Consider the following 62,500-nt stretch of genomic DNA (forward strand, 5'->3'; position numbering starts at 1 on the left):
GCACTGACCCTCCCACAGCACTGACCCTCCCTCAGCACTGACCCTCCCACAGCACTGATCCTCCCACAGCGCCCGCTCCCTCAGCACTGACCCTCCCACAGCACCCACTCCCTCAGCACTGACCCTCCCTCAGCACTGACCCTCCCACAGCACTGACCCTCCCACAGCACTGATCCTCCCACAGCGCCCGCTCCCTCAGCACCGACCCTCCCACAGCACCCACTCCCTCAGCACTGACCCTCCCTCAGCACTGACCCTCCCACAGCACTGACCCTCCCACAGCACTGACCCTCCCACAGCACTGACCCTCCCTCAGCACTGACCCTCCCACAGCACTGATCCTCCCACAGCACCCACTCCCTCAGCACTGATCCTCCCACAGCACCCACTCCCTCAGCACTGACCCTCCCACAGCGCCCGCTCCCTCAGCACTGACCCTCCCTCAGCACTGACCCTCCCTCAGCACTGACCCTCCCACAGCACCCACTCCCACAGCACTGACCCTCCCACAGCACCCACTCCCTCAGCACTGACCCTCCCACAGCACCCACTCCCTCAGCACTGACCCTCCCACAGCGTCCGCTCCCTCAGCACTGACCCTCCCTCAGCACTGACCCTCCCATAGCACTGACCCTCCCATAGCACTGACCCTCCCTCAGCACTGACCCTCCCACAGCACCCACTCCCACAGCACTGACCCTCCCACAGCACCCACTCCCTCAGCACTGACCCTCCCACAGCACCCGCTCCCTCAGCACTGACCCTCCCACAGCACCCACTCCCTCAGCACTGACCCTCCCACAGCGCCCACTCCCTCAGCACTGACCCTCCCACAGCACCCACTCCCTCAGCACTGACCCTCCCACAGCGCCCACTCCCTCAGCACTGACCCTCCCACAGCACCCACTCCCTCAGCACTGACCCTCCCACAGCACCCACTCCCTCAGCACTGACCCTCCCACAGCACCCGTTCCCTCAGCACTGACCCTCCCTCAGCACTGACCCTCCCTCAGCACTGACCCTCCCACAGCACCCACTCCCACAGCACTGACCCTCCCACAGCACTGACCCTCCCACAGCACTGACCCTCCCACAGCACCCACTCCCTCAACACTGACCCTCCCACAGCACTGACTCTCCCACAGCACTGACCCTCCCTCAGCATTGACCCTCCCACAGCACCCACTTCCTCGGCACTGACCCTCCCTCAGCACCCACTCCCTCGGCACTGACCCTTCCACAGCACCCACTCCCTCAGCACTGACCCTCCCACAGCACCCACTCCCTCAGCACTGACCCTCCCTCAGCACTGACCCTCCCACAGCACCCACTCCCTCAGCACTGACCCTTCCACAGCACCCGCTCCCTCAGCGCTGACCCTCCCACAGCACTCACTCCCTCAGCACTTACCATCCCACAGCACTGACCCTCCCACAGCACCCACTCCCTCAGCACTGACCCTCCCTCAGCACTGACCCTCCCACAGCACTGATCCTCCCACAGCACCCACTCCCTCAGCACTGACCCTCCCACAGCGCCTGCTCCCTCAGCACTGACCCTCCCACAGCACCCGCTCCCTCAGCACTGACCCTCCCACAGCACCCACTCCCTCAGCACTGACCCTCCCTCAGCACTGACCCTCCCACAGCACTGATCCTCCCACAGCGCCCGCTCCCTCAGCACTGACCCTCCCACAGCACCCACTCCCTCAGCACTGACCCTCCCTCAGCACTGACCCTCCCACAGCACCCGCTCCCTCAGCACTGACCCTCCCACAGCGCCCGCTCCCTCAGCACTGATCCTCCCACAGTGCCCGCTCCCTCAGCACTGACCCTCCCACAGCACCCACTCCCTCAGCACTGACCCTCCCTCAGCACTGACCCTCCCTCAGCACTGACCCTCCCACAGCACTGATCCTCCCACAGCACCCACTCCCTCAGCACTGATCCTCCCACAGCACCCACTCCCACAGCGCCCGCTCCCTCAGCACTGACCCTCCCTCAGCACTGACCCTCCCTCAGCACTGACCCTCCCTCAGCACCCACTCCCACAGCACTGACCCTCCCACAGCACCCACTCCCTCAGCACTGACCCTCCCACAGCACCCACTCCCTGAGCACTGACCCTCCCACAGCACCCACTCCCTCAGCACTGACCCTCCCACAGCACCCACTCCCTCAGCACTGACCCTCCCACAGCACCCACTCCCCCAGCACTGACCCTCCCACAGCACCCGCTCCCTCAGCACTGACCCTCCCGCATCACTGACCCTCCCTCAGCACTGACCCTCCCACAGCACTGACCCTCCCACAGCACTGACCCTCCCACAGCACTGACCCTCCCGCATCACTGACCCTCCCTCAGCACTGACCCTCCCACAGCACCCCGTCCCTGAGGTCCCTGCTCTGTGGATCACGACCAGTCACAGCCCTCCCATTCCGAAAAGCATCCTTCCAACGGGACTGTGTGTCTGCAGTGACTGAGCCCGTTCTGAGTCCACTTTGCCAGCTCACCCCTGGCCCCCACGCGACCTCTCCGTTTTCCCCCAGCATCAGGGGCGTTGTCACAAGCCTTTCCCGAGGCCCCGTGTGGACGACACGCGCAGGTCGGGCTGAATTGGCCGTGCTCAGTTGCCCAGAGTGCTGGCTGCGTTGGTCAGAGGGAAGTGGGCCTGGGTGGGGTAGCTCTTCGGAGGGTCGGTGTGGACTGGTTGGGCCGAAGGGCCTGTTTCCGCACTCGTAGGGGAATCTGAACGAAAGACCTCAACCGCTCTTCCCTCCTCAATCGCCTTCCTGATCTTCTCAAAAAAAAAAACCCGATCGAGTTATTGAGGCGTGACCTTCCCCACACCAGACCATCCTCTTGATGTTAATCAGCCCATTTGCCATGGAACACACATTTGGATCTTGCTGTGTCTATGTGGGTAGATGTAGCCATGGTGGCGCACGTTGAAGGTGGTTGCGGGAGATGGTCACTGTGCCCCGGTACACGGGACACTCGATCCAATGCTGTGCAAGCTGCACGGTTACCTTGAGAGAATCCTGGACGAGCCCCCTACCCCCCCAAAGTCCCTTTGCCCTTCAGACTTCAGAATTCTCGCCCCCTTTTGGAAACCGGTTCCGTGCCCCGTCTCACGTGAACCCCCAAGGTCGACATCGCACAGTTCCTCCCCCCCCCCCCCACCACCACGTCATAACCCGTGAGAACCCCTCTCCCCCCCCCCCCCCCCCCCCCCAGCGCGTCGGGGGCAAAAAGGTAAGGCTGAAGCTGTCTTCACACGGAGGTGAGGAGTGGACGGTCCATCTCAGCCTCCCTCCCTCACCCGCCCAGGTCTGGTCTGGGAATGACCAGGAGAAATCCAATCCCCCTCTCGCCCCCCCCCCCACCCCACATCGGTCTCCCCTTGATCCTCAGTAAAACCACGGAATGGGGGGGGTCCTCCCTCACTCACACCCTCCCCACCTCCCTCACACCCCTCCTCCCTCACTTCCCCCTCACTCCCTCCCTCCCCACCTCCCTCACTGCCCTCCTCCCCACCTCCCTCACTCCCCCCTCACTCACTCCCCTCCTCCCTCCCCACCTCCCTCACACCCCTCCTCCCTCACTTCCCCCTCACTCCCTCCCTCCCCACCTCCCTCACTGCCCTCCTCCCCACCTCCCTCCCTCCCCTCCTCTTCTCCTCCCCTCCCTTTCTTCTCCCCTCGCCTTCTCCTCCCCCTCCTCCTCCCCTCCCCCTCCACTCCTCCTCCCCTCGCCTTCTCCTCCCCCTCCCCTCCCCTCCTCCTCCCCTCACTCCCTCCCTCCCCACCTCCCTCACTCACCCCACCTCCCTCTCTCCCCACCTCCCTCACTCCCTCACTCCCTCCTCCCTCCCCATCTCCCTCCCTCCCTCCCTCTTCCCCTCCCCTACCTCCCTCTTCCCCTCCCCTACCTCCCTCTTCCCCTCCCCCCCTCTTCCCCTCCCCTCCCTCTTCCCCTCCCCTCCCTTCCCCCTCCCTCCTCCTTCCCCTCCTCCTCCCTCCTTCCCCTCCCCCTCCCTCCTTCCCCTCCCCCCTCCTCCCCTCCCCTTCCCTCCCCCTCTCCTCCCTCCTCCTTCCCCTCCCCCTCCATCCTTCCCCTCTCCTCCCTCCTCCTCCCCTCCCCTTCCCTCCCCCTCTCCTCCCTCCTCCTTCCCCTCCCCCTCCCTCCTTCCCCTCCTCCCTCCTTCCCCTCCCCTCCTCCCTCCTTTCCCTCCTCCTTCCCCTCCCTCCCTCACTCTCCCTCCCTGCAATCTCTCTGCTGGTCGGACTCAGGGCCTGGCGCGGGGGGAAGAAGGACTCGGTTGTTGGAGGGTCAGCCCCAGGACGTCACTGCAGGGGCTCCCTCAGGGTGGTGTCTGGGGGGCACACACCCCCCACCCCACCCCTCCCACCCACCCCCACCCCCACAACCACCTCCAGCTGCCCCATCGATGACCATCCCCTCCCTCTCAAGGTCAGACCCCGACGACCGCTCAGCGTTCATCCCCCTTTCCCCCCCCCCGGCTCCCTCACATCCCAAAACGTTCCGGGTCTGGAACGCGACGGGATCTGGGCAATATCCAGCCTCGGGCTGACGAGGGGCGAGGAACATTCAACCCACCCCCCAAACCCCAGGCCCTGTCCGTCTCCAACGAGAGAGAGAGAGAGAATCTAACCATCGCCCCCTTGACGTTCAATGGCGTTCCCGTCACTGAATCCCCCTTCCCCCCCCCACTATCAACATCCTGGGGGTTACCGTCTCCAACGAGAGAGAGAGTGAGAGAATCTAACCATCGCCCCCTTGACGTTCAATGGCGTTACCGTCACTGAATCCCCCTCCCCCCCCACTATCAACATCCTGGGGGTTACCGTCTCCAACAAGAGAGAGAGAATCTAACCATCGCCCCCTTGACGTTCAATGGCGTTACCGTCACTGAATCCCCCTTCCCCCCCCACTATCAACATCCTGGGGGTTACCGTCTCCAACGAGAGAGAGAGAGAGAATCTAACCATCGCCCCCTTGATGTTCAATGGCGTTACCGTCACTGAATCCCCCTTCCCCCCCACTATCAACATCCTGGGGGTTACCGTCTCCAACATGAGAGAATCTAACCATCGCCCCCTTGACGTTCAATGGTGTTACCGTCACTGAATCCCCCTTCCCCCCCCACTATCAACATCCTGGGGGTTACCGTCTCCAACGAGAGAGAGAGAGAATCTAACCATCGCCCCCTTGACGTTCAATGGCGTTACCGTCACTGAATCCCCCTTCCCCCCCACTATCAACATCCTGGGGTTTACCGTCTCCGAGAGAGAGAGAGAGAGAGAATCTAACCATCGCCCCCTTGATGTTCAATGGCTGTAATATGGTGCCATGATTGAAGACGGACTAATCCAATGGTATTTGTAAAGAAGGACACCTTATTTACGTAAATTGTCATGCCAAGTACTGGTCCAAGCTTCATTCAAATGGTTAATTAACGCGTCAGTATTCAGCTTTTGAAAACTCTGTGTCCTCTTATCTTTGAACTGCATGGTAATTCTACAAATTAGTATGTTCAACCAGGCCACCTTATAGTGTTCTTTAAAACCGAGAAACCACTTTGTTATAATAAAAATCTACATATTTTGTTGCCTAAATTCAAATTTTAGATCCTCACAATGAGAGAGAGATTCTAACCATCGCCTCCTTGACGTTCAATGGCGTTACGGTCACTGAATCCCCCTTCCCCCCCACTATCAACATCCTGGGGGTTACCGTCTCCAACGAGAGAGAGAGAGATTCTAACTGTCGCCCCCTTGACGTTCAATGGCGTTACCGTCACTGAATCCCCCTTCCCCCCCACTATCAACATCCTGGGGGTTACCGTCTCCAACGAGAGAGAGAGAGAATCTAACCATCACCCCCTTGACGTTCAATGGTGTTACCGTCACTGAATCCCCCTTCCCCCCCACTATCAACATCCTGGGGGTTACCGTCTCCAACGAGAGAGAGAGAGAATCTAACCATCACCCCCTTGACGTTCAATGGCGTTACCGTCACTGAATCCCCCTTCCCCCCCACTATCAACATCCTGGGGGTTACCGTCTCCAACGAAAGAGAGAGAGAATCTAACCATCGCCCCCTTGACGTTCAATGGCGTTACCGTCACTGAATCCCCCTTCCCCCCCACTATCAACATCCTGGGGGTTACCGTCTCCAACGAGAGAGAGAGAGAATCTAACCATCACCCCCTTGACGTTCAATGGCGTTACCGTCACTGAATCCCCCTTTCCCCCCCCACCCACTATCAACATCCTGGGGGATCCCATTGAGCAGAAACTGAACTGGGACCCAGCCCCATATCAATCCTGTGGCTACGAGATCAGGTCAGAGGCTGGGAATCCTGCAGCGAGTAACTCCCCTCCTCACTCCCTCCCTCCCCCCGAAACCTGTCCCACCATCGACAAGGCAGAGGTCGGTGGGGGGGGTGAGGGAACACACCCCGCTCGCCTGGACAGGATGGGGGGATGGGGGGGGACTGGCTCCCACACACACACTCGAGAAGCTCAACACTGTCCGGGATAGGGATAGACAATAGGTGCAGGAGTAGGCCATTCAGCCCTTCGAGCCCGCACTGCCATTCAATATGATCATGGCTGATCATCCTTAATCAGTATCCTGTTCCTGCCTTATCTCCATAACCCTTGATTCCACTATCCTTGAGAGCTCTATCCAACTCTTTCTTAAATGAATCCAGAGACTGGGCCTCCACTGCCCTCTGGGGCAGAGCATTCCACACAGCCACCACTCTCTGGGTGAAGACGTTTCTCCTCACCTCTGTCCTAAATGGTCTACCCCTGTATTTTTTTCTATATATAGATACTTTTATTAGAAATTTAACATTTTTACAAGTTTACAAAAATAAACAAAACTCTCAAATATAAACATTGATATACAATTAAATCAAATATACAATAGCCAAAATTTAACAAAAGAAGAAAGAAAAAAAAACCCGAAAAAGAAAAAAAAAACTCAACTATCTACTAATCTAACCTACAACTAACCAGAGTGTATATTTAAGTCTCTTACACGCTCGGAATGTGTTAACATCAGATGTAATGAAACCCGTATTCGTGCGGGATTCCTCCCCCGAGGGGCCACGGACCAGCCAGGTTTGTAATCTCAATTAAATAAAAGCCCTTGTTAGGATTGCCGAGATATCTGTATTTATGTAATTCAAGAAGGGCTGCCATATTTTATAAAATAATTCGGCCTTTCGGTGCACCATATTTGTGAGGAAGTCAAGGGGAATACATTCCATGATTAATCTGTGCCAATTTGAAAGTCCGGGGGGGGGCCCTCAGCCGCCCAGTTCACCAAAATATTTTTCCTTGCACAGAAAGAGAGAATAGAAAATAGTCTCTCCCCGTACGTGTCCAGGGAGGGAAAGTTCGAAAAGCCCAAAAGGAGAGATACGGGGTCCACTTTAATTTCCGTTCCTAGAATTTCTGTCAGGGTACTTGCTACTTTAGTCCAGTATCTACAGATCTTATGACAGGTCCATAGGCAATGTACAAGAGTGCCCACCTCTATTTTGCATTTGGGACACATTGGAGATGTTCCTGCCTTAAATTTTGCCAATCGAGCCGGTGCTATATGGGCCCTGTGAAGTATCTTCAGGCTGGATGGCCTGGGTTCTGTTACAGATAGTAATTCTTCTAGCGTTTTCCCAAATATCATTCCACGTTTCTGTGGAGATTTCTAGTCCCAGATCCTGATCCCATGTTTTAAGCAGATTATCCATATCTCCCGATACTTCATCATGTAATAAATGATAAATATTACTGACGGAAGATAGCCCCCACTGGTCGTAGGACACTACATTCTCTATCGGATTTATAAAGACTATCTAATAACGTAGTCTTCTTCTGTATATAATCTCAAATTTGGAAATATCGAAAGAGGTCTCCATTGGGTAATCCGAATTTCTGACGCAGCTGTTCAAAAGACATCAGGACCCCATCTTTAAATAAATCCCCAAGACATGAGATACCCCTGGATCTCCAGAGTTTAAAAGTGGCATCTGTCAACCCCGGTTGGAATCCCCATGCTCCCACTATCGGTGCATAGGGGGATGTTTTATGTGAATTGCACTCATTTTGCCGCATTATATTCCAAGCCTTGATTGTATTCAGTATTATAGGGTTTTTACAGTGATCTGTAATGATTTTCCTCTTGTCTGAGAATAAAAGATTAATAAGTGGGTATTTTACTCGAGAAGCCTCGATGTCCAACCAGATTGATTGTGGATCAGACAAGACCCAATCAGCTATATAACTTAATAGGGAACTTAACTGATATTTCCTAAAATCTGGGAAGTCCAATCCTCCCCTTGTTTGTGGAAGCTGTAGCTTCTTCAGCTTAATGAGGGGCCGTCTATGATTCCAAATAAAGGAATCCAACCAACCATATAATCTACGTAGTGCCAGCCTCGGCAGCATCACCGGAAGCATTCTCATAGGATATAGGAGACGGGGCAGGACATTCATTTTGATTAATGCTATTCTACCCAACCAGGAAATTGGCAGGTCTCCCCATCGCTGGAGGTCCTGCCTTATCCTTTCCAGTAAATACACAAAATTAGCCTTATATAACTGACCAAATACTGGAGTAATAAAAGTGCCTAAATATAAGAAGCCCTCCAGGGACCAGCGAAAGGGAAAAAGGGAACCGTCCGCTAAGCGGGGTATCACAGCAAGGCCACCATTGGCATAGCCTCCGATTTTGAGAAATTAATTTTATAGCCTGAGAATGCGCTAAATGTATTAATAACTTGGATTAGGCGAGGTACGGACATCAAAGGGTTACTGAGGAGTAAAAGAACATCATCTGCATAAAGGGTAATTTTATGTTTACCTGTACCAATCCTCGGGGCCGTTATATTAGGATCAGCTCGTATAGCTTCTGCTAGTGGTTCAATTATTAGCGTAAATAACAATGGCGAGAGAGGACATCCCTGACGGCAGCCCCTACCCACACTGAAGCTATCCAAACCTAATCCATTGGTAACCACAACTGCTTTGGGATCACTATACAATGTTGAGACCCATTTGGTAAACACCTTTCCAATGCCAAACCTTTCCAATGTGTAAAACAAATATGACCATTCAACCCTATCAAATGCCTTTTCCGCATCTAATGAGACTACTACTCCTGGTATCTTTCCCTGATGGCAGGCTTGAATCATATTCAAAACCCTTCTAATATTATTGGATGATCTACGGCCCTTAATAAACACCGTCTGATCCTCCTTTATAATATGTGGCAGTACCCTTTCTAGTCTCAATGCTAACGTTTTAGAAAGGATTTTAAAATCTACATTTAGCAAGGATATTGGTCTGTATGATGTACAATCTTCTGGGTCTTTTCCTTTTTTAAGGATAAGAGAGATATTTGCCTCTTTCAGCGAAGGCGGGAGACAGCCCTGACTATATGCATAGTTATACATGTCCATAAGTGGACCAGCCAATATTTCTGTAAATTCTTTATAGAATTCAGCTTGAAAACCATCTGGGCCCGGCGCCTTACCGCTCTGAAGTTGCCTGATTGCGTCAAGTATTTCTTGGACTGTTAGGGGAGCATTTAGGACCGATACCTGTTCCGGAGTTAGGCCCGGAAAGGTCAAATTTTTAAAAACTGACTGCATCCTCCTCGTCCTGTCTTCACAATCCTGCGATTTATATAACTGAGAATAAAATTCTCTAAAGATCGCATTAATCTTTTTGTGATCATGAGTCAGAATGCCCGTACTTTCCTTGATAGACGTAATAGTCTGAGGGGCCTTTTTTTTCTTTGCAAGAAATGCTAAGTATCTACCCGGTTTGTCGCCATATTCATATAACCTTTGTTTGGCAAATAATATTTCCCTCTTAGCTATTTACCCCGTATTTTTAAGCTATGTCCTCTGGTTTGGCACACACCCATCAGCGGAAACATGTTTCCTGCCTCCAGAGGGTCCAATCCTTTCATAATCTTATACGTCTCAATCAGATCCCCTCTCAGTCTTCTAAACTCAAGGGTATACAAGCCCAGTCGCTCCAGTCTTTCAGTGTAAGGTAATCCCGCCATTCCAGGAATTGACCTCGTGAACCTACGCTGCACTCCCTCAATAGCCAGAATGTCTTTCCTCAAATTTGGAGACCAGAACTGCACACAGTACTCCAGGTGTGGTCTCACCAGGGCCCTGTACAGCTGCAGAAGAACCTCTTTGCTTCTATACTCAATCCCTCTTGTTATGAAGGCCAGCATGCTATTAGCCTTCTTCACTACCTGCTGTACCTGCATGCTTACCTTCATTGACTGGTGTACAAGAACACCCAGATCTCTCTGTACTGCCCCTTTACCTAAATTGATTCCATTTAGGTAGTAATCTGCCTTCCTGTTCTTGCCACCAAAGTGGATAATCGTACATTTATCCACATTAAACTGCATCTGCCCACTCACCTAACCTGTCCAGGTCACCCTGTAATCTCCTAACACCCTCATCACATTTCACCCTGCCACCCAGCTTTGTATCATCAGCAAATTTGCTAATGTTATTGCTGATACCATCTTCTATATCATTAACATATATTGTAAAAAGCTGCGGTCCCAGCACGGATCCCTGCGGTACCCCACTGGTCACTGCCTGTCATTCCGAAATGGAGCCGTTTATCACTACCCTTTGTTTCCTATCAGCCAACCAATTTTCAATCCAATCTAGTACTTTGCCCCCAATACCATGCGCCCTAATTTTACTCACTAACCTCCTGTGTGGGACTTTATCAAAAGCTTTCTGAAAGTCCAGGTACACTACATCCACTGGATTTCCCTCGTCCATCTTCAGAGTTACATCCTCAAAAAATTCCAGAAGATTAGTCAAGCATGATTTCCCCTTCATAAATCCATGCTGACCCTGTCCTATCCTGTTACTACTGTCCAGATGTGCCGTAATTTCATCCTTTATAATAGACTCCAGCATCTTTCCTACCACTGAGGTCAGACTTAACTGGTCTATAATTTCCTGCTTTCTCTCTCCCACCTTTCTTAAAAAGTGGTACAACATCAGCCACCCTCCAATCCTCAGGAACCGATCCCGAATCTATCGAACTCTGGAAAATAATCACCAATACATCCACGATTTCCCGAGCCACCTCCTTCAGTACCCTGGGATTAGACCATCAGGCCCTGGAGACTTATCAACCTTCAGATCTAACAGTCTCTCCAACACCAAATCCTGGCAAATATAAATTCCCTTAAGTTCAGGTCCTTCAGCCACTGTTACCTCAGGGAGATTGCTTGTGTCTTCCCCAGTGAACACAGATCTGAAGTACCCATTTAATTCTTCTGCCATTTCTTTGTTCCCCGGAATATATTCCCCTGTTTCTGTCTTCAAGGGCCCAATTTTTGTCCTAACCATTTTTTTGCCTTGCACATAGCTAAAAAAGCTTTTACTATCCTCCTTAATATTCTTGGCCAGTTTACCTTCGTACCTCATTTTTTCTCTGCGTATTTCCTTCTTAGTAATCCTCTGTTGCTCTTTAAAAGCTTCCCAGTCCTCAGTTTTCCCACTTATCTTTGCTATGTTATACTTTTTCTCTTTTAACTTTATATGTTCCTTAACTTCCCTCGTCAGCCACGGCCGCCCATGCCTCCTCCTAGGATCTTTCTTCCTTTTAGGAATGAACTGATCCTGCACCTTCTGCATTATACACAGAAATATCTGCCATTGTTCCTCCACGGTCATCCCTGCTAAGGTACTGCACCATTGAACTTTGGCCAGCTCCTCCCTCATAGCTCCATAGTTCCCCTTATTCAACGGAAATATTGTCACTTCCGACTGTACCCTCTCCCTCTCAAATTGCAGATTGAAGCTTATTGTATTATGGTCACTACTTCCCAATGGCTCCTTCACTTCGAGGTCTCTGACCAATTCTGGTTCACTGCACAATACCAGATCCAGAATTGCCTTCTCCCTGGTTGGCTCCAGCACCAGCTGCTCTAAGAATCCATCTCTGAGGCACTCCACAAAGTCTCTTTCTTGTGGCCCAATACCATCCGGATTCTCCCAGTCTACCTGCATGTTAAAATCCCCCATAACAACTGTAGTGACATCTTTGCGACAGGCCAATTTCAGCTCCTGATTCAACTTACATCTGACATCCAGACTACTGTTTGGGGACCTGTAGATAACTCCCAAGAGGGTCTTTTTACCCTTATTATTTCTCAGCTCTATCCACACTGACTCTACATCCCCTGACTCTAGGTCCCCCCGCGCAAGGGACTGAATATCCTCCCTTACCAACAGGGCCACCCCACCCCCTCTGCCCGTCAGTCTGTCCTTACAGATGGGGTGGAGGGGAACGGAGCATCCCCACCTTCCACACTCCCTCCCTACTCTCGCTGGCAGCCGGGCTCATGAGGAATGTTGGGCTGAGCTCCAACACCCCACCGATGCTCGGTAGTAGCAGCATGTACCGAATACAAGGACCCGCCGCTGACATTCACCAAACATCCTCGGGCAGCACCTTCCAAACCCACGGCCACCTCCCTGCAGGGAAACACCTTCCCAACCTCCTGCTCTGTCCAGTCTGTTTGGTAAGTTTCAGTCAGATCCTTCCCCCAAACCCCCCATCCTCCATCGATGATCCACCCAGAGTCCTCAAACGTTCCTCGTGCGTTAGGCTGTTTTGTTCCTGGGACCAATCCCGCTCTGAACGTGCTGCACGGGGCCAGTCCGCCCCCTTCCTGAGACACGGGTGTGCGCCCAACACTCCAAACGTGGCGTTACCAGAGCCCGTAGGGAGCCTCCGAAGTCCATCCCCGCTTTCGTGACCAAGCCCTCTCGCGGTAAACTGCGCTCTCCTTCCCAACTACTGAGCCGTCCTGCAAGGTCACCTTGAGAGAGTCCCGGACTGGGACCCCCTTTGCCCTCCAGGTTTCGGAATCTCCTGGAAAGCAGTCCCGCGCCTCTGTCCGTCCCGGCCAGGGCGCATGGCCCATCTGCCACTTCCTTGCCCGCTCTCCCGACCCGTCCAAACCCTTCTGAGGCCTGCCCAACCCTTCGCTGTTGTCTGTCCCTGGGCAAACCTAGCCAGAACGGCCTCAGCCCCACGATGGTTGACGTATGGAGTGAAAGGGTTGCCGTCCCAACTCTGAGCGCCCCTCAGCCTCCGACGCTCCAGGGAAAACAGCCCCAGCCTGTCCAGCCTCTCCCTGTAGCTCAAACCCTCCAACATCTTTGTCAATCTTTTCCAAACCCCTCCCACAACATCCTTCCTGTAGCGGGGAGACCGGGATTGAACACAATATTCCAACAGGGGCCCCTAACCAATGTCCTGTACAGCCACAACATGACCTCCCAACCCCTGTACTCAATACTCTGACCGATAAAGGAAAGCATACCCAACGCCTCCTTCACTATCCTATCTACCTGCGACCCCACTTTCAAGGAGCTATGAACCTGCACTCCAAGGTCTCTGTGTTTGAGACCTATAAGATAATCCGAGGGTTCGACAGGGAGAGCCTTTTCCCTCGGACGGTGATGGCTAACATGAGGGGACACAGCTTTAAACTGAGGGGTGATAGATACAGGACAGATGTCAAGGGTAGTGTCTTTACTCAGAGAGTAGTCGGTGCGTGGGCCTGTAACAGTAGGAGGCTCGCCAACATTAAGGGCATTTAAATGGGCATTGGACGGGCGTATGGAGGGGAGTGGAACAGTGTGGGTTAGATGGGCTTCAGATTGGTTCCACAGGTCGGTACGACATCGAGGGGCCGAAGGGCCTGGACTGCGTTGGGATGTTCTAGGTTCTATGATGTCCCACACACCGTATGCCTTCTTAACAGCACTATCCACCCGGGTGGCAACTTTCAGGGACCCTATGTACCTGGACTCCAAGATCCCTCTGCACATCCACACTACCAAGAATCTTTCCATTGGCCCAGTACTCTGCCTTCCTGTTATTCTTCCCAAAGTGCATCACCTCACATTTAGCTGCATTGAACTCCATTTGCCACCTCTCAGCCCAATTCTGCAGTTTATCCAAGTCCCCCCGCAACCTGTAACATTCTTCCAAACTGTCCACCACTCCACCGACTTTAGTGTCGTCTGCAAATTTACTAATCCATCCACCTATGTCCGCGTCTAAGTCATTTATAAAAATGACAAACAGCAGTGATCCCAAAACTTGTGACACACGACTAGTAACCGGACTCCAGGCTGAATATTTTCCATCAACCACCACTCGCTGCCTTCTTTCAGAAAGCCAGTTTCTAATCCAAACTGCTAAATCACCCTCAATTCCATGCCTCTGCATTTTCTCCAACAGCCTACCATGTGGAACATTATCAAAGGCTTTACTGAAGTCCATGTACACCACGTTAACTGCCCTACCCTCATCTACATGCTTGGTCACCTTCTCAAAATAATCAATGAGGTTTGTGAGACACAACCTGCCCTTGACGAAACCATGTTGACTATCTGAAATCAAATTGGTGCTTGCCAGATGATTATAAATCCTATCTCTCATAATCCTTTCCAAAACCTTTCCTACAACAGGAGTGAGGCTCACTGCTCTATAATTACCTGGGTTATTTCTACTGCCCTCCTTGAACAAGGCCACAACATTTGCAATCCTCCAGTCCTCTGGTACTAAACCTGTAGACAATGGTGACTCAAATATCAAAGCCAAAAGCTCTGCTATCTCCTCCCTCGCTTCCCAGAGAATCCTCGGATAAATCCCATCTGGCCCAGGGAACTTGTCTACTTTCACTCATTCTAGAATTGATAACACCTGTTTGTAACTGACCTCGATCCTTTCTAGTCTAATATCTCGTACCTCATTCTTCTCCTCTACAATATTCACCTTTTCCTGAGTGAACACCGATGAGAAATGTTCGTTTAGCGCCTCTCCGATCTCCACAGGGTCCACACTCAACTTCCCACCTCTGTCTTTGACTGGCCCTATTCCTACCCTAGTCATCCTTTTATCCCTCACATTCCTACAGAAAGCTTTAGGGTTCCCCTTTATTCTATTTGCTAAAGACTGCTCGTGTCCTCTCTGCTCTTCTTAACTCTCTCTTTAAATCCTCCCTAGCTGATCTGTAACTCTCCATCGCCTCATCTGAACCATCTCGCCTCATCAACACATAAGCCTCCACGTTCTGCTGGACAAGAGAAACAATCTCTGTAGTAAACCATGGTTCCCTTACCTTATCACTTCCTCCCTGCCTGACAGGGACATACCTATCAAGGACACGCAATATCTGTTCCTTAAACCAGCTCCACATTTCCATTATCCCCATCCCCTGCATTTTGCTACCCCATTCTATGCATCCTAATTCTTGCCTAATCACATTATAATTGCCCTTGCCCCATCGATAACTCTTGACCTGTGGCACGTACCTATCCCTTTCCATCGCTAAACTAAATGTAACTGAATCATGGTCACTCTCTCCAAAGTGCTCACCTACAACTAAATCCAACACCTGGCCTGGTTCATTACCAAGCACCAGATCCAGTGTGGCCTCCCCTCTTGTCGGCCCTTTGACATACTGTGTCAGGAAACCCTCCTGTACACACTGGACAAAAACTGACCCATCCGAGGTACTAGAGTTATAGCATTTCCAGTCAATGTTGGGGAAGTTAAAGTCCCCCACAATGACCACCCTGTTCCTTTCACTCCTACCCAGAATAATTTTGATAATCCTCTCCTCCATATCCCTGGAACTCTGCAGAGGCCTATAAAAGACTCCAAGCAGTGTGACCTCTCCTCTCCTGTTTCTAACCTCTGCCCACACTACCTCAGTAGTCGAGTCCTCATCAAAAGGTCTCTCAGCCACCGCCATTCTGTCCTTGACTAACAAAGCCACACCTCCCCCTCTTTCACCACCTTGCCTGTTCTTAATGAATGACCTAAACTCTGGAACCTGCAGCACCCATTCCTCACCCTGCTTTATCCGTGTCTCCGAAATGGCCACAAGATCGAAGTCCCAGGTACCTATCCATGCTGCAGGCTCACCTACCTAATTCTGAATGAGTCCCAATTATCCATGTACCTGAAACCCTCCCTCACGCACCATCCCTTCAGTCCAGCTGATATCTCTGCCTATTCCTCGCCTCGCTATCCCGCGATACGGGTAACGAACCAGAGACAACAACTCTGTTTGTTCTAGCTCTCAGCTTCCACCGGAGCTCGCTGCAATCCTGCCTTACCTCCCTATCCCTCTTTCTACCTATGTCGTTGGTACCTACATGGACCATGACTTAAGGCTGGTCCCTTCAGGACCCCAAAATAATGACCTGAGACATCATGGATCCTGGTACCTGGGAGGCAACACACCGACCGTGAGTCTCGTTCGTTCCCAACAAACTTTCTATCTGAGCCTCTAACTATCGAGTCCCCAATGACTAACACTCTCCCCCTTTCCCTCCTTCCCCTCTGCGCAACAGGGACAGGCTCTGTGCTAGAGACCTGAGCCTCACTGCATACCCCTGGTAGACAGGATAGTGAAGGAGGCGTTTGGTATGCTTTCCTTTATTGGTCAGAGTATTGAGCACAGGGGTTGGGAGGTCATGTTGCGGTTGTATGGGACATTGGTTAGGAGCCCCTGTTGGAATATTGTGTTCAATCCCGGTCTCCCCGCTACAGGAAGGATGTTGTGGAAGGGGTTCGGAGAAGATTGACAAGGATGTTGGAGGGTTTGAGCTACAGGGAGAGGCTGGACAGGCTGGGGCTGTTTTCCCTGGAGCGTCAGAGGCTGAGGGGTGACCTTATAGAGGTTTATAACATCACGAGGGTGGGGTAAATAGACAAGGTCTTTTCCCTCCCTGGGGTGGGGGGAGTCCAGAACTAGAGGGGGGTAGGTTTAAGGTGAGAGGGGGGGACAGGGACCCGAGGGGCAACTTTTTCCCCCAGAGGGTGGTGCGTGTGTGGGAGGAGCTGCCAGAGGAAGTGGTGGGGGCTGGTACAATGACAGCATTTAAAAGGCACCTGGATGGGGGACAGGAACAGGAAGGGGTTTAGGGGGAGATGGGCCGAGTGCTGGGGAACGGGGACCGGGTTAGGTTAGGGATATCTGGGTCAGCACGGACGGGTCGGGCCGAAGGGCCTGTTTTCCCGCGCTGGACGTTTTCAGCGGCACTATCACCCTGCCACCCCATGACACTACCTACCTCCTACCCTCTGGCCTTTGGGGTGGTGTGGGGGGTGGGGGGTGGGGGTGGGTTGGGGGTGATCTCACTGTCAGCCCCTCCCCCAACCCCCGTACAACAAAGAATCATTGTGAGACCACCCCAGGTGCAGTTTGACCCGGGGAGAGGGGGGAGTGGGGAGGGAGAGGGGGGGGGGGGGGTGTGGGGAGGGAGAGGGGGAGGGGGATCTCATCAGTACTTGTGGGGTGGGGGGGGGAGAGAGAGAGAGCGTTTAGTGGTGGTGTCGTCAGATTCGGGTGCTGGGGTGGGGGGGAAAGAGGAACTGCAGAAGTAAACCAGATCACCTCCCCTCCACCCCCCACCCCCCCTCGCCCCCACCACGTGTCCCAATACTCAGGCACCCCCCACCCACCCACCCCTCATCCCTCCCCGTTAACGTTCCCTCGACGCCCGTCTCTGGTACTGACCCCAGGCCGTGGGGTGGGGTGGGGTTTTGAGGGGTGGGGGTGTTCCGTTGACATGAACCCCTGAAGCTCTCTAGCCCGGCTCTGCGCCTTTCTTCTCCCCCCCCCCCCCCACCCCCATCACCCCCTCGCTCTCCCTCCCACCCCTTCACAGGTCTGGCGGGGTAGGGTTGGGTGGGGAGCTGAGGGAGACGCGCGGGACGTTGCCGGAGGTGGTGGGTTTTTTTGGCGCGAGGGGGGTGGGGTGAGTGCGTCGGAGCTGAGGCATGGGTCCAGGGAGACTGTGGCCCTTCCTCCTCCTCCTCCTGGTGCTGTCCTTCACCGGGCTCCTCTCTCAACCCGTGGCCACCGTTACCAAGAACCCAGGTGAGACTGGGGTGGGGGAGTGTTTGGGCTGGGGTGGGGGTGTCTCTCTCTCTCTCTCTCTGTGTTTCTGGGTCACTATCTGTTACTCGCCATTGACCACTCTCTGTCTCTCTCACTGTCTCTCCCTGTTCCTCCTTCCCTCCCTCCCTCTTTCTTTCTGTATCTTTCTCTCTCTGTCTCTCGCTCTCGGTATTTCTCTCTCTGTCTCTGTGACTCTCTCTGTCTCTCTCTCTCTTTCACTGCGTGTCTCTCTCTTTCTATTCCTCTCTCTCTCCCTGATTCTTTCTCTCTATCTCCCCTCTCTCTATGTCTCTCTGTCTCTCCCTCTCTTTGTTGTCCCTCTCTCTCTCTCTGAGTCTTTCTCTTTATCTCTATCTCTCTCTGCCTGTATCTGTCTCTCTCTGCCTCTCTCTCTCTTTGCCTGTCGCTCACTGTCTGCCTGTCCCTTTCCCTCTGTCTGTATCTCTCTCCCTGTATCATTCTCTCTCTCTCTGTCTGCCTGTCCTACTCCCTCTGTCTGTCTCTCTTTGTCTCCCTCTGAGTCCCTTTCCCTATCATTCTCTCTCTCTGTCTGTCCCTCTCTCTCTGTCTGTCCCTCTCTCTCTCTCTCTGTCTGAGTCTCTCTCCCAGTATCATTCTCTCTCTCTCTCTGTCTGTCCCTTTCTCTCTCTCTGTCTGTCCCTCTCTCCCTGTATCATTCTCTCTCTGTCTGTCCCTCTCTCTCTGTGTCTGTCCCTCTCTCCCAGTATCATTCTCTCTCTCTCTCTCTGTCTGTCCCTTTCTCTCTCTCTGTCTGTCCCTCTCTCCCTGTATCATTCTCTCTCTGTCTGTCCCTCTCTCTCTGTGTCTGTCCCTCTCTCCCAGTATCATTCTCTCTCTCTCAGTCTGTCCCTCTCTCTCTGTCTGAGTCTCTCTCCCTGTATCATTCTCTCTGTCTGTCCCTCTCTCTCTGTGTCTGTCCCTCTCTCCCTGTATCATTCTCTCTCTGTCTGTCCCTCTCTCTCTGTGTCTGTCCCTCTCTCCCAGTATCATTCTCTCTCTCTCTGTCTGTCCCTCTCTCTCTGTCTGAGTCTCTCTCCCTGTATCATTCTCTCTGTCTGTCCCTCTCTCTCTGTGTCTGTCCCTCTCTCCCAGAATCATTCTCTCTCTCTCTGTCTGTCCCTCCCTCTCTATCTGAGTCTCTCTCCCTGTATCATTCTCTCTCTCTCTCTCTGTCTGTCCCTCTCTCTCTGTCTGTCCCTCTCTCTCTCTCTGTCTGAGTCTCTCTCCCTGTATCATTCTCTCTCTGTCTGTCCCTCTCTCTGTCTGAGTCTCTCTCCCTGTATCATTCTCTCTCTCTCTGTCCCTCTCTCTCTCTGTCCCTCTCTCTCTCCCTGTATCATTCTCTCTCTCTCTCTCCCCCGTATCATTCTCTCTCTCTGTCCCTCTCTCTCTCCCTGTATCATTCTCTCTCTCTCTCTCTCCCCCGTATCATTCTCTCTCTCTGTCTCTGTCTCTCTCCCCCGTATCATTCTCTCTCTCTCTCTCTTCCCCGTATCTCTCTCTCGCTCCGTCTCTCTCTCTCTCTCGGTCTCTCTCTCCTGTATCGCTCTCTCTCTCTGAAGAGGCTGTCCCTTGCTGTCTCCCCAGACTGCGGCCTACGTCCCCTGATGGGTGACCCAGTGTCCAGCCGGATAGTGGGTGGGCAGGACGCTCTGCCCGGCGCCTGGCCCTGGCAGGTCAGTGTCCAGTACAACCAGCGCAATGTCCAGCAGCATGTCTGTGGAGGAATCATTATCGCTAAGCGATGGGTCCTCACTGCAGCTCACTGCTTTTGCGACCGGAAAAGGTGCGTATCGGAAACGAAGGGACTGAGGGTCAGTGCTGAGGGAGTGGGCGCTGTGGGAGGGTCAGTGCTGAGGGAGGGTCAGTGCTGAGGGAGGGTCAGTGCTGAGGGAGTGGGTGCTGTGGGAGGGTCAGTGCTGAGGGAGCGGGTGCTGTGGGAGGGTCAGTGCTGAGGGAGCGGGTGCTGTGGGAGGATCAGTGCTGAGGGAGTGGGTGCTGTGGGAGGGTCAGTGCTGAGGGAGTGGGTGCTGGGGGAGGGTCAGTGCTGTGGGAGTAGGTGCTGTGGGAGGGTCAGTGCTGAGGGAGTGGGCGCTGTGGGAGGGTCAGTGCTGAGGGAGGGTCAGTGCTGAGGGAGCGGGTGCTGAGGGAGGGTCAGTGCTGAGGGAGTGGGTGCTGTGGGAGGGTCAGTGCTGAGGGAGTGGGCGCTGTGGGAGGGTCAGTGCTGAGGGAGGGTCAGTGCTGAGGGAGGGTCAGTGCTGAGGGAGTGGGTGCTGAGGGAGGGTCAGTGCTGAGGGAGGGTCAGTGCTGAGGGAGCGGGTGCTGAGGGAGGGTCAGTGCTGAGGGAGTGGGTGCTGAGGGAGGGTCAGTGCTGAGGGAGTGGGTGCTATGGGAGGGTCAGTGCTGAGGGAGTGGGCGCTGTGGGAGGGTCAGTGCTGAGGGAGGGTCAGTGATGAGGGAGGGTCAGTGCTGAGGAAGTGGGTGCTGTGGGAGGGTCAGTGCTGAGGGAGTGGGCGATGTGGGAGGGTCAGTGCTGAGGGAGGGTCAGTGCTGAGGGAGTGGGTGGTGTGTGAGGGTCCGCGCTGAGGGAGTGGGTGCTGTGGGAGGGTCAGTGCTGAGGGAGGGTCAGTGCTGAGGGAGCAGGTGCTGAGGGAGGGTCAGTGCTGAGGGAGTGGGTGCTGTGGGAGGGTCAGTGCTGAGGGAGTGGGTGCTGTGGGAGGGTCAGTGCTGAGGGAGTGGGTGCTGTGGGAGGGTCAGTGCTGAGGGAGTGGGCGCTGTGGGACGGTCAGTGCTGAGGGAGTGGGTGCTGTGGGAGGGTCAGTGCTGAGGGAGCGGGTGCTGTGGGAGGGTCAGTGCTGAGGGAGTGGGTGCTGTGGGAGGGTCAGTGCTGAGGGAGTGGGTGCTGTGGGAGGGTCAGTGCTGAGGGAGGGTCAGTGCTGAGGGAGGGTCAGTGCTGTGGGAGGGTCAGTGCTGTGGGAGGGTCAGTGCTGAGGGAGGATCAGTGCTGTGGGAGGATCAGTGCTGAGGGAGGGTCAGTGCTGAGGGAGGGTCAGTGCTGAGGGAGTGGGTGCTGTGGGAGGGTCAGTGCTGAGGGAGTGGGTGCTGTGGGAGGGTAAGTGCTGTGGGAGGGTCAGTGCTGAGGGAGAGTCAGTGCTGAGGGAGTGGGCGCTGTGGGGGGGTCAGTGCTATGGGAGGGTCAGTGATGAGGGAGGGTCAGTGCTGAGGGATTGGTGCTGTAGGAGGGTCAGTGCTGAGGTAGTGGGCGTTGTGGAGGGTCAGTGCTGAGGGAGAGTCAGTGCTATGAGAGGGTCAGTGCTGAGGGAGGGTCAGTGCTGAGGGAGTGGGTGCTGTGGGAGGGTCAGTGCTGAGGGAGGGTCAGTGCTGAGGGAGGGTCAGTGCTGAGGGAGTGGGTGCTGTGGGAGGGTCAGTGCTGAGGGAGCGGGTGCTGTGGGAGGGTCAGTGCTGAGGGAGCGGGTGCTGTGGGAGGATCAGTGCTGAGGGAGTGGGTGCTGGGGGAGGGTCAGTGCTGTGGGAGTGGGTGCTGTGGGAGGGTCAGTGCTGACGGAGCGGGTGCTGTGGGAGGGTCAGTGCTGAGGGAGTGGGTGCTGTGGGAGGGTCAGTGCTGTGGGAGGGTCAGTGCTGTGGGAGGGTCAGTGCTGAGGGAGGGTCAGTACTGAGGGAGTGGGTGCTGTGGGAGGGTCAGTGCTGAGGGAGTGGGTGCTGTGGGAGGGTCAGTGCTGAGGGAGGGTCAGTGCTGAGGGAGGATCAGTGCTGAGGGACTGGGTGCTGTTGGAGGGTCAGTGCTGAGGGAGCGGGCGCTGTGGGGGGGGGATCAGTGCTGAGGGAGAGTCAGTGCTATGGGAGGGTCAGTGATGCAGGAGGGTCAGTGCTGAGGGAGTGGGTGCTGTGGGAGGGTCAGTGCTGAGGGAGTGGGTGCTGTGGGAGGGTAAGTGCTGTGGGAGGGTCAGTGCTGAGGGAGAGTCAGTGCTGAGGGAGTGGGCGCTGTGGGGGGGTCAGTGCTATGGGAGGGTCAGTGATGAGGGAGGGTCAGTGCTGAGGGATTGGTGCTGTAGGAGGGTCAGTGCTGAGGTAGTGGGCGTTGTGGAGGGTCAGTGCTGAGGGAGAGTCAGTGCTATGAGAGGGTCAGTGCTGAGGGAGGGTCAGTGCTGAGGGAGTGGGTGCTGTGGGAGGGTCAGTGCTGAGGGAGCGGGAGCTGTGGGAGGGTCAGTGCTGAGGGTGCGGGTGCTGTGGGAGGGTCAGTGCTGAGGGAGCGGGTGCTGTGGGAGGGTCAGTGCTGAGGGAGTGGGTGCTGTGGGAGGGTCAGTGCTGAGGGAGTGGGTGCTGTGGGAGGGTCAGTGCTGAGGGATTGGGTGCTGTGGGAGGGTCAGTGCTGAGGGAGTGGGTGCTGGGGGAGGGTCAGTGATGAGGGAGTGGGTGCTGTGGGAGGGTCAGTGCTGTGGGAGGGTCAGTGCTCAGGGAGGGTCAGTGCTGAGGGAGTGGGCGCTGTGGGAGGGTCAGTGCTGAGGGATTGGGTGCTGTGGGAGGGTCAGTGCTGAGGGAGTGGGTGCTGGGGGAGGGTCAGTGATGAGGGAGTGGGTGCTGTGGGAGGGTCAGTGCTGTGGGAGGGTCAGTGCTCAGGGAGGGTCAGTGCTGAGGGAGTGGGTGCTGTGGGAGGGTCAGTGCTGAGGGAGTGGGCGCTGTGGGGGGGTCAGTGCTGAGGGAGAGTCAGTGCTGCGGGGGTGGATGCTGTGGGAGGGTCAGCGCTGAGGGAGTGGGCGCTGTGGGAGGGTCAGTGCTGCGGGAGTGTCAGTGCTGCGGGGGTGGATGCTGTGGGAAGGTCAGTGCTGAAGGAGTGGGCGCTATGGGAGGGTCAGTGCTGAAGGAGTGGGTGCTGAGGGAGGGTCAGTGCTGAGGGAGTGGGTGCTGAGGGAGGGTCAGTACTGAGCGAGTGGGTGCTGTGGGAGGGTCAGTGCTGAGGGAGCGGGTGCTGTGGGAGAGTCAGTGCTGAGGGAGCGGGTGCTGTGGGAGGGTCAGTGCTGAGGGAGTGGGTGCTGTGGGAGGGTCAGTGCTGAGGGAGCGGGTGCTGTGGGAGGGTCAGTGCTGAGGGAGTGGGTGCTGTGGGAGGGTCGGTGCTGTGGGAGGGTCGGTGCTGTGGGAGGGTCAGTGCTGAGGGAGGGTCAGTGCTGAGGGAGGGTCAGTGCTGTGGGAGGGTCAGTGCTGAGGGAGCGGGTGCTGTGAGAGGGTCAGTGCTGAGGGAGTGGGTGCTGTGGGAGGGTCAGTGCTGTGGGAGGGTCAGTGCTGAGGGAGGGTCAGTGCTGACGGAGTGGGTGCTGTGGGAGGGTCAGTGCTGTGGGAGTGGGTGCTGTGGGAGAGTCAGTGCTGAGGGAGTGGGCGCTGTGGGAGGGTCAGTGCTGAGGGAGTGGGTGCTGAGGGAGGGTCAGTGCTGAGGGAGCGGGTGCTGTGGGAGGGTCAGTGCTGTGGGAGGGTCAGTGCTGAGGGATGGTCAGTGCTGTGGGAGGGTCAGTGCTGTGGGAGGGTCAGTGCTGTGGGAGGGTCAGTGCTGAGGGAGGGTCAGTGCTGAGGGATGGTCAGTGCTGTGGGAGGGTCAGTGCTGTGGGAGGGTCAGTGCTGAGGGAGGGTCAGTGCTGTGGGAGGGTCAGCGCTGAGGGAGTGGGTGCTGTGGGAGGGTCAGTGCTGAGGGAGTGGGTGCTGTGGGAGGGTCAGTGCTGAGGGACGGTCAATGCTGTGGGAGGGTCAGTGCTGAGGGAGTGGGTGCTGTGGGAGGGTCAGTGCTGTGGGAGTGGGTGCTGTGGGAGGGTCAGTGCTGAGGGAGAGTCAGTGCTGCGGGGGTGGATGCTGTGGGAGGGTCAGTGCTGAAGGAGTGGGCGCTGTGGGAGGGTCAGTGCTGAGGGAGTGGGTGCTGAGGGAGGGTCAGTACTGAGCGAGTGGGTGCTGTGGGAGGGTCAGTGCTGAGGGAGCGGGTGCTGTGGGAGGGTCAGTGCTGTGGGAGGGTTAGTGCTGAGGGAGGGTCAGTGCTGTGGGAGGGTTAGTGCTGATGGAGCTGTTAGTGGGATATTCCTGCTATCTGAACATTAGCCCAGCAAAACACTGTCATCAGCTTTTGCCCCATGTTCATATCTCAGTGACCTTCTCAGCCTTCACCAGATCCCTCTAAACCTTAACCTGCACCCGCTAGCTTTCTGATTCCCTGCCCCTGGGTGTGGGGGTGGGGGGAGGTGGGGAAGGAAGACAATAGACGCTCATTCAGCGCATGGCCCTCGCGCTTTCATACAGCTGAAAGCATCTGATGGTTCTGATAGCTCCTTGAAAGTGGAGTCGCAGGTCGATAGGATAGTGAAGGAGGCGTTGGGTATGCTTTCCTTTATCGGTCAGAGTATTGAGTACAGGGGTTGGGAGGTCATGTTGCGGCTGTACGGGACATTGGTTAGGGGCCCCTGTTGGAATATTGTGTTCAATCCCGGTCTCCCCGCTACAGGAAGGATGTTGTGGAAGGGTTCGGAAAAGATTGACGAGGATGTTGGAGGGTTTGAGCTACAGGGAGAGGCTGGACAGGCTGGGGCTGTTTTCCCTGGAGCGTCGGATGCTGAGGGGTGACCTTATAGAGGTTTATAACATCATGAGGGTGGGGAAAATAGACAAGGTCTTTTTCTCCCTGGGGTGGGGGGAGGCTGAGGGGTGACCTAATAGAGGTTTATAAAATCACGAAGTGGTGTGGATTGGGTAAATAGACAAGGTCTTTTCCCCCTTGGGGTGCGGGGGGGGAGTCCAGAACTAGAGGGGGGTAGATTTAAGGTTAGAGGGGGAACAGGGACCCGAGGGGCAACGTTTTCCCCCAGAGGGTGGTGCGTGTGTGGGAGGGGCTGGCAGAGGAAGTAGTGGGGTCTCATGGTCAATGGGAAAGGGTCTGGGGTCTCACAGTCAATGGGAAAGTGTTTCACGGTCAGTGGGAGAGGGTCATGGATCTCCCAGTCAATGGGAGAGGGTCTGGGGTCTCACGGACAATGGGAGTGGGTCTGGGGTCTCACAGTCAATGGGAGAGGGTCTGGGGTCTCACGGACAATGGGAGTGGGTCTGGGGTCTCACAGTCAATGGGAGAGGGTCAGGGATCTCCCAGTCAATGGGAGAGGGTCTGGGGTCTCACGGACAATGGGAGAGGGTCAGGGATCTCCCAGTCAATGGGAGTGGGTCTGGGGTCTCACAGTCAATGGGAGAGGGTCTGGGGTCTCACAGTCAATGGGAGAGGGTCTGGGGTCTCACGGACAATGGGAGTGGGTCTGGGGTCTCACAGTCAATGGGAGAGGGTCTGGGGTCTCACGGACAATGGGAGAGGGTCTGGGTCTCACGGACAATGGGAGTGGGTCTGGGGTCTCACGGTCAATGGGAGTGGGTCTGGGGTCTCACGGACAATGGGAGTGGGTCTGGGGTCTCACAGTCAATGGGAGAGGGTCTGGGTCTCACGGACAATGGGAGTGGGTCTGGGGTCTCACGGACAATGGGAGTGGGTCTGGGTCTCACAGACAATGGGAGTGGGTCTGGGTCTCACAGTCAATGGGAGAGGGTCAGGGGTCTCACGGACAATGGGAGTGGGTCTGGGGTCTCACAGTCAATGGGAGAGGGTCTGGGGTCTCACAGTCAATGGGAGAGGGTCTGGGGTACTCACGGACAATGGGAGTGGGTCTGGGTCTCACAGTCAATGGGAGTGGGTCTGGGGTCTCATGGTCAATGGGAGTGGGTCTGGGGTCTCACGGACAATGGGAGTGGGTCTGGGGTCTCACAGTCAATGGGAGAGGGTCTCGGTCTCACGGACAATGGGAGTGGGTCTGGGGTCTCACGGTCAATGGGAGTGGGTCTGGGGTCTCACGGACAATGGGAGTGGGTCTGGGGTCTCACAGTCAAAGGGAGAGGGTCTGGGTCTCACGGACAATGGGAGTGGGTCTGGGGTCTCACGGACAATGGGAGTGGGTCTGGGTCTCACAGACAATGGGAGTGGGTCTGGGTCTCACAGTCAATGGGAGAGGGTCTGGGGTCTCACGGACAATGGGAGAGGGTCTGGGGTCTCACGGACAATGGGAGTGGGTCTGGGGTCTCACGGACAATGGGAGTGGGTCTGGGGTCTCACGGACAATGGGAGTGGGTCTGGGTCTCACAGTCAATGGGAGTGGGTCTGGGGTCTCACAGTCAATGGGAGTGGGTCTGGGGTCTCACGGACAATGGGAGTGGGTCTGGGTCTCACAGTCAATGGGAGTGGGTCTGGGTCTCACGGTCAATGGGAGAGGGTCAGGGGTCTCACGGACAATGGGAGTGGGTCTGGGGTCTCACAGTCAATGGGAGTGGGTCTGGGGTCTCACGGTCAATGGGAGAGGGTCAGGGATCTCCCAGTCAATGGGAGAGGGTCTGGGGTCTCACGGACAATGGGAGTGGGTCTGGGGTCTCACAGTCAATGGGAGAGGGTCAGGGATCTCCCAGTCAATGGGAGAGGGTCTGGGGTCTCACGGACAATGGGAGTGGGTCTGGGGTCTCACAGTCAATGGGAGAGGGTCAGGGATCTCCCAGTCAATGGGAGAGGGTCAGGGATCTCCCAGTCAATGGGAGAGGGTCTGGGGTCTCACGGACAATAGGAGTGGGTCTGGGTCTCACAGTCAATGGGAGTGGGTCTGGGGTCTCACGGACAATGGGAGAGGGTCTGGGGTCTCACAGTCAATGGGAGTGGGTCTGGGGTCTCACGGACAATGGGAGTGGGTCTGGGGTCTCACGGACAATGGGAGTGGGTCTGGGGTCTCACGGACAATGGGAGAGGGTCTGGGATCTCCCAGTCAATGGGAGAGGGTCTGGGGTCTCACGGACAATGGGAGTGGGACGCATGGTCAATAAGAGATTGTCTGAGGTCTGACGGTCAATGGGCAAGGGTCTAATGGACAATGGGAGTGGATCTGGGATCTCATGGTCAAGGGAAAGGGTCTCACGGATAATGGGAATGGGACTGGGATCTCACGGTCAAGGGAAAGGGTCTCACGGATAATGGGAATGGGACTGGGATCTCATGGTCAATGGGAGAGGGTCAGGGATCTCCCAGTCAATGGGAGAGGGTCTGGGGTCTCACGGACAATGGGAGTGGGTCTGGGGTCTCACAGTCAATGGGAGAGGGTCAGGGATCTCCCAGTCAATGGGAGAGGGTCTGGGGTCTCACGGACAATGGGAGTGGGTCTGGGGTCTCACAGTCAATGGGAGAGGGTCAGGGATCTCCCAGTCAATGGGAGAGGGTCAGGGATCTCCCAGTCAATGGGAGAGGGTCTGGGGTCTCACGGACAATAGGAGTGGGTCTGGGTCTCACAGTCAATGGGAGTGGGTCTGGGGTCTCACGGACAATGGGAGAGGGTCTGGGGTCTCACAGTCAATGGGAGTGGGTCTGGGGTCTCACGGACAATGGGAGTGGGTCTGGGGTCTCACGGACAATGGGAGTGGGTCTGGGGTCTCACGGACAATGGGAGAGGGTCTGGGATCTCCCAGTCAATGGGAGAGGGTCTGGGGTCTCACGGACAATGGGAGTGGGTCTGGGTCTCACAGTCAATGGGAGTGGGTCTGGGGTCTCACGGACAATGGCAGTGGGTCTGGGGTCTCACAATCAATGGGAGAGGGTCAGGGATCTCCCAGTCAATGGGAGAGGGTCTGGGGTCTCACGGACAATGGGAGTGGGTCTGAGTCTCACAGTCAATGGGAGTGGGTCTGGGGTCTCACGGACAATGGGAGTGGGTCTGGGGTCTCACAGTCAATGGGAGTGGGTCTGGGGTCTCACGGTCAATGGGAGTGGGTCTGGGTCTCACAGTCAATGGGAGTGGGTCTGGGGTCTCACGGTCAATGGGAGTGGGTCTGGGGTCTCACGGTCAATGGGAGTGGGTCTGGGATCTCCCAGTCAATGGGAGTGGGTCTGGGCTCACGGTCAATGGGAGTGGGTCTGGGATCTCCCAGTCAATGGGAGTGGGTCTGGGTCTCACGGTCAATGGGAGAGGGTCTGGGTCTCACAGTCAATGGGAGTGGGTCTGGGTCTCACAGTCAATGGGAGTGGGTCTGGGGTCTCACGGTCAATGGGAGTGGGTCTGGGGTCTCACGGTCAATGGGAGTGGGTCTGGGGTCTCACAGTCAATGGGAGTGGGTCTGGGTCTCACAGTCAATGGGAGTGGGTCTGGGTCTCAGTCAATGGGAGTGGGTCTGGGTCTCACGGTCAATGGGAGTGGGTCTGGGTCTCACGGTCAATGGGAGTGGGTCTGGGTTCTCACAGTCAATGGGAGTGGGTCTGGGGTCTCATAGCCAATTGGAAAGGATCTCACAGACAATGGGAGTGGGTCTGGGATCTCCTGATCAATGGGAAAGGGTCACACGGTCAATGGGAGTGGGTCTGGGGTCTCATAGCCAATTGGAAAGGATCTCACAGACAATGGGAGTGGGTCTGGGATCTCATGATCAATGGGAAAGGGTCACACGGTCAATGGGAGTGGGACTGGGATCTCACAGACAATGGGAGTGGGTCTGGGGTCTCACGGTCAATGGGAAAGGGTCACACGGTCAATGGGAGTGGGACTGGGATCTCACGGTCAATGGGAGTGGGACTGGGATCTCACGGTCAATGGGAAAGGGTCTCACGGTCAATGGGAGTGGGTCTGGGATCTCACCGTCAATGGGAGTGGGACTGGGATCTCACGGTCAATGGGAAAGGGTCTCACGGTCAATGGGAGTGGGTCTGGGATCTCACCGTCAATGGGAGTGGGTCTCACAGTCAATGGGAGTGGGTCTGGGGTCTCATGGTCAATGAGAAAGGGTCTCACAGACAATGGGAGTGGGCCTGGGATCTCATGATCAATGGGAAAGTGTCTCATGGTCAGTGGGAGTGGGACTGGGATCTCACGGTCAATGGGAGTGGGTCTGGGATCCCACGGTCAATGGGAAAGGGTCTCACGGTTAATGGGAGTGGGTCTGGGTCTCATGGTCAATGGGAGTGGGTCTGGGGTCTCATAGTCAACGGGAAAGCGTCTCACAGACAATGGGAGTGTCTGGGATCTCAATGATTAATTGAAAAGGGTCTCATGGACAATGGGAGTGGGAGTGGGATCTCATAATCAATGGGAGAGGGTCTGGGTCTCACGGACAATGGGAGTGGGTCTGGGGTCTCACGGACAATGGGAGTGGGTCTGGGTCTCACAGACAATGGGAGTGGGTCTGGGTCTCACAGTCAATGGGAGAGGGTCAGGGGTCTCACGGACAATGGGAGTGGGTCTGGGGTCTCACAGTCAATGGGAGAGGGTCTGGGGTCTCACAGTCAATGGGAGAGGGTCTGGGGTACTCACGGACAATGGGAGTGGGTCTGGGTCTCACAGTCAATGGGAGTGGGTCTGGGGTCTCATGGTCAATGGGAGTGGGTCTGGGGTCTCACGGACAATGGGAGTGGGTCTGGGGTCTCACAGTCAATGGGAGAGGGTCTGGGGTCTCACGGACAATGGGAGAGGGTCTCGGTCTCACGGACAATGGGAGTGGGTCTGGGGTCTCACGGTCAATGGGAGTGGGTCTGGGGTCTCACGGACAATGGGAGTGGGTCTGGGGTCTCACAGTCAAAGGGAGAGGGTCTGGGTCTCACGGACAATGGGAGTGGGTCTGGGGTCTCACGGACAATGGGAGTGGGTCTGGGTCTCACAGACAATGGGAGTGGGTCTGGGTCTCACAGTCAATGGGAGAGGGTCTGGGGTCTCACGGACAATGGGAGAGGGTCTGGGGTCTCACGGACAATGGGAGTGGGTCTGGGGTCTCACGGACAATGGGAGTGGGTCTGGGGTCTCACGGACAATGGGAGTGGGTCTGGGTCTCACAGTCAATGGGAGTGGGTCTGGGGTCTCACAGTCAATGGGAGTGGGTCTGGGGTCTCACGGACAATGGGAGTGGGTCTGGGTCTCACAGTCAATGGGAGTGGGTCTGGGTCTCACGGTCAATGGGAGAGGGTCAGGGGTCTCACGGACAATGGGAGTGGGTCTGGGGTCTCACAGTCAATGGGAGTGGGTCTGGGGTCTCACGGTCAATGGGAGAGGGTCAGGGATCTCCCAGTCAATGGGAGAGGGTCTGGGGTCTCACGGACAATGGGAGTGGGTCTGGGGTCTCACAGTCAATGGGAGAGGGTCAGGGATCTCCCAGTCAATGGGAGAGGGTCTGGGGTCTCACGGACAATGGGAGTGGGTCTGGGGTCTCACAGTCAATGGGAGAGGGTCAGGGATCTCCCAGTCAATGGGAGAGGGTCAGGGATCTCCCAGTCAATGGGAGAGGGTCTGGGGTCTCACGGACAATAGGAGTGGGTCTGGGTCTCACAGTCAATGGGAGTGGGTCTGGGGTCTCACGGACAATGGGAGAGGGTCTGGGGTCTCACAGTCAATGGGAGTGGGTCTGGGGTCTCACGGACAATGGGAGTGGGTCTGGGGTCTCACGGACAATGGGAGTGGGTCTGGGGTCTCACGGACAATGGGAGAGGGTCTGGGATCTCCCAGTCAATGGGAGAGGGTCTGGGGTCTCACGGACAATGGGAGTGGGACGCATGGTCAATAAGAGATTGTCTGAGGTCTGACGGTCAATGGGCAAGGGTCTAATGGACAATGGGAGTGGATCTGGGATCTCATGGTCAAGGGAAAGGGTCTCACGGATAATGGGAATGGGACTGGGATCTCACGGTCAAGGGAAAGGGTCTCACGGATAATGGGAATGGGACTGGGATCTCATGGTCAATGGGAGAGGGTCAGGGATCTCCCAGTCAATGGGAGAGGGTCTGGGGTCTCACGGACAATGGGAGTGGGTCTGGGGTCTCACAGTCAATGGGAGAGGGTCAGGGATCTCCCAGTCAATGGGAGAGGGTCTGGGGTCTCACGGACAATGGGAGTGGGTCTGGGGTCTCACAGTCAATGGGAGAGGGTCAGGGATCTCCCAGTCAATGGGAGAGGGTCAGGGATCTCCCAGTCAATGGGAGAGGGTCTGGGGTCTCACGGACAATAGGAGTGGGTCTGGGTCTCACAGTCAATGGGAGTGGGTCTGGGGTCTCACGGACAATGGGAGAGGGTCTGGGGTCTCACAGTCAATGGGAGTGGGTCTGGGGTCTCACGGACAATGGGAGTGGGTCTGGGGTCTCACGGACAATGGGAGAGGGTCTGGGGTCTCACGGACAATGGGAGAGGGTCTGGGATCTCCCAGTCAATGGGAGAGGGTCTGGGGTCTCACGGACAATGGGAGTGGGTCTGGGTCTCACAGTCAATGGGAGTGGGTCTGGGGTCTCACGGACAATGGCAGTGGGTCTGGGGTCTCACAATCAATGGGAGAGGGTCAGGGATCTCCCAGTCAATGGGAGAGGGTCTGGGGTCTCACGGACAATGGGAGTGGGTCTGAGTCTCACAGTCAATGGGAGTGGGTCTGGGGTCTCACGGACAATGGGAGTGGGTCTGGGGTCTCACAGTCAATGGGAGTGGGTCTGGGGTCTCACGGTCAATGGGAGTGGGTCTGGGTCTCACAGTCAATGGGAGTGGGTCTGGGGTCTCACGGTCAATGGGAGTGGGTCTGGGGTCTCACGGTCAATGGGAGTGGGTCTGGGATCTCCCAGTCAATGGGAGTGGGTCTGGGCTCACGGTCAATGGGAGTGGGTCTGGGATCTCCCAGTCAATGGGAGTGGGTCTGGGTCTCACGGTCAATGGGAGAGGGTCTGGGTCTCACAGTCAATGGGAGTGGGTCTGGGTCTCACAGTCAATGGGAGTGGGTCTGGGGTCTCACGGTCAATGGGAGTGGGTCTGGGGTCTCACGGTCAATGGGAGTGGGTCTGGGGTCTCACAGTCAATGGGAGTGGGTCTGGGTCTCACAGTCAATGGGAGTGGGTCTGGGTCTCAGTCAATGGGAGTGGGTCTGGGTCTCACGGTCAATGGGAGTGGGTCTGGGTCTCACGGTCAATGGGAGTGGGTCTGGGTTCTCACAGTCAATGGGAGTGGGTCTGGGGTCTCATAGCCAATTGGAAAGGATCTCACAGACAATGGGAGTGGGTCTGGGATCTCCTGATCAATGGGAAAGGGTCACACGGTCAATGGGAGTGGGTCTGGGGTCTCATAGCCAATTGGAAAGGATCTCACAGACAATGGGAGTGGGTCTGGGATCTCATGATCAATGGGAAAGGGTCACACGGTCAATGGGAGTGGGACTGGGATCTCACAGACAATGGGAGTGGGTCTGGGGTCTCACGGTCAATGGGAAAGGGTCACACGGTCAATGGGAGTGGGACTGGGATCTCACGGTCAATGGGAGTGGGACTGGGATCTCACGGTCAATGGGAAAGGGTCTCACGGTCAATGGGAGTGGGTCTGGGATCTCACCGTCAATGGGAGTGGGACTGGGATCTCACGGTCAATGGGAAAGGGTCTCACGGTCAATGGGAGTGGGTCTGGGATCTCACCGTCAATGGGAGTGGGTCTCACAGTCAATGGGAGTGGGTCTGGGGTCTCATGGTCAATGAGAAAGGGTCTCACAGACAATGGGAGTGGGCCTGGGATCTCATGATCAATGGGAAAGTGTCTCATGTTCAGTGGGAGTGGGACTGGGATCTCACGGTCAATGGGAGTGGGTCTGGGATCTCACGGTCAATGGGAAAGGGTCTCACGGTTAATGGGAGTGGGTCTGGGTCTCATGGTCAATGGGAGTGGGTCTGGGGTCTCATAGTCAACGGGAAAGCGTCTCACAGACAATGGGAGTGTCTGGGATCTCAATGATTAATTGAAAAGGGTCTCATGGACAATGGGAGTGGGAGTGGGATCTCATAATCAATGGGAAAGGGTCTCACAGTCAATGGGAGCGGGACTGGGATCTCACCGTCAATGGGAAAGGATCTCATGGATAATGGGAATGGGACTGGGATCTCACGGTCATGGGAAAGGGTCTCATGGATAATGAGAATGGGACTGGGATCTCACAGTCAATGGGAAAGGGTCTGGGGTCTCACAGACAATCGGAGTGGGTCTGGGGTCTCATAGTCAATGGGAAAGGGTCTAACGGTCAATGGGAGTGGGTTTGGGGTCTCACGGTCAATGGGAGTGGGACGCATGGTCAATAAGAGAGGGTCTGAGGTCGGACGGTCAATGGGCAAGAGTCTAATGGACAATGGGAGTGGATCTGGGATCTCATGGTCAAGGGAAAGGGTCTCACGGATAATGGGAATGGGACTGGGATCTCACGGTCAAGGGAAAGGGTCTCACGGATAATGGGAATGGGACTGGGATCTCACGGTCAAGGGAAAGGGTCTCACGGATAATGGGAATGGGACTGGGATCTCATGGTCAATGGGAAAGGGTCTGGGGTCTCACAGACAATGGGAGTGGATCTGGGGTCTCACGGTCATGGGAAAGGGTTTCAGAGATAATGGGAATGGGACGCATGGTCAATAAGAGAGGGTCTGAGGTCTGACGGTCAATGGGCAAGGGTCTAATGGACAATGGGAGTGGATCTGGGATCTCATGGTCAAGGGAAAGGGTCTCACAGATAATGGGAATGGGACTGGAGTCTCACGGTCAAGGGAAAGGATCTCACGGTCAGTGGGTCTGGGGTCTCATGGTCAGTGGGTCTGGGGTCTCACGGTCAATGGGAAAGGGTCTCACGGTCAGTGGGAGTGGGACTGGGGTCTCACGGTCAATGGGTCTGGGGTCTCACGGTCAATGGGAAAGGGTCCCACGGTCAGTGGGTCTGGGGTCTCACGGTCAATGGGAAAGGGTCACACGGTCAGTGGGTCTGGGGTCTCGCGGTCAATGGGTCTGGGGTCTCACGGTCAATGGGAAAGGGTCCCACGGTCAGTGGGTCTGGGGTCTCACGGTCAATGGGAAAGGGTCCCAAGGTCAGTGGGTCTGGGGTCTCACGGTCAATGGGAAAGGGTCACACGGTCAGTGGGTCTGGGGTCTCGCAGTCAATGGGAAAGGGTCTCATGGTCAGTGGGTCTGGGGTCTCACGGTCAATGGGAAAGGGTCTCATGGTCAGTGGGTCTGGGGTCTCGCGGTCAATGGGTCTGGGGTCACACGGTCAGTGGGTCTGGGGTCACACGGTCAATGGGTCTGGGGTCACACGGTCAGTGGGTCTGGGGTCACACGGTCAGTGGGTCTGGGGTCTCACGGTCAATGGGAAAGGGTCTCATGGTCAGTGGGTCTGGGGTCTCGCGGTCAATGGGTCTGTGGTCTCACGGTCAGTGGATCTGGGGTCACACGGTCAGTGGGTCTGGGGTCACACGGTCAGTGTGTCTGGGGTCACACGGTCAATGGGTCTGGGGTCTCACGGTCAGTGGGTCTGGGGTCACACGGTCAGTGGGTCTGGGGTCTCACGGTCAGTGGGTCTGGGGTCACACGGTCAGTGGGTCTGGGGTCACACGGTCAGTGGGTCTGGGGTCACACGGTCAATGGGTCTGGGGTCTCACGGTCAGTGGGAAAGGGTCTCACGGTCAGTGGGTCTGGGGTCTCACGGTCAGTGGGTCTGGTGTCACACGGTCAGTGGGTCTGGGGTCTCACGGTCAATGGGTCTGGGGTCTCACGGTCAGTGGGAAAGGGTCTCACGGTCAGTGGGTCTGGTGTCACACGGTCAGTGGGTCTGGGGTCACACGGTCAATGGGTCTGGGGTCTCACGGTCAGTGGGAAAGGGTCTCACGGTCAGTGGGTCTGGGGTCTCACGGTCAGTGGGTCTGGGGTCACACGGTCAATGGGTCTGGGGTCTCACGGTCAGTGGGAAAGGGTCTCACGGTCAGTGGGTCTGGTGTCACACGGTCAGTGGGTCTGGGGTCACACGGTCAGTGGGTCTGGGGTCACACGGTCAGTGGGTCTGGGGTCACACGGTCAATGGGTCTGGGGTCACACGGTCAGTGGGTCTGGGGTCACACGGTCAGTGGGTCTGGGGTCTCACGGTCAGTGGGAAAGGGTCTCACGGTCAGTGGGTCTGGGGTCACACGGTCAATGGGAAAGGGTCTCTCACTCTTGCCCCCCCCTCCTTGCCCACTCCCTCCCAGTGACCGGTTTTCCTGGTTGGTGGTGACTGGGCTTCACCAGCGCTCCAGGTTTGGTGCCCACACCCGAGTGCTGGTGGTGGACAGGATCCTGCAGCACGAAGAGTTCAACAGAGAGACCCTGGACCACGACGTGGCGTTACTGAGACTGCACCAGGACATCGTCTACTCCCCATACGTCCAGCCCATCTGCCTGCCCGACCCCCACCGACAACTGACCCAGCTCAACCCCTGCTACATCACCGGCTGGGGAGCGAGGGAGACCAAGGGTAAGGAGTGCTGCTTCACCAGAAGGTCAGCACGGTGGGAGGGTCAGTGCTGTGGGAGGGTCAGTGCTGAGGGAGGGTCAGTGCTGAGGGAGGGTCAGTGCTGAGGGAGTGGGTGCTGAGGGAGGGTCAGTGCTAAGGGAGGGTCAGTGCTGTTGGAGGGTAAGTGCTGTGGGAGTGGGCGCTGTGGGAGGGTCAGTGCTGAAGGAGGTTCAGTGCTGTGGGAGGGTCAGTGCCGAGGGAGTGGGTGCTGTGGGAGGATCAGTGCTGAGGGAGGGTCAGTGCTGTGGGAGGGTCAGTGCTGAGGGAGGGTCAGTGCTGTGGGAGGGTCAGTGCCGAGGGAGTGGGTGCTGTGGGAGGGTCAGTGCTGAGGGAGGGTCAGTGCTGTGGGAGGGTCAGTGCCGAGGGAGTGGGTGCTGTGGGAGGGTCAGTGCTGAGGGAGTGGGTGCTGTGGGAGGGTCAGTGCTGAGGGAGGGTCAGTGCTGTGGGAGGGTCAGTGCCGAGGGAGTGGGTGCTGTGGGAGGGTCAGTGCTGAGGGAGTGGGTGCTGTGGGAGGGTCAGTGCTGAGGGAGTGGGTGCTGTGGGAGGGTCAGTGCTGAGGGAGGGTCAGTGCTGAGGGAGGGTCAGTGCTGAGGGAGTGGGTGCTGTGGGAGGGTCAGTGCTTAGGGAGTGGGCCATGTGCGAGGGTCAGTGCTGAGGGAGGGTCAGTGCTGAAGGAGTGGGTGCTGTGGGAGGGTCAGTGCTGTGGGACGGTCAGTGCTTAGGGAGTGGGCCATGTGCGAGGGTCAGTGCTGAGGGAGGGTCAGTGCTGAGGGAGTGGGTGCTGTGGGAGGGTCAGTGCTGAGCGAGTGGGTGCTGTGGGAGGGTCAGTGCTGAGGGAGTGATTGCTGTGGGAGGGTCAGTGCTGAAGGAGTGGGTGCTGTGGGAGGGTCAGTGCTGAGGGAGGGTCAGTGCTGTGGGAGTGGGTGCTGTGGGAGGGTCAGTGCTGAGGGAGCGGGTGCTGTGGGAGGGTCATTGCTGTGGGAGGGTCAGTGCTGAGGGAGCGGGTGCTGTGGGAGGGTCAGTGTTGAGGGAGTGGGTGCTGTGGGAGGGTCAGAGCTGTGGGACGGTCAGTGCTTAGGGAGTGGGCCATGTGCGAGGGTCAGTGCTGAGGGAGGGTCAGTGCTGAAGGAGTGGGTGCTGTGGGAGGGTCAGTGCTGTGGGACGGTCAGTGCTTAGGGAGTGGGCCATGTGCGAGGGTCAGTGCTGAGGGAGGGTCAGTGCTGAGGGAGTGGGTGCTGTGGGAGGGTCAGTGCTGAGGGAGTGGGTGCTGTGGGAGGGTCAGTGCTGAGGGAGTGGGTGCTGTGGGAGTGTCAGTGCTGAGAGAGTAGGTGCTGTTGGAGGGTCAGTGCTGAGGGAGCGGGTGCTGTGGGAGGGTCAGTGCTGAGGTAGCGGATGCTGTGTGAGGTTCAGTGCTGAGGGAGGGTCAGTGCTGAGGGAGGGTCAGTGCTGAGGGAGCGGGTGCTGTGGGAGGGTCAGTGCTGAGGGAGTGGGTGCTGTGGGAGGGTCAGTGCTGAGGTAGCGGATGCTGTGGGAGGTTCAGTGCTGAGGGAGGGTCAGTGCTGAGGGAGGGTCAGTGCTGAGGGAGCGGGTGCTGTGGGAGGGTCAGTGCTGAGGGAGTGGGTGCTGTGGGAGGGTCAGTGCTGAGGTAGCGGGTGCTGTGGGAGGGTCAGTGCTGAGGGAGGGTCAGTGCTGTGGGAGGGTCAGTGCTGAGGTAGCGGATGCTGTGGGAGGTTCAGTGCTGAGGGAGTGGGTGCTGTGGGAGGGTCAGTGCTGAGGGAGTGGGTGCTGTGGGAGGGTCAGTGCTGAGGGAGGGTCAGTGCTGAGGGAGTGGGTGCTGAGGGAGGGTCAGTGCTGAAGGAGTGGGTGCTGTGGGAGGGTCAGTGCTGAGGGAGGGTCAGTGCTGAGAGAGTAGGTGCTGTTGGAGGGTCAGTGCTGAGGGAGCGGGTGCTGTGGGAGGGTCATTGCTGTGGGAGGGTCAGTGCTGAGGGAGCGGGTGCTGTGGGAGGGACAGTGTTGAGGGAGTGGGTGCTGTGGGAGGGTCAGAGCTGTGGGACGGTCAGTGCTTAGGGAGTGGGCCATGTGCGAGGGTCAGTGCTGAGGGAGGGTCAGTGCTGAAGGAGTGGGTGCTGTGGGAGGGTCAGTGCTGTGGGACGGTCAGTGCTTAGGGAGTGGGCCATGTGCGAGGGTCAGTGCTGAGGGAGGGTCAGTGCTGAGGGAGTGGGTGCTGTGGGAGGGTCAGTGCTGAGGGAGTGGGTGCTGTGGGAGGGTCAGTGCTGAGGGAATGATTGCTGTGGGAGGGTCAGTGCTGAAGGAGTGGGTGCTGTGGGAGGGTCAGTGCTGAGGGAGCGTCAGTGCTGAGAGAGTAGGTGCTGTTGGAGGGTCAGTGCTGAGGGAGCGGGTGCTGTGGGAGGGTCATTGCTGTGGGAGGGTCAGTGCTGAGGGAGCGGGTGCTGTGGGAGGGTCAGTGTTGAGGGAGTGGGTGCTGTGGGAGGGTCAGAGCTGTGGGACGGTCAGTGCTTAGGGAGTGGGCCATGTGCGAGGGTCAGTGCTGAGGGAGGGTCAGTGCTGAGGGAGTGGGTGCTGTGGGAGGGTCAGTGCTGAGGGAGTGGGTGCTGTGGGAGGGTCAGTGCTGAGAGAGTAGGTGCTGTTGGAGGGTCAGTGCTGAGGGAGCGGGTGCTGTGGGAGGGTCAGTGCTGAGGGAGGGTCAGTGCTGAGGTAGCGGATGCTGTGGGAGGTTCAGTGCTGAGGGAGGGTCAGTGCTGAGGGAGGGTCAGTGCTGAGGGAGCGGGTGCTGTGGGAGGGTCAGTGCTGAGGGAGTGGGTGCTGTGGGAGGGTCAGTGCTGAGGTAGCGGATGCAGTGGGAGGTTCAGTGCTGAGGGAGGGTCAGTGCTGAGGGAGGGTCAGTGCTGAGGGAGCGGGTGCTGTGGGAGGGTCAGTGCTGAGGGAGTGGGTGCTGTGGGAGGGTCAGTGCTGAGGTAGCGGGTGCTGTGGGAGGGTCAGTGCTGAGGGAGGGTCAGTGCTGTGGGAGGGTCAGTGCTGAGGTAGCGGATGCTGTGGGAGGTTCAGTGCTGAGGGAGTGGGTGCTGTGGGAGGGTCAGTGCTGAGGGAGTGGGTGCTGTGGGAGGGTCAGTGCTGAGGGAGGGTCAGTGCTGAGGGAGTGGGTGCTGTGGGAGGGTCAGTGCTGAGGGAGTGGGTGCTGAGGGAGGGTCAGTGCTGAGGGAGGGTCAGTGCTGAGGGAGTGGGTGCTGTGGTAGATGGGTGATGAGGGAGTGGGTGCTGTGGGAGGGTCAGTGCTGAGGGAGTGGGTGCTGAGGGAGGGTCAGTGCTGAAGGAGTGGGTGCTGTGGTAGGTGGGTGATGAGGGAGTGGGTGCTTTGGGAGGGTCAGTGCTAAGGGAGTGGGTGCTGTGGGAGGGTCAGTGCTGAGGGAGTGGGTGCTGTGGGAGGGTCAGTGCTGAGGGACTGGGTGCTGTGGGAGGGTCAGTGCTGGGGGAGGGTCAGTGCTGAGGGAGTGGGTGCTGTGGGCGGGTAAGTGCTGAGGGAGCGGGTGCTGTGGGAGGGTCAGTGCTGAGGGAGTGGGTGCTGTGGGAGGGTCAGTGCTGAGGGAGCGGGTGCTGTGGGGGGGTCAGTGCTGAGGGAGTGGGTGCTGAGGGAGGGTCAGTGCTGAGGGACTGGTTGCTGAGGGAGGGTCAGTGCTGAGGTAGTGGGTGCTGTGGGAGGGTCAGTGCTGAGTGAGTGGGTGCTAAGGGAGGGTCAGTGCTGAGGGAGGGTCAGTGCTGTGGGAGGGTCAGTGCTGAGGGAGTGGGTGCTGTGGGAGGGTCAGTGCTGAGGGAGTGGGTGCTGTGGTAGGTGGGTGATGAGGGAGTGGGTGCTGTGGGAGGGTCAGTGCTGAGGGGGTGGGTGCTGTGGGAGGGTCAGTGCTGAGGGAGTGGGTGCTGTGGGAGGGTCAGTGCTGTGGGAGGGTCAGTGTTGAGGGAGTGGGTGTTGTGGGAGGGTCAGTGCTGAGGGAGGGTCAGTGCTGTGGGAGGGTCAGTGCTGAGGGAGTGGGTGTTGTGGGAGGGTCAGTGCTGAGGGAGCGGGTGCTGAGGGAGGGTCAGTGCTGTGGGAGGGTCAGTGCTGAGTGAGTGGGTGCTGTGGGAGGGTCAGTGCTGAGTGAGTGGGTGCTGTGGGAGGGTCAGTGCTGAGGGAGTGGGTGCTGTGGGAGGGTCAGTGCTGAGGGAGTGGGTGCTGTGGGAGGGTCAGTGCTGAGGGAGTGGGTGCTGTGGGAGGGTCAGTGCTGAGGGAGTGGGTGCTGAGGGAGGGTCAGTGCTGAGGGAGTGGGTGCTGTGGTAGGTGGGTGATGAGGGAGTGGGTGCTGTGGGAGGGTCAGTGCTGAGGGAGTGGGTGCTGTGGGAGGGTCAGTGCTGAGGGAGTGGGTGCTGTGGGAGGGTCAGTGCTGAGGGAGTGGGTGCTGTGGGAGGGTCAGTGCTGAGGGAGGGTCAGTGCTGTGGGAGGGTCAGTGCTGAGGGAGGGTCAGTGCTGAGGGAGTGGGTGCTGTGGGAGGGTCAGTGCTGAGGGAGCGGGTGCTGTGGGAGGGTCAGTGCTGAGGGAGGGTCAGTGCTGAGGGAGTGGGTGCTGTGGGAGGGTCAGTGCTGAGGGAGGGTCAGTGCTGAGGGAGGGTCAGTGCTGTGGGAGGGTCAGTGCTGAGGGAGGGTCAGTGCTGAGGGAGTGGGTGCTGTGGGAGGGTCAGTGCTGAGGGAGCGGGTGCTGTGGGAGGGTCAGTGCTGAGGGAGGGTCAGTGCTGAGGGAGTGGGTGCTGTGGGAGGGTCAGTGCTGAGGGAGGGTCAGTGCTGTGGGACGGTCAGTGCTGAGGGAGGGTCAGTGCTGTGGGAGGGTCAGTGCTGAGGGAGCAGGTGCTGTGGGAGGGTCAGTGCTGAGGGAGTGGGCGCTGTGGGAGTGTCAGTGCTGAGGGAGGGTCAGTGCTGTGGGAGGGTCAGTGCTGAGGGAGGGTCAGTGCTGAGGGAGCGGGTGCTGTGGGAGGGTCAGTGCTGAGGGAGTGGGTGCCATGGGAGGGTCAGTGCTGAGGGAGCGGGTGCTGCGGGAGGGTCAGTGCTGTGGGAGGGTCAGTGCTGAGGGAGGGTCAGTGCTGAGGGAGGGTCAGTGCTGAGGGAGTGGGTGCTGTGGGAGGGTCAGTGCTGTGGGAGGGTCAGTGCTGAGGGAGTGGGTGCTGTGGGAAGGTCAGTGCTGAGGGAGCGGGTGCTGTGGGAGGGTCAGTGCTGTGGGACGGTCAGTGCTGAGGGAGTGGGGGCTGTGGGACGGTCAGTGCTGAGGGAGGGTCAGTGCTGAGGGAGCGGGTGCTGTGGGAGGGTCAGTGCTGAGGGAGTGGGTGCCGTGGGAGGGTCAGTGCTGAGGGAGCGGGTGCTGTGGGAGGGTCAGTGCTGAGGGAGTGGGTGCTGTGGGAGGGTCAGTGCTGAGGGAGTGGGTGCTGTGGGACGGTCAGTGCTGAGGGAGGGTCAGTGCTGAGGGAGGGTCAGTGCTGAGGGACTGGTTGCTGTGGGAGTGTCAGTGCTGTGGGAGGGTCAGTGCTGAGGGAGTGGGTGCTGTGGGTGGGTCAGTGCTGAGGGAGGGGTTGCTGTGGGAGGGTCAGTGCTGAGGGAGCGGGTGCTGTGGGAGGGTCAGCGCTGAGGGAGCGGGTGCTGTGGGAGGGTCAGTGCTGAGGGAGCGGGTGCTGTGGGAGGGTCAGTGCTGAGGGAGTGGGTGCTGTGGGAGGGTCAGTGCTGAGGGAGTGGGTGCTGTGGGACGGTCAGTGCTGAGGGAGGGTCAGTGCTGAGGGAGGGTCAGTGCTGAGGGAGTGGGTGCTGTGGGAGGGTCAGTGCTGAGGGAGTGGGTGCTGTGGGAGGGTCAGTGCTGTGGGAGGGTCAGTGCTGAGGGAGCGGGTGCTGAGGGAGGGTCAGTGCTGACGGAGGGTCAGCACTGAGGGAGGGTCAGTGCTGAGGGAGTGGGTGCTGTGGGAGGGTCAGTGCTGAGGGAGTGGGTGCTGAGGGAGGGTCAGTGCTGTGGGAGGGTCAATGCTGAGGGAGGGTCAGTGCTGAGGGAGGGTCGGTGCTGAGGGAGGGTCAGTGCTGAGGGAGTGGGTGCTGTGGGAGGGTCAGTGCTGAGGGAGGGTCAGTGCTGAGGGAGCGGGTGCTGTGGGAGGGTCAGTGCTGAGGGAGGGTCAGTGCTGAGGGAGGGTCAGTGCTGTGGGAGGGTCAGTGCTGAGGGCGTGGGTGCTGTGGGAGGGTCAGTGCTGAGGGAGCGGGTGCTGTGGGACGGTCAGTGCTGAGGGAGCGGGTGCTGTGGGAGCGGGTGCTGTGGGAGGGTCAGTGCTGAGGGAGGGTCAGTGCTGAGGGAGCGGGCGCTGTGGGAGGGTCAGTGCTGAGGGAGCGGGTGCTGTGGGACGGTCAGTGTTGAGGGAGCGGGTGCTGAGGGGGTGGGTGCTGTGGGAGTGGGTGCTGAGGGAGGGTCAGTGCTGAGGGAGTGGGTGCTGTGGGAGGGTCAGTGCTGAGGGAGTGGGTGCTGTGGGAAGGTCAGTGCTGAGGGAGCGGGTGCTGAGGGAGCGGGTGCTGTGGGAGCGGGTGCTGTATCTGCCCTGGTGTGGAAAGGCGTCCTGTTGTTAGCTCCCCTGAAGGGCAGGCAGTTGAATTTCCCCGTTCTGTCCGTCTGTCCCAGGTCCATCGTCAGATATCCTGCAGGAGGCAGAAGTTGACCTGATACCCAACAAGGTGTGTAACCAACAGGACTGGTACGATGGGATCATTACCCCGCGCATGCGATGTGCTGGCTTTGAGGCTGGACTTGTCGATGGCTGCCAGGTAAATGCACCATTATCGCCCGTACACTGTCCAGTCACAGTGGCATCGACCAGTGTGGTCAGGTAAACCTCAGCTTCCCGCCTCCCGCCCCCTACCCACCCTCCCTATCTCTGTGTGTGTGTGTCACCCCCTCCAGCCCCCTACACCCCCTCCCTATCTCTGTGTGTGTCACCCCCTCCAGCCCCCTACACCCCCTCCCTATCTCTGTGTGTGTCACCCCCTCCAGCCCCCTACACCCCCTCCCTATCTCTCTGTGTGTCACCCCCTCCGGCCCCCTACACCCCCTCCCTATCTCTGTGTGTGTCACCCCCTCCACCCCCCTACACCCCCTCCCTATCTCTGTGTGTGTCACCCCCCTACACCCCCTCCCTATCTCTGTGTGTGTCACCCCCTCCGGCCCCCTACACCCCCTCCCTATCTCTCTGTGTGTCAACCCCCTCCAGCCCCCTACACCCCCCTCCCTATCTCTGTGTGCGTCACCCCCTCCAGCCCCCTACACCCCCTCCCTATCTCTGTGTGTGTCACCCCCTCCAGCCCCCTACACCCCCTCCCTATCTCTGTGTGCGTCACCCCCTCCAGCCCCCTACACCCCCTCCCTATCTCTGTGTGTGTCACCCCCTCCAGCCCCCTACACCCCCTCCCTATCTCTGCGTGTGTCACCCCCCTCCAGCCCCCTACACCCCCTCCCTATCTCTGTGTGTGTCACCCCCTCCAGCCCCCTACACCCCCTCCCTATCTCTGTGTGCGTCACCCCCTCCAGCCCCCTACACCCCCTCCCTATCTCTGTGTGTGTCACCCCCTCCAGCCCCCTACACCCCCTCCCTATCTCTGTGTGCGTCACCCCCTCCAGCCCCCTACACCCCCTCCCTATCTCTGTGTGTGTCACCCCCCCTCCAGCCCCCTACACCCCCTCCCTATCTCTGTGTGTGTCACCCCCCTCCAGCCCCCTACACCCCCTCCCTATCTCTGTGTGTGTCACCCTCTCCAGCCCCCTACACCCCCTCCCTATCTCTGTGTGTGTCACCCCCTCCGGCCCCCTACACCCCCTCCCTATCTCTGTGTGTGTCACCCCCTCCAGCCCCCTACACCCTCTCCCTATCTCTGTGTGTGTCACCCCCCTCCAGCCCCCTACACCCCTCCCTATCTCTGTGTGTGTCACCCCCTCCGGCCCCCTACACCCCCTCCCTATCTCTGTGTGTGTCACCCCCCTCTGGCCCCCTACACCCCCTCCCCATCTCTGTGTGTGTCACCCCCTCCAGCCCCCTACACTCCCTCCCTATCTCTGCGTGTGTCACCCCCTCCAGCCCCCTACACCCCCTCCCTATCTCTGTGTGTGTGTCCCCCTCCCTATCTCTGTGTGTGTCACCCCCTACCCCCGTGTCGCACTCACACTGCATTATATCCTCTCCCCCACCCCCCCACAACCCACCCAGGGGGTGTAATCCCCCTGTCCCACTCACACAGCGTTATATCCTCTCCCCCCCCACCCAGGGGGTGTAATCCCCGTGTCCCACTCACACTGCGTTATATCCTCTCCCCCCCCCACCCAGGGGGTGTAATCCCCGTGTCCCACTCACACTGCGTTATATCCTCTCCCCCACACCCAGGGGGTGTAATCCCCGTGTCCCACTCACACTGCGTTATATCCTCTCCCCCCCCCACCCAGGGGGTGTAATCCCCGTGTCCCACTCACACTGCGTTATATCCTCTCCCCCCCCACCCAGGGGGTGTAATCCCCGTGTCCCACTCACACTGCGTTATATCCTCTCCCCCCCCACCCAGGGGGTGTAATCCCCGTGTCCCACTCACACTGCGTTATATCCTCTCCCCCCCACCCAGGGGGTGTAATCCCCGTGTCCCACTCACACTGCGTTATATCCTCTCCCCCCCCACCCAGGGGGTGTAATCCCCGTGTCCCACTCACACTGCGTTATATCCTCTCCCCCCCCACCCAGGGGGTGTAATCCCCGTGTCCCACTCACACTGCGTTATATCCTCTCCCCCCCCACCCAGGGGGTGTAATCCCCGTGTCCCACTCACACTGCGTTATATCCTCTCCCCCCCACCCAGGGGGTGTAATCCCCGTGTCCCACTCACACTCCGTTATATCCTCTCCCCCCCCACCCAGGGGGTGTAATCCCCGTGTCCCACTCACACTGCGTTATATCCTCTCCCCCCCACCCAGGGGGTGTAATCCCCGTGTCCCACTCACACTGCGTTATATCCTCTCCCCCCCCCCACCCAGGGGGTGTAATCCCCGTGTCCCACTCACACTGCGTTATATCCTCTCCCCCCCACCCAGGGGGTGTAATCCCCGTGTCCCACTCACACTGCAATATATCCTCTCACCCCCCCACCCAGGGGGTGTAATCCCCGTGTCCCACTCACACTGCGTTATATCCTCTCCCCCCCACCCAGGGGGTGTAATCCCCGTGTCCCACTCACACTGCGTTATATCCTCTCCCCCCCACCCAGGGGGTGTAATCCCCATATCCCACTCACACTGCGTTATATCCTCTCCCCCCCACCCAGGGGGTGTAATCCCCGTGTCCCACTCACACTGCGTTATATCCTCTCCCCCACACCCAGGGGGTGTAATCCCCGTGTCCCACTCACTGCGTTATATCCTCTCCCCCACACCCAGGGGGTGTAATCCCCGTGTCCCACTCACACTGCGTTATATCCTCTCCCCCCCACCCAGGGGGTGTAATCCCCGTGTCCCACTCACACTGCGTTATATCCTCTCCCCCCCCCACCCAGGGGGTGTAATCCCCGTGTCCCACTCACACTGCGTTATATCCTCTCCCCCCCCCCACCCAGGGGGTGTAATCCCCATGTCCCACTCACACTGCGTTATATCCTCTCCCCCCCCACCCAGGGGGTGTAATCCCCGTGTCCCACTCACACTGCGTTATATCCTCTCCCCCCCACCCAGGGGGTGTAATCCCCGTGTCCCACTCACACTGCGTTATATCCTCTCCCCCCCACCCAGGGGGTGTAATCCCCGTGTCCCACTCACACTGCGTTATATCCTCTCCCCCCCCACCCAGGGGGTGTAATCCCCGTGTCCCACTCACACTGCGTTATATCCTCTCCCCCCCCACCCAGGGGGTGTAATCCCCGTGTCCCACTCACACTGCGTTATATCCTCTCCCCCCACCCCCCACACCCCACCCAGGGGGTGTAATCCCCTTGTCCCACTCACACTGCATTATATCCTCTCCCCCCCACCCACGGGGTGTAATCCCCATGTCCCACTCACACTGCGTTATATCCTCTCCCCCCCACCCAGGGGGTGTAATCCCCGTGTCCCACTCACACTGCGTTATATCCTCTCCCCCCCCACCCAGGGGGTGTAATCCCCGTGTCCCACTCACACTGCGTTATATCCTCTCCCCCCCCACCCAGGGGGTGTAATCCCCGTGTCCCACTCACACTGCGTTATATCCTCTCCCCCCCACCCAGGGGGTGTAATCCCCGTGTCCCACTCACACTGCGTTATATCCTCTCCCCCCCCACCCAGGGGGTGTAATCCCCGTGTCCCACTCACACTGCGTTATATCCTCTCCCCCCCCCACCCAGGGGGTGTAATCCCCGTGTCCCACTCACACTGCGTTATATCCTCTCCCCCCCACCCAGGGGGTGTAATCCCCGTGTCCCACTCACACTGCGTTATATCCTCTCCCCCCCACCCAGGGGGTGTAATCCCCGTGTCCCACTCACACTGCGTTATATCCTCTCCCCCCACCCAGGGGGTGTAATCCCCGTGTCCCACTCACACTGCGTTATATCCTCTCCCCCCCACCCAGGGGGTGTAATCCCAGTGTCCCACTCACACTGCGTTATATCCTCTCCCCCCCCACCCAGGGGGTGTAATCCCCGTGTCCCACTCACACTGCGTTATATCCTCTCCCCCCCACCCAGGGGGTGTAATCCCAGTGTCCCACTCACACTGCGTTATATCCTCTCCCCCCACCCAGGGGGTGTAATCCCCGTGTCCCACTCACACTGCGTTATATCCTCTCCCCCCCACCCAGGGGGTGTAATCCCCGTGTCGCACTCACACTGCGTTATATCCTCTCCCCCCCCACCCAGGGGGTGTAATCCCCGTGTCCCACTCACACTGCGTTATATCCTCTCCCCCCCACCCAGGGGGTGTAATCCCCGTGTCCCACTCACACTGCGTTATATCCTCTCCCCCCCCACCCAGGGGGTGTAATCCCCGTGTCGCACTCACACTGCGTTATATCCTCTCCCCCCCCCACCCAGGGGGTGTAATCCCCGTGTCCCACTCACACTGCGTTATATCCTCTCCCCCCCCCCACCCAGGGGGTGTAATCCCCGTGTCCCACTCACACTGCGTTATATCCTCTCCCCCCCACCCAGGGGGTGTAATCCCCGTGTCCCACTCACACTGCGTTATATCCTCTCACCCCCACCCAGGGGGTGTAATCCCCGTGTCCCACTCACACTGCGTTATATCCTCTCCCCCCCCACCCAGGGGGTGTAATCCCCATGTCCCACTCACACTGCGTTATATCCTCTCCCCCCCCCCACCCAGGGAGACAGCGGGGGACCCCTGGAGTGCTTCGACCGCCGGGACTCCTGCTTCTACCTGCTGGGGGTCTCGAGTTTCGGGTTGCAGTGCGGGCTGCCCCAGAAGGTGGGGGTCTATACCCGGCCGGGCGCTTACCTGGACTGGATCCGGGCCACCCAGACCGCGAACCGGGGAGAGCCGGTGGCACCGGCGCCTCTCACCGGCTACGTCCTGGCGCTGATCGCCGTCCGCATGCTGGCCTGAACGCAGACGGGGGTGGGGGTGGGGAGACCCTGGGGGGGTGAGGCGTCTAAATAAATCTAATCGTTCGGACGTTGCGGAGGGTTCCTGGGAGGGGTTTTCGAGACGCGGGGGGGAAAGGGAGGGGGAAACGCGCGCTGCTGGAGAAACTCAACAGGGGTCACGTCGGCTGTGGGGTGGGGAGAGTGACAGAGAGGGACAGAGAGAGAGAGGGAGGGAGTAATCAGAGTCCCTGCAGTGTGGACAGAGGTCAATCGCCCCAACAAGTCCACACTGACCTTCTGAAGAGGAATCCTTACCCGCTTCCCGATTAATCTGCATTTCCCCCGGACTAATCCACCCTAACCTGCACATCCCTGGGCACTACGGGACAATTTAGCACGGCCAATCCACCCTAACCTGCACATCCCTGGGCACTACGGGACAATTTAGCACGGCCAATCCCACCCTAACCTGCACATCTCTGGGCACTACGGGGACAATTTAGCATGGCCAATCCCACCCTAACCTGCACATCCCTGGGCACTACGGGGACAATTTAGCACGGCCAATCCCACCCTAACCTGCACATCCCTGGGCACTACGGGACAATTTAGCACGGCCAATCCCACCCTAACCTGCACATCCCTGGGCACTACGGGGACAATTTAGCACGGCCAATCCCACCCTAACCTGCACATCCCTGGGCACTACGGGACAATTTAGCATGGCCAATCCACCCTAACCTGCACATCCCTGGGCACTACGGGGACAATTTAGCACGGCCAATCCCACCCTAACCTGTACATCCCTGGGCACTACGGGACAATTTAGCACGGCCAATCCCACCCTAACCTGCACATCCCTGGGCACTACGGGGACAATTTAGCACGGCCAATCCCACCCTAACCTGCACATCCCTGGGCACTACGGGACAATTTAGCACGGCCAATCCCACCCTAACCTGTACATCCCTGGGCACTACAGGACAATTTATCACGGCCAATCCCACCCGAACCTGCACATCCCTAGGCACTACGGGACAATTTAGCACGGCCAATCCCACCCTAACCCGCCCATCCCTGGGCACTACGGGACAATTTAGCACGGCCAATCCCACCCTAACCTGCACATCCCTGGGCACTACGGGACAATTTAGCACGGCCAATCCCACCCTAACCCGCCCATCCCTGGGCACTACGGGACAATTTAGCACGGCCAATCCCACACTAACCTGCACATCCCTGGGCACTATGGGACAATTTAGCACGGCCAATCCCACCCTAACCTGCACATCCCTGGGCACTATGGGACAATTTAGCACGGCCACTCCCCACCCTAACCCGCCGATCCCTGGGCACTACGGGACAATTTAGCACGGCCAATCCCACCCTAACCTGCACATCCCTGGGCACTACAGGGACAATTTAGCATGGCCAATCCCACCCTAACCTGCACATCCCTGTGCACTACGGGGACAATTTAGCACGGCCAATCCCACCCTAACCTGCACATCCCTGGGCACTACAGGACAATTTAGCACGGCCAATCCCACCCTAACCTGTACATCCCTGGGCACTACGGGACAATTTAGCACGGCCAATCCCACCCTAACCTGCACATCCTTAGGCATTGCGGGGACAATTTAGCCCGGCCAATCCCACCCTAACCTGCACATCCCTGGGCACTACGGGACAATTTAGCACGGCCAATCCCACCCTAACCTGCACATCCCTGGGCACTACGGGTACAATTTAGCACGGCCAATCCCACTGTAACCTGAACATCCCTGAGCACTATGGGACAATTTAGCATGGCTCATCCCACCCTAACCTGCACATCCCTGAGCACTACGGGACAATTTAGCACAGAGAGAGAGAATCTAATCATCGCCCCGTTGACGTTCAATGGCGTTACCGTCACTGAATCCCACTTCCCCCCCACTATCAACATCCTGGGGGCTACCATCTCCAACGAGAGAGAGAGAATCTAACCATCGCCCCCTTGACGTCAATGGCGTTACCGTCACTGAATCCCCCTTCCCCTCCACTATCAACATCCTGGGGGTTACTGTCTCCAACGAGAGAGAGAATCTAACCATCGCCCCCTTGACGTTCAATGGCGTTCCCGTCACTGAATCCCCCTTCCCCCCCCACTATCAACATCCTGGGGGTTACCATCTCCAACGAGAGAGAATCTAACCATCGCTCCCTTGACGTCGATGGCGTTACCGTCACTGAATCCCCCTTCACCCCCCACTATCAACATCCTGGGGGTTACCATCTCCAACGAGAGAGAATCTAACCATCGCCCCCTTGACGTCGATGGCGTTACCGTCACTGAATCCCCCTTCCCCCCCACTATCAACATCCTGGGGGTTACCGTCTCCAACAAGAGATAGAGAGAGCGAATCTAACCATTGCCCTCTTGACGTTCAATGGCGTTACCGTCACTGAATCCCCCATCCCCCCCACTATCAACATCCTGGGGGCTACCGTCTCCAACGAGAGAGAGAGAATCTAACCATCGCCCCCTTGACGTTCAATGGCGTTCCCGTCACTGAATCCCCCTTCCCCCCCCACTATCAACATCCTGGGGGTTACCGTCTCCAACGAGAGAGAGAGAGAATCTAACCATCACCCCCTTGACGTTCAATGGCGTTACCGTCACTGAATCCCCCTTCCCCCCCACTATCAACATCCTGGGGGCTACCATCTCCAACGAGAGAGAGAGAATCTAACCATCGCCCCCTTGACGTTCAATGGCGTTCCCGTCACTGAATCCCCCTTCCCCCCCCACTATCAACATCCTGGGGGTTACCATCTCCAACGAGAGAGAATCTAACCATCGCCCCCTTGACGTCGATGGCGTTACCGTCACTGAATCCCCCTTCCCCCCCACTATCAACATCCTGGGGGTTACCGTCTCCAACAAGAGATAGAGAGAGCGAATCTAACCATCGCCCCCTTGACGTTCAATGGCGTTACCGTCACTGAATCCCCCTTCCCCCCCACTATCAACATCCTGGGGGTTACCGTCTCCAACGAGAGAGAGAGAGAGAGAGAATCTAACCATTGCCCTCTTGACGTTCAATGGCGTTACCTTCACTGAATCCCCCTTCCCCCCCACTATCAACATCCTGGGGGTTACCATCTCCAACGAGAGAGAGAGAGAATCTAACCATCGCCTCCTTGACGTTCAATGGCGTTACCGTCACTGAATCCCCCCTCCCCCCCCACTATCAACATCCTGGGGGATCCCATTGAGCAGAAACTGAACTGGGACCCAGCCCCATATCAATCCTGTGGCTACGAGATCAGGTCAGAGGCTGGGAATCCTGCAGCGAGTAACTCCCCTCCTCACTCCCTCCCTCCTCCCATCGACAAGGCACGGGTCGGTGGGGGGGGTGAGGGAACACTCCCCGCTCGGTGGCAGTGGCTGGCTCCCACACTCACTACCGGGAGGTAGGGTGGGGCGTTGCGGAATGAGGTAGCCCCCTCCTCGGTGACTCGTCACTCCAACAGCTACCACCACCCCCAATATCTGACACTCCCTCCCTCCCTCCACCAACTTCCCCCACAACCCCCCCCCCCAGCAGCATTGTACAAGATTGAACCCGGCAACTTGCAGAGGTTCCTCAACCCCTCTCCCCCCTCCCCAAATGGATGAGGGGCAACAGGTGCTGGGGGAGGGGGAAGCACCAACTCCCTCACCCTTCCCTACCCCACCAACTCAGAGTTGCCCCCAATTAGGGGTGGGGTGGGTGGGGTGGGGTGTGGTACGCAGGGTGGGGTCGAAGGCAGTGTTCCACCTGTTCTTTGAACTGAAAGAGCTCTACCCAGACTGACGTGACCAGGAGATCTTCAACCTCCCCTCCATTCCGTGTTATCTGAAGCAGAGCCAGGGAGAGTGTGAGAGAGAGATGTGGGTTTGTGGTGTCAACTCTATCCCAATCTGAAGAGGAAGGGTCAGAGTTTGGAGGAGAACGGTCATGGAGGGCAAACGCTACCCCAAGTGAGGGGAGATTGGGCGTTTGGGGAGGGGGGTTGGTCAACAGCGATGGGCCTCAACTCTACACCAGCGATGGGAAAGGCTAGAGTTTGAAGGCGCACCATCATGGGGCAAATTGCAGGGTTGCCCCATTGATGGAGACGGTCCGTGTTTGGAAGTCAAAGTTGGGGGGGGGGTGTGGGTGGTTCACTCTACCCCATCTGCGTTCACTGGGTGCGAAACCTGTCCCACCTGAGGGGATACGCAACGTATGAGGGTCAGCAAGGAGACATCAAGCGAAGTTCAACTCTACCCCATCCACGCGGAGGGCAGGAATTAGGGGTTGATGATGATGGGTCAAAGGTGGCATGGGTGCGTAGAAAGGGAGGATTCAAATCTACCTCATCTGGGACTGAAGGGGCAAAAAAAGATGCTTGATGCTAATCAGGATGGGTTGAGGGAAGGTCAACTCGATCAACAGTGGCTTGGCTCTGTGTTCCACCAGGGGCAGAGTCAAGAGGTACGTCACCTCTACCCCGTTGATAAGGGTGGACTAGCAGCTGAAGTTAGACATCTTAACTGGAGGTCGGGGGCAGGGAGCGAATGTCTGTGGAATGGAGGAGGTGGGGGGGTAGGAGAGAAAACATGGCAGGGCAGCACGGCCCAGGGTCAACAAGCATCCCTCCCCATCTCGGGAGTGCCAACTTGACTTGAGGGAAGGTGGCGACCTTTTATTTTCGACTGGGCGGCCACCCCACCGGTTTTGGGGGAGGTGGGGTGGCAGGCAGGTTTTGTTTTGTGGGGGGCAGACATTAGAGATGAACTGGGCAAATGGGGTGGCGTTGGAGGGCTGTGGCGGGAGGTCGGAGATCAAGCCCCACCACGAACGCCGCACCAGGGTGTTTCACTCACAGGGTCAGGGGTGGGGTCTGGGGGGTCAAATGCGTGGGTTGGGGTTTGAGAGATGGGTGGAGAGGGCGTGCGGCGTGGTTAATGTCATGGGAATTGGAGGTCAACCCGGGGGGGTCAAAGGTCAAGGACAACGCCAATTCCTTTTCAAAGCCCCCCAAGAATTAAAAAAAGAACCCAAATAAATGCCAATACACACATATTGGATAACTGGTGAGGAATATTATTTACCTTGGGGTGGGGGAAGGTATGGAGGGGGCAAAAGGCCAATTATCTCCAAAATGGGTCATGGGTCCTTCCCCCCCCCCCAGCCAGGGGCAAACATTTGGAAATAATTATCTAAATATCTTTCTTACATTAATTATCCCGAAATTAATGTTATGTTTTGAGGGTGTGGGAAGGAAGAGCCGAATGGCGGCAAATTTAAAAAAAAAAGGTCGGTTCAAAAGTTCAAATCCCAACCGACGCAACGGTCTCACCCCGGCCTGTAGCACGTGACCCGCCCCGTGCCCTCCCATTGGTCCGTGCCTGCGGGCTGGCCCTTCTTCCCTCCCAGCCGACCTGGTGAGGCGGAGCTCTCTCCCGATTGGTCGGTCACCCACGTGGGGGAGGGGGGGGAATTTGGCAGGGCGGATCGCGTCCCGTGCCCGCGAGGCGACGCCCATTGGTCGGCACCCCACGTGGGCGTACCGTGAGCTCCTCGCTCCATTGGTGGACAAACCGTCGGGTGCCGGGAAGGGGAACGTCCCTCTCTCTTGGTTGGGCGGGGGGGAAAAATCCGCCGAGACGTGGCCCCGCCCACCTCGCGCCTATTGGGCGTCGCTGCACAGGCTCTCCCGGTTGGTAGAACCCCACGTGGGGCGGACTCTTCCTATTGGCCAGACGTTTGCCAGGTGCGACGGCGAAGGCGGGAAAGAAGCGAAGGGCGGTTCCCGCGCTTTTTCAAGCGTCAACCGCCAAGGGACTGCAAAGGGAAATACAGTGGGGCCTATAGAAAACTAATGAAACCAAATTTCACTCGACGGAAGCTGCTCTAAAATAGTATTTAATACCCCCTCAGCCCTGTTGGGGGGTAAAACTGAAGCTTTTACCATCATTCAATGGTTAATTTTACTTAAAAAAGTCCCAAGCCCAAAGGGGCACCTGTTCTATTTCTTTCCTGGCAATCGAAAGTCAACACCATCTTCACCGCATCCAAACCGGGTTTTCGGAAACGACACGGCCATTTATATCGAAACGGCGACAAGGGGCGAGCGATGACGGTGGCAGTGGGCGGCCAAGATGGCTGCCGCGGCGGCCGGGCAGAAAATGGGGGAGCGCGCCCTCCCCACAGCGGCGGGCACACGCCAAGGGGCGACCGCATGCCGAGCGGCTGGAAGAGGACGCGTGGCGGCCCTGCCAACGTGCCAACCCTATCGGCGCCTCTGGACGAGGCGGCTGGGTCACGGGGTCGCAACGCCCCACCCGGTCCACGTCAGCCCTGCCATGGCGTCGGCGGCACACGATTCCCGTCCGGAATGAGCCCCGGCGTGCACGGGGAAATCGGACGTGCCTGCCGTGTGCCCCCCACCAACCCCGGCCTCCCTCCCGCCCATCCTTGCATAATAACTCCCAGAAAACACAGCGTGCGCATTAGTGAGTGACCCCTGTCCGGGCAACGATTGCAGCAAAAATAAAAGCCTTTAATTTTAATCTTGTTTCTAGCCCTTGAAGTGTTTTCTTAGAAAAAAAACACAGCGATTATCACACGTACAAAAAGGAGGAAACGGACATGGAGGCGACAACATGGAGTCGGGGGGGGGGGGGGGGGGGGCGGGTTGAAGCTAACGGAAATGAACCAGACCATTCAACACACAGAAGGAACCTCCTCTCGTCTCCGTCCAGTTGCACCACAACCCCAGCCCTCCGTTTCCTGGGAGTTGAGATGGGATCGCGATGATCTTCGGAAGCTTTAGGGAAACCCCACATGGATCCAACTGTGGGAGGTCAGACTGAAGGATTGGATCGGATCGGATCAGGCCGACGACCCACAACCCCCACCCCTCAAGTACCTCCTGGAACTTCGTCTCCCAGGGCTTACCGTGTACACCCAGGATCGTCCTCTCCGCCGTTATGGATTTTGCACGTTCGCAAGACGTTGTGACCATTGCAAGACAGTCACATGCAGCAGTGACCATTACGAATATTCTACACGTAGGATTAATCCCCACTCCGCAGGACCCCCAAGCAATCTCCCACTGTGCTGCAGGTCACTATACGTGTAAATATTAATACATCGTTTATATGTAGACTATGTACATAGAGACAGGGCCTAACACTTGACAAACTCAGCGGAAGTAGTGGAGAGAGATAGGGAGGGATAGATGGAGACCCAAGGCAAGTCCACTCCCCATGCAAGTTGGGACTCCACACCAACAGGTACACGCAGAGAGACTGTACATGTGTGCACATGGGCAGCGCAGACACAGGGTCACCCCGATGTGCACCCACCCACCCCAGCACTGACGGGCACCACATAGAACTGAGGCACACAGGAACACATGCACGCTCTGTTGACATACCCACACGCATCAGGAATGTGTGCCGCCTGTGTGCGCACACACACTGAGCACGCCAACAATCTGTGCTTGGCTGTGCACACACACAGAACGCACGTGTAGAGAAGGTACGCGCAGAAACAGAAAGCGCCCGCGTGTAGACATACACAATGCCCACACAGACTGTGTACATGCTCATAGGACAGAACACATTCGCACACACGGACAAAATGTTTGTGTGGAGTAGCTCGCTGAATGTGCGTGTGCACAATGTGTCAGGGTATACACATGTACACATACCACGCGCACAGTCACGGAACAGGCACACGGACCCCACACACAGACACAGGATAGGCCATGCAGAATATGCACACACACAATAGGCACACGGACTCCACACACAGACCACACACACAGACACAGAACAGGCACACGGACTACACACGCAGAATATGCACACAGGCATACGGACTACACACACAGAATATGCACACAGACAGAACAGGCACACGGACCCCACACACAGACACAGGATAGGCCATGCAGAATATGCACACACACAATAGGCACACGGACTCCACACACAGACACAGAACAGGCACACGGACTACACACGCAGAATATGCACACGGACTACACACACAGAATATGCACACAGACACAGAACAGGCACACGGACCCCACACACAGAAACAGGACAGGACATGCAGAATATGCACACACACAACAGGCACACGGACTCCACACACAGACCACACACACAGACACAGAACAGGCACACGGACTACACACGCAGAATATGCACACGGACTACACACGCAGAATATGCACACAGACACAGAACAGGCACATGGACCCCATACACAGACACGGAACAGGCACACGGACTACACACGCAGAATATGCACACAGATACATGGACTACACACGCAGAATATGCACACAGACACAGAACAGGCACATGGACCCCATACACAGACATGGAACAGGCACACGGACTACACACGCAGAATATGCACACAGGCACATGGACTACACACGCAGAATATGCACACAGACAATATGCACACAGACACAGAACACACAGATGGCATGCACAAAGTAAAAGTATAACGTCCAACACACAGAACACGCACACAGACACAGAACACACAGACCGCGCACACGGACAAAGAAAACACACACAGATGCAGAACACATACACGGATGCCGAACATACATGCGGACCATGCACACAGATACAGAAAACGCACACAGTCCACGCACGTAGACATGGATCACACACACACACACACAAGACACACGTGAACCATGCACACAGGCTGCGCAGACAGACGTGTGGGTGGGACTAGCTGATGATCAGAGACTGGCTCACACATGGACACTCCTGACTGAGTCCGCCGGAGCAGTCAGATAACGCCGGGTCGCACGGGGACCGGGTGGGTGGCGAAGAATTCGGGAGTCTCAGGGCACACCGCGGCCTGGTTGCAACGCGCACAAGGGCTGGAGTCCCGAGGAAAGAAAGTCTCCGGCTCCCTGCAGGGTTCGGGGGGGGGGGGGGGGGGGGGGTGGGTGGGGGGGGGGGGGGTGGAGGCCTAGGGCAAGAGGAAAAGTGCAGAGGTGTTCCCTAACTTTCCCCTTCCTGGTTGGAGACCAATCCCACCATTCCCCACACCACCACCCTCCCCCCCCCCCCCCACCCCCACCCCACCCCAAACCGCATGAAACGACTGAACGCGCACCTTTGTGCGCCTGTTAGCGTGTGTGCATGTGTGTGTATGCACATGTGTGCGTGTATATCTATCTGTGCGGATATAAGTGTCAGGCTCCATAACCCAGTGTCAGGTGGTGAGCGATGGAGCATGACCATCTCCCAAAATGGCTGCCTTTGATGCTAACGGTCTGACTTCACTCCACACCTGTGCAGGGTCCGACAAGGAATGATAGCAGAGTTAAGCCACGTTTGCCTGCTCAAACGTCGAATGGACTACCTACAAACGCGCAAACACGAGAGAGACGGAGTGAGAGAGTGCGAGAGAGCGACAGCGCGCGCGTGAGAGAGTGTCCGCATGACAGTGCACGTGTGTGTGAGAGGGAGTGTACGCATGACAGTGCACATGTGAGTGTGAGTGTACGCATGACAGTGCACGTGTGTGTGAGAGGGAGTGTACGCATGACAGTGCACGTGTGTGTGAGAGGGAGTGTACGCATGACAGTGCACGTGTGTGTGAGAGGGAGTGTACGCATGACAGTGCACGTGTGTGTGAGAGGGAGTGTAATCATGACAGTGCACGTGTGTGTGAGAGTGAGTGTACGCATGACGGTGCACGTGTGAGTGTATGCATGACAGTGCACATGTGAGAGTGAGAGTGTACCCATGACTGCACGTGTGTGAGTGTCTGCATGACGGTGCACGTGTGAGTGTGTGAGTGTACACATGACAGTGCATGTGTGAGAGTGAGAGTGTCCGCATGACAGTGCACGTGTGTGAGAGGGAGTGTACGCATGACAGTGCACGTGTGTGAGAGGGAGTGTACGCATGACAGTGCACGTGTGTGAGAGGGAGTGTACGCATGACAGTGCACGTGTGTGAGAGGGAGTGTACGCATGACAGTGCACGTGTGTGAGTGTCTGCATGACGGTGCACGTGTGAGTGTGTGAGTGTACGCATGACAGTGCACGTGTGAAAGTGAGAGTGTACGCATGACAGTGCATGTGTGTGTGAGAGGGAGCGTACGCATGACAGTGCACGTGTGAGTGTAAGAGTGTACGCATGACAGTGCACGTGTGAGTGTGAGAGTGTACGCATGACAGTGCACATGTGTGAGAGTGAGTGTACGCATGACAGTGCACGTGTGAGAGTGAGTGTACGCATGACAGTGCACGTGTGTGTGAGAGTGAGTGTATGCATGACAGTGCACACGTGTGTGTGAGAGTGAGTGTACGCATGACAGTGCACGTGTGTGTACGCATGACAGTGCATGTGTGTGTGAGAGTGAGTGTACGCATGACAGTGCACGTGTGTGTGAGAGTGTGTACGCATGACAGTGCGTGTGTGTGAGTGTATGCATGACAGTGCATGTGTGTGTGAGAGTGAGTGTACGCATGACAGTGCACGTGTGTGTGTACGCATGACAGTACACGTGTGTGAGAGTGAGTGTACGCATGACAGTGCACGTGTGTGTGAGAGTAAGTGTACGCATGACAGTGCACGTGTGCGAGTGAGTGTACGCATTACAGTGCACATGTGAGAATGTGTACGCATGACAGTGCACGCGTGAGGGTGAGTGTACGCATGACAGTGCACGCGTGAGGGTGAGTGTACGCATGACAGTGCACGTGTGAGTGTGCAAGGGTGTTTGCATGACAGTGCACGCGTGTGAGTGAGTGTACGCATGACAGTGCACGCGTGAGTGCGCAAGAGTGTCAGCATGACAGTGCACGCGCGAGAGAGCACGAGTGTCCGCATGTGAGTGCATACGTGAGAGACAGTGCGTGCATGACAGTGTGAGACAGTGTGCGAGAGTGTGTCCATGTGAGCGAGTGGCCGCGTGAGACAGTGTGTGCATGTGAGCGTGAGAGAGAGTGTGTCCGTGTGAGAGACACTGTGCACGTTAGAGTGAGTGTGAGGGCGTGAGAGTGTGCATGAGAGAGGGGGTGTGTGAGAGAGAGAGAGAGAGAGAGAGAGGGTGTGAGAGACGATGAGCTTTATTGACCATTTCCCAACCACTTGAAATGTACGGATCAGCGTTAAGCTACAAGGGGGGGGGGGTGGTTGGTTCAGGGTTGTTTGACCCCGCTGTCCAATACGTCAGCCCGCCCCGATTCTCCCCCCCCACCCCACCTCCCCAAAAACCCCGCGGGGCCACCCGGAATCTGTACAAGCCCCCGCTCCCCCCCCCCCCGCGCCAATCACATGTTGTAGGCCACGTAGATGGGATCGAGCTGATCGGCCAGGAAGCTGTCCCTGAGGTGTATCCTCTGCTTCTCCCCACGCGAGTTCACAGGCACCACCCCAGGATCCACCACCACCACCACTCCAACGATCAGCTGGTGTTCCTCCAGCACCGCCCCGGTCACCACCGGCACCAGGTCCAGGGCCTCCTGCTCCGAACTGTCCAGCTCGACCACCACCACCAGCAGATTGGTCCAACTGAACACGGCGCTGAGACGGGGAGAGAGGGGGGGTCAGTCACGTCACGCACGCTCCAACACCATCCCACTACCCCCCCCCCGCAACACCCCACAGAGAGAGAGGGGGGGGGGAGAGAGAGAGGGGGGGGAGAGAGAGAGGGGGGGGGAGAGAGAGAGGGGGAGAGAGAGGGGGTCAGTCACGTCACGCACGCTCCAACACCATCCCACTACCCCCCCCCCCGCAACACCCCACAGAGAGAGAGGGGGGGGGGAGAGAGAGAGGGGGGGGAGAGAGAGAGGGGGGAGAGAGAGAGAGGGGGAGAGAGAGGGGGTCAGTCACGTCACGCACGCTCCAACACCATCCCACTACCCCCCCCCCGCAACACCCCACAGAGAGAGAGGGGGGGGGAGAGAGAGGGGGTCAGTCACGTCACGCACGCTCCAACACAATCCCACTACCCCCCCCGCAACACCCCACAGAGAGAGAGGGGGGGGGGAGAGAGAGGGGGTCAGTCACGTCACGCACGCTCCAACACCATCCCACTACCCCCCTCCCCCGCAACACCCCACAGAGAGGGAGGGGGGGGGGGGAGAGAGAGGGGGGGTGAGAGGGGGGTCAGTCACGTCACCACGCTCCAACACCATCCCACTACCCCCCCCCCCGCAACACCCCACAGAGAGAGAGGGGGGGGGAGAGAGAGAGAGGGGGGAGAGAGGGGAGTCAGTCACGTCACCACGCTCCAACACCATCCCACTACCCCCCCCCCCCCGCAACACCCCACAGAGAGGGAGGGGGGGGGAGAGAGAGAGGGGGGAGAGAGAGGGGAGTCAGTCACGTCAAGCACGCTCCAACACAATCCCACTACCCCCCCCGCAACACCCCACAGAGAGAGAGAGAGGGGGGGAGAGAGGGGAGTCAGTCACGTCACGCACGCTCCAACACCATCCCACTCCCCCCCCCCCAACACCCCACAGAGAGAGAGGGGGGGGGGAGAGAGAGAGGGGGGGGGAGAGAGGGGGTCAGTCACGTCACGCACGCTCCAACACAATCCCACTCCCCCCCCCCCAACACCCCACAGAGAGAGAGGGGGGGGGGGGGGAGAGAGAGGGGGGGTGAGAGAGGGGGTCAGTCACGTCACGCACGCTCCAACACCATCCCACTCCCCCCCCCCCCCCAACACCCCACAGAGAGAGGGGGGGGGGAGAGAGAGGGGGTCAGTCACGTCACCACGCTCCAACACCATCCCACTCCCCCCCCCCAACACCCCACAGAGAGAGGGGGGGGGGGGGGGAGATAGGGGGGGGAGAGAGAGGGAGTCAGTCACGTCACGCACGCTCCAACACCATCCCACTCCCCCCTCCAACACCCCACAGAGAGAGGGGGGGGGGGGAGATAGGGGGGGAGAGAGAGGGAGTCAGTCACGTCACGCGCTCCAACACCATCCCACTCCCCCCCCGCAACACCCCACAGAGAGAGAGGGGGGGGAGAGAGAGAGGGGGGGGAGAGAGGGGGTCAGTCACGTCACCACGCTCCAACACCATCCCACTCCCCCCCCCAACACCCCACAGAGAGAGAGAGAGGGGTGGGGGGGGGAGAGAGAGGGAGTCAGTCACGTCACCACGCTCCAACACCATCCACTACCCCCCCCAACACCCCACAGAGAGAGAGGGGGGGGGGTGGGGGAGAGAGAGGGAGTCAGTCACGTCACGCACGCTCCAACACAATCCCACTCCCCCCCCAACACCCCACAGAGAGAGAGGGGGGGGAAGAGAGGGGGTCAGTCACGTCACCACGCTCCAACACCATCCCACTCCCCCCCCTCCAACACCCCACAGAGAGAGGGGGGGGGGGAGATAGGGGGGGGGGGGGGAGAGAGGGGGTCAGTCACGTCACCACGCTCCAACACCATCCCACTCCCCCCCCAACACCCCACAGAGAGAGAGAGAGGGGGGGGAGAGAGAGGGAGTCAGTCACGTCACCACGCTCCAACACCATCCCACTCCCCCCCCGCAACACCCCACAGAGAGAGAGGGGGGGGGAGGAGAGAGGGGGGGGGGGAGAGAGAGGGAGTCAGTCACGTCACCACGCTCCAACACCATCCCACTACCCCCCCCCAACACCCCACAGAGAGAGAGGGGGGGGAGGGAGAGAGGGGGGGGGGAGAGAGAGGGAGTCAGTCACGTCACCACGCTCCAACACCATCCCACTTACCCCCCCCCAACACCCCACAGAGAGAGAGAGGGGGGGGTGGGGGAGAGAGAGGGAGTCAGTCACGTCACGCACGCTCCAACACAATCCCACTCACCCCCCAACACCCGACAGAGAGAGAGAGAGGGGGGGGGGAGAGAGGGGGGAGAGAGAGGGAGTCAGTCACGTCACGCACGCTCCAACACAATCCCACTCACCCCCCCAACACCCGACAGAGAGAGAGAGAGGTGGGGGGGAGAGAGAGGGGGGGGGAGAGGGGAGTCAGTCACGTCACGCACGCTCCAACACCATCCCACTCCCCCCCCACAACACCCCACAGAGAGAGAGAGAGGGGGGAGAGAGGGGGGGGGAGATAGGGGGTCAGTCACGTCACGCACGCTCCAACACCATCCCACACCCCCCCCCCCGCAACACCCCACAGAGAGAGAGGGGTGGGGGAGAGAGAGAGGGGGGGGAGAGAGAGAGGGGGGGAGAGGGAGTCAGTCACGTCACGCACGCTCCAACACATCCCACTCCCCCCCCCAACACCCCACAGAGAGAGGGGGGGGAGAGAGAGAGGGGGGAGAGAGGGGGGTCAGTCACGTCACCACGCTCCAACACCATCCCACTCCCCCCCCCCAACACCCCACAGAGAGAGAGAGAGGGGGGGGGAGAGAGGGGGGGAGAGAGAGGGAGTCAGTCACGTCACGCACGCTCCAACACCATCCCACCCCCCCCCCCCCGCAACACCCCACAGAGAGAGGGGGGGGGGGAGATGGGGGGGGGGGGGAGAGAGGGGGTCAGTTACGTCACACACGCTCCAACACCATCCCACTCCCCCCCCCAACACCCCACAGAGAGAGAGGGCGGGGAGAGAGGGGGGGGGGGAGAGAGAGGGGGTCAGTCACGTCACGCACGCTCCAACACCATCCCACTCCCCCCCCAACACCCCACAGAGAGAGAGAGAGGGGGGGGGGAGAGAGGGGGGGAGAGAGAGGGAGTCAGTCACGTCACGCACGCTCCAACACCATCCCACTCCCCCCCCAACACCCCACAGAGAGGGGGGGGGGGAGATAGGGAGTCAGTCACGTCACGCACGCTCCAACACCATCCACTCCCCCCCCCACAACACCCCACAGAGAGAGAGGGGGGGGAGAGAGAGAGGGGGGGAGAGAGGGGAGTCAGTCACGTCACGCACGCTCCAACACCATCCCACTCCCCCCCCCAACACCCCACAGAGAGGGGGGGGGGAGATAGGGAGTCAGTCACGTCACGCACGCTCCAACACCATCCCACTCCCCCCCCCACAACACCCCACAGAGAGAGAGGGGGGGGGGGCGGAGAGAGGGGGAGAGAGGGGAGTCAGTCACGTCACACACGCTCCAACACCATCCCACTCCCCCCCCCAACACCCCACAGAGAGAGGGGGGGGGGGCGGAGAGAGGGGGGAGAGAGGGGAGTCAGTCACGTCACGCACGCTCCAACACCATCCCACTCCCCCCCCCCAACACCCACAGAGAGAGAGAGAGGGGGGGGGGGGAGAGAGAGGGAGTCAGTCACGTCACGCACGCTCCAACACCATCCACTCCCCCCCCCCCAACACCCCACAGAGAGAGAGAGAGGGGGGGGGGAGAGAGAGGGAGTCAGTCACGTCACACACGCTCCAACACCATCCCACTCCCCCCCCCCAACACCCCACAGAGAGAGAGAGGGGGGGGGGGGGGGAGA

The 62,500-nt window shown here is 58.2% G+C and overlaps 2 protein-coding genes across 2 annotated transcripts in view; one reads left to right on the top strand and one right to left on the bottom strand.

Annotated features, from left to right (window-relative positions):
• The first annotated feature begins 17,895 nt into the window (after window positions 1–17,895).
• On the top strand, window positions 17,896–47,038 carry LOC148134716 (transmembrane protease serine 12-like). The gene is made up of 5 exons (XM_087985506.1): window positions 17,896–18,006; window positions 19,636–19,834; window positions 35,105–35,370; window positions 42,095–42,237; window positions 46,799–47,038. Exons 1-5 carry the CDS (start codon window positions 17,907–17,909, stop codon window positions 47,036–47,038), a joined length of 948 nt encoding a protein of 315 aa, XP_087841632.1. The 5' UTR covers window positions 17,896–17,906.
• An 11,276-nt stretch (window positions 47,039–58,314) lies between these two features.
• Window positions 58,315–62,500, bottom strand: part of LOC148134717 (disco-interacting protein 2 homolog B-A-like) — a gene marked incomplete at its 5' end in the record, with an annotated part of 50,552 nt that continues 46,366 nt past the window's right edge. Inside the window, one exon of the mRNA XM_087985507.1 lies at window positions 58,315–58,615. Coding sequence (XP_087841633.1) covers window positions 58,363–58,615 — 253 coding nt within the window. The remainder of the gene's footprint in view (window positions 58,616–62,500) is intronic.

Source organism: Chiloscyllium plagiosum, unplaced genomic scaffold (genome assembly GCF_037043375.1).
Source record: "Chiloscyllium plagiosum isolate Xiang-an unplaced genomic scaffold, Cpla_swu_hap1 HiC_scaffold_53X, whole genome shotgun sequence".
Taxonomy (NCBI): Eukaryota; Metazoa; Chordata; class Chondrichthyes; order Orectolobiformes; family Hemiscylliidae; genus Chiloscyllium; species Chiloscyllium plagiosum.

What these genes read in the sequence shown, in the direction of transcription:
- LOC148134716 (XM_087985506.1), top strand. Translation starts at nt 17,907, where the DNA reads ATGGGTCCAGGGAGACTGTGGCCCTTCCTCCTCCTCCTCCTGGTGCTG. An exon ending in TGCTTTTGCGACCGGAAAAG is followed by an intron (nt 19,835 to 35,104) that starts GTGCGTATCGGA and finishes ACTCCCTCCCAG; the next exon opens with TGACCGGTTTTCCTGGTTGG. An exon ending in GACTTGTCGATGGCTGCCAG is followed by an intron (nt 42,238 to 46,798) that starts GTAAATGCACCA and finishes CCCCCCACCCAG; the next exon opens with GGAGACAGCGGGGGACCCCT.